The sequence below is a fragment of the Lepidothrix coronata genome, unplaced genomic scaffold (genome assembly GCF_001604755.1).
Source record: "Lepidothrix coronata isolate B3197 unplaced genomic scaffold, Lepidothrix_coronata-1.0 Scaffold2, whole genome shotgun sequence".
Classification (NCBI taxonomy): Eukaryota; Metazoa; Chordata; class Aves; order Passeriformes; family Pipridae; genus Lepidothrix; species Lepidothrix coronata.
The window spans coordinates 11,826,532-11,896,980 of record NW_016690182.1 but is presented as its reverse complement, the minus strand read 5'-3'; the positions used below and the strand labels follow the sequence as shown (position 1 = coordinate 11,896,980).

Genomic DNA, 70,449 nt, shown 5'->3' with positions numbered 1-70,449 from the left:
GATTCCTGCCCTGTGCCCTTCTAATTGCCAAATTAGAAATGCCTCTCTTACATATCTGGAGTTCAAACAATTTGTCCCGTCGTGCCCAGGGAATACTGGATTATAAAAACCAGCTTTTGGCATTTTGTTTCACTGGAAAATAATTTGATTGCCATAAAAATCAATTCTGCATAGCCCAAAAAATATGAAAACTGTGAATGCAACCCAGTCTGGGAAACAGCTCTGCAAATGGGTTTTAGTTTGATTTTGGTTTTTTTTCCTTTCTTTTTCCCTTTTTTTCCCTTGCCCTGGTGGCAGTGTCCATCTTTGAGGCCCTGACAGATCAGGTTTATTCCCTCTCTGTGTCCCTGCTGTGACCCCATACCATTCTCCAGTAGGCATTCCCAAACCACAACTCTGGAAGTCACTTGCCCATAAATACTTGTTGAATTTCTTAGCTTCTGGCTGGAACTGTTTTACTCACTATTTATTGAGGCAGATACAGAAACTGAAGAATTTATTGTTTTTTTTTAGACTGTGGTTCAATCCCTGCTGCTCTTTCTGGCAAAGAGGGTCAGTCTAAATAGGATAAATCAAAACAGACCAGTTTTGGAATATCTTTAAGTATTTGTACATTCTCTTAGGAGGTGAAAGATGTGAATTCAAACAACATTTAGTGAAAAAGGGATTTGAATCCTTGTCTCATGCTCAGGATCTCTTTCCACAGCAAGAGCCATCACAACTTTACAATTTTAAATGCAATAAAAATGTGGATGCCTTACAAAATAGCCATGGAAATCAGATCTTGGAAATTTAGAGCCATTTTGTTATTGCTGCTACAACGTTTAGAATGAAATATTTTAGTCCAGGTTAAAATATAATAAAATGGAGCTTCGATGCTTTGAGTGCTCAATTGTTTTGACCTTCTAGGATTGCTGATCTGAAAATGTATTGATTTGGAAAGCTGATGAATCAGACTAACCACATGTTCCCTGGAACTTGAAGAACCAATTATCCATGAAAAATTACGAGGCAATTGCAAGGTCAGAGTTTGGCAAAGTGAAAGAACCGAGACCAGTGCGTGGTGATGGGAAGGGTTGAGTGTTGTTACTTGTGGGTGTTGGTGTGTGCTCTGATCAAATGCAGAAGGTGATGAGTTTTTTGGCTGTTCAAAATCAGATTCAGGCAGTTTGGGCAACCTGTCTGAATTTTATTGTCCTGATGGTCCTCTTGATGTCCTTCATGTAGGAAGTGAGATGTCTGCAAACATGCAGGACTTGATGAAATGTATTTTTTATAAATGACAATGAGTCGATTTTCAGTGCTTGAGGAGAAAAAGTTATTGTTTGTTTTAACTTTCTCAGCATCATTGCCTGTGCCATGGGCATGAAGCGTTATGTGGAGGCCAACATCTCCCTGAAGTCCCACACCACAGTGAAATACTTCATGACACCCTCATCTTCATCTTCCTCGGAGTTTCCACCATTGGAGAAAACCATGAGTGGAACTGGCCCTACATCTGCTTCACTGTCATTTTCTGCCTCGTTTGGAGAGCTCTAGGTAGGGCTAATTACGCATTTTATTTTTTTAATGTGTATTATTGTTCATGGGAGTGAAAAATGTGGTTTCATTAGAGAATGCTCCTGCCCTTTCGTCATCCTTTCCTGTTTGCTGTGCCTGCATGACTATCCCAGATGGGAATGCAAGGCCTGAACTGGGACATCTCAGCCAATGCTTCCCTCATCCATCCTACTCGATTCCAGGTCTTTCATTGTACTGCAGTTTCCTGCTCTGGGCACTCAGTGGTGTTAAATAGAAGTGCTCGTGACATTTTATCAATATCTCTGTCTTTGATCCTTCTTCCATTGCTGTGATCTCCTCTTCCATTTCAGTGCCTCTTGGTCCCTTGTTATCCTCACAACAGGAGGGAAATTGCAGGTACTTTGGGATCAGAGATACGTGTCGTATTCTGCAAGGCAGAGGTTGAAGGGATTTAATTAATAACAAGCTCATGTACAGCAGCATCTTTCCATGAGAAACTGCAGGAACCTTCCAGCAGCTGTCCCTGGAGATGCTGATCTGCTTTACAGAACAGCATCTACCCAGGTCACTGCTGGAGAGATGAGATCTGGGACATAAAATGTGAGGATGCTTCTGCTCCTGCTCAAGAGCTTCAGGTCAGGGCTGAGAATGGCAGAACTGGGGAACTGCTGAGGTTGGCAGGGACCTCTGGGGATCATCTGGTCCAACAACCCCTGCCTGTGGCAGGGACTTTTGTCCAGATGGATTTTGAATATCTCCATGGATGGAGACTCCGGAGCCTCCCTTGGAAACCTGCTGGAGTGTTTGACCAACCTCAGAGCAATAAAGCCACCAAGACTTGGTGATAACAAGAAGAGAGAAAGGCATGAAAATAGTCTCCTGATGACTCTCTCGAGGGTTTCTTTAGCCCCAGTTATAATGAAAACACAAATCCTGGTCCCAGAATTCCCTGGGATCCCATTTTCATGCATTGTAAATCACCAGAAAAATGGATATTCTGTGTTTCTGTCATCCCCAGTTGTATTTTGAGCTGATTTGGTGTTTGGAGAGGCTGAACCTCCCTTCCTGTCACAGTGTGCTGTCACCTAATGAGTGCACAGTGCCTGTCTCCTCATTTATGGATATTTTTATATATTAACTGTATTTGTGAATATAACAGCACCCACTTTTGGCAGAGAATTTGAGAGCTAAAAGACATTCAACAGGATTTTGTTTACAAACCACTGAGTCAAACAGTGAACTCGAATTTGACAGACACTTCAGGAAATTGTATAAATAGGATGTGCCACGATTAGCAAGACAGGGCAGAATGGGGTTTATTAGCTGTTAATTCGTGCCAAGGTTTGTTTTAATAACTGCACCATCCTTGGAAATGTGCTCATTAGTTATTTGTACATTCAAGTGTTTTATTACAATTGAGTGGTTTTCTCCTGAATTATTTGCTCAGATAAAAGGAGTTCTGAACGAGTTTGACTTTTTTAGCTCAAAAATTCTTCATTGCAAGACATAAGGAACATAATAATGCTACAAAAACACCCCAAAATTTCTCTCTAAGCCCTTCTGAGTACAGCTTAAATTATGTGGAACATTATCAGGGAAGGTTCAGGCTGCAGCCAGGACAGAAAACCCTCCTGCTGGTCAAAATCTCACTGGGAATTAAATAAGAACACACAAACCATGGCTGGACATGGTCTGAATGGTCCCTGTCCTGCAGCACTTTCCTGGGGAGCTGTTGGGGAGCTGGGAGGGTGAGAACTGGGCAGGAGCTGCTCCAAGTTGGGCTGGGAAACTCCTGCCTTGGGGATGGTGGTGGAGATTGGACCTTGACCTTCTCAGAGCCATCCAGCAGCTCTGGATGAATTAATAATTAATTAATGTTTGGATATTTAGGAAAAATTTCTTCATTGAGAGCTGGTCAGGCATTGGAACAGGCTGCCCAGGGAAGTGTGGAATTATCATCCCTGGAAGTGCTCAAAATACGTGTGGATGTGGCACTTGGGGACATGGGTTAGTGGTGGCCTTGGCAGTGCTGGGGGAGTGGTTGGACCTGATGCTTTTTGAGGGCTTTTCCAGCCTTAATGATTCTAGAATTCTGTGATTCTGGAGGTGCTGGAGGCACTGATCCAAAAATGGGAGGCGCCACTGGAATTGTACTTGCAGGAACTGGGGGCTTTTGGGTGGGCAGGGCTGGGATTAGTGTGCAGATGGTACCTCAGTCCTTCACAGGACCCTCCCGGTGCTCCTAAATATTTGAGAAATGATTCTGCTGAAGTTTAGGGAGTTACTTTGATATGAGAAAGATCATCTAAAAAGGAAAATACAGCCATTGCAGGACAGCACCAGTATTACCCAAGCCCTGGGGAGATTTCCGCCTGCTCCTTCCCAAGGTGTACCTCCAGAAGAAAATCCACTCTGCTCAGAGTGATTAATTGTATGTCATCTCTTGCAGCAAACTGGCCTTGAATTAGTTTAGGGCATGCTAATAATAATTTATGAGGGAAGATTAAATTAAGACAAAGGCCAGGATATCAGCTCAAGTAAATTTTGTTCCTTTAAATCATCAGCACTGCCTGAGCTCTGCAGTAGGTGCAGATGTGATGCAAGGAATGCTTTATTTTATTTATTTGGTTGTTTTTAAGCTTCAAAGAACCTTGATACTGAAGAACTGGTCTGGACACCAGCTCTGTGGAGCTCTGGACACAGGGGAGGTGTTCCAAGGTTCAGTTAATTGAGTTATTCCTAAACATCCCCAGCTTTTGTTTTCTTCAAACTGGTCTGATGTGCACTCAAAGTTCAGATACTTTTAGCTGTAGGTGTGTGAGAAGATGTTTGATATGTACAAGTGCACTATTTTTATTTCTCTTACAAACCTCCTCTAGAAAAGCAACAGTGCTGTTGATACAGCTAATTCCTGACAAAATTCAGTGTCAGGCTGTGCCATCACTTCTCAAAATGGCCATTAATCTTTGGGAAATAAGATGTTTATCGCATCCATTGGTATGGAAATCACGGCTGCCTGATTTAGGGCCTGACTTTTTGTACCTTTCTGCATCTGTTTGTGTATTTGCAAATGGCTTTAAATCACAGCAATTGCTGTGTCACCTCACACAGCCTTAAATTCATCCTGTATAAATCTTTGAGGGGAAGAAATAACATTAACACAGGTAGAATGTAGCTACTTATCCAGGCTACTGCTTAGAAACTTTTGGAAGGAGGAGGGTAACTTGCAGCTAAATTGTTGCTGATGGTTTTCCTCGAGAGCATTTATAACCCAAGCAATTCAGTCACTTGCTGTCACTAATTAGAGTAAATCAATATTTCAGGACTGTGACCAGTCAATATTTGTAATCCCCTAAAACAGAAATATGTTGGGGATTAATTTTTATCTGGGCAAATCAAATTTCAACCTGTTGGACCAGGCTGGAATTAAAATTCTCCAGTGGCATGTTGGTAACACACCCCCCGGGGCCCTGGGCAGTTCCTCCTGGTTGGTGTTTACCCATCCCAGGATATTTTACTGTGAAATAGAAGATGATGGTGAGTTTTATCCAGTTGTTCTGTTTGTTTGCTGTGCCTCAGTCTTCTCTCCTGCCTTCCAGGGGTTCTGGTGCTGACTTTCTTTGTGAACAGATTCCACGTGAACACCATCACCAGTAAGGACCAGTTCATCATCGCCTACGGGGGGCTCCGGGGGGCCATTTGCTTCTCTTTGGTTTTCTTGCTCCCTGAATTTCACAGAAAGAAGCTCTTCATTGCAGCAACCACCGTTGTCATCCTCTTCACTGTGTTTGTGCAGGTAAAACTAATACTTTGAATGAATTCCGACTTGGGACCCCTCCAGGTGGACCATGGAGAAGGTTCCTCTCCCTCAGGTTGGGGTTGTAAGGAGTTTTGGGGCTCCAGGGCTGAGTCTGTAAGGAATTCTGGTGCTCCAGGGCTCGGGAGGAGCAGCAGCAGCCTCAGCATTGCTGTGACATCTAGTGGTAAAACCATTCCTGCAGCCTTTGTGGGATGAGGATCTTGGATGTCTCTTCTCTGCCCAGCAGAGTCTCCAAGACCTTCTCTGAAATACACCTGGCAAGGGGGGGGAAAACGGTTTCCCCCCACATTTAAAGGAGGATATGGTGGAAAAATTGGGATCCTCTCATCCTGAAGTGAACAAGGCTGACGTTTATCCCAAAAATTAAGTGTGGGTCTCCATAGGGCTGAAGCAAGTGAGATAATGGGGGTCTGGGAAAGTTGCTGTGCAGAAAAACTCCCTGGGGGCTCCTGGTCAAGGACATGAGGTCTATGTGGAGCTGCTGACCCGGGTCTGCCCTTCTCCTGCCCTGGGATGGAGGGAACAGAGGGGTTTCTGGGGCTTTGGGAGATGGTGGCTCGTGGTGACAACTAATGAGTGGTTCTGTGGCTCAGCATCACCCTGAGAGCAAATTCCTTCTGCTCACTGAAGCCCTCAGTGGATGTGCTGGGCCCTGGGGCAGTGTGGAGGGTTGGGATTGACTCTCTGCTTCCCCACATCCACCTGAGCTCATCCTGAGCTGAAAAAGTGGTCGAGGAGGGGGACGTGCTGTTGGGTTTGGAACTGGGACCCGCAGGGCAGTGGGACTGGGCACAGCCTCAGCCTGAGAGGAGAGAGCAGGGGCCAGGGCTGGGAGGAGCAGCCTTAGATAGAGGTTGACAAGTTTTAAGATGCAAATGTGGGTCAGGAATTGAAAAGCCCCGGTCACCAGGCACGTCCGCTCACGCAGAGACGCTCTTGAGCCTCACACAAAGGTTGTTCTAAGGCAGCAGCTCCTTTCTGCTGAGGCTTCAGGAAATCCTTCACAGGACTGGGAAAAGGGCTTTTGTGTAAGCTCAGAGCTCAACTGGTGATGTCACCTCCTTGCAAAAGGGTGAGAGTTAAACAGGGTCCCCCCTGGGTACGTGTGGATGGGGCGACCCCTTGACCTTCAGCCATTCAGAGGGGATGTGGTGTCTGTAAAGCCAGGCTTTGCCAGGCTCCAGGTACCTGCAGTGCCAAGGGGAGCTGAGGCCACCACCAGAAAAGGGGAGGAAAAAACCAGGAAAGTTGCTCAAAAGCTGAGGAGGAAAGATATTGCTGCAGCTCAGCACAGGAAAGGTGGGGAAATGTAATAGGGGCAGGAATTCAGATGAACCTTCAGAAGCCTGGGTTAAAGTCTATGGCACTGCTGCCAGACACATCGATGGATTGAGGAGTGAAAATCTTCAATATCCCAGTGTTTTTCAGGGTGCACATCACTGGGGGTGGAAAGGACAAGAGAAACACTGGGTATGAAGCAACTTCTGCGCATAGTGGATGTTCTTGTTGTTGTTTTGTGCAATGAGTTTTCTTTATATTCACAGTGATCTCAACACAGATTTGGTGGGCGGTGTCTGTGTTAAAATAGGACAGGAACTAAGGGAGAGATGATTTGGGCCCTTCTAGGCTGGTTTGGGCCAGCAAAGCATCTTGTCAGAGCACAAACCCACTTCCTTCTATGATTCCCTTGGCAATGCTGACCACGCTGCTACAGAGGAAGGACAATCCTGTAAAATAGCTGGGCTTGTCCATCCATGGGTCTATCACAGCACTGCACAACCCAGGAAACTCCTCTCTCTTGGCCTCTCTAACCCAGTTGCACAAGGCTCTTCCCACAAAAAGCCTGGTTAATAATTTTGAGAAGGTTGACTGAGCAATTGTCTAATCCTCAGCGCTTCCAAGCAGGCTGGAGATGAGCCACGTAGACCAGGAAGCCCTCCAAGGAGCTGTGGGCTTGGCTGGAATGTCACAAAAAGCCCTCATTGTTCTGCCTCTCGCTGTGGTTTGAAATGAAATGCTGTGCTCTCCGTTTGAGGTTCACTCTCCCAACTCAGTGACCTGTGACCTCTTCCATGGAATTCTTAGCAAATATAAGAGTTGTGAAGAGGTGGGTGGGTTTGTTTGCTGCCCACATTGCCCCTTTGGATTGCTGGAGGTGGAAAACGTTGTGTGGGCCATGACAGAGCCTCAGGTGATGCCCTTGTTTGAGCTGTCCCTGGTGAGCAGAGGAGCATCACCAGGGACCTCCAGGTGTGCTGGGAGATGACATGGGATTCCCACAACGGTCCCAAATGCTGCTTTATGAATGCAAACAACTGCAGATGATTATCCAAGAGGATAAGCAGCATAGTCTCCACCTAATTTTTGTAATATCTGTTATTTCTGAATTTGTGAGTTCTGTGTTGTTGACCCTGAATAGCAATGCATTTTTTATTGCTATTAGCTATTAAAATGACACATTAATTGTTTCTGCAATTAAAAATGTGTTCAACTCTCCTCTGTGCCAGCATTTGTGACATTCAGAAGTCATAAACATCAACTACTCCATCATTTTTGCTGTAAACATGTCCTAGAAAAGTCATTTAATACTGAAGCCAGACTAAGAAACACAGCACGGCAGTGTTTTAGAAGTTCTCTCACGAGGCTTAAAGGACATTAAAACTTTTCCCTTGACCCTTCCCACCAGGTGGATGCTTTGATTAGCAAACTTAGCCACTGGCTGGCCATCAGAGATCATTGGAGTAATGGGCTGTGACACATAAAGCTCCAGAAGTGAGCAGACAGTTGCTGGCAGAGGCTCCACGCTGAGAAATCTCACGGATTATCATCATTTCAGGCATTTGAACTTTGATCGTTCCAAGCCCCTCTCCATTTGGGAGGCCACCAGCAACGTCAAACCACAGGCTTGACCTTGGAATTATTGGTTGGCTTTCTGTGGGCCCCGAGCTGCCAGAGGAGGCGAGTAGAGCTTTCCCTCTGTGCCTCCCCCATCCCGAATTCTCCACGTGAGCTCCCGCTGACAGGCTGCTCCCACGAGCAAACCCTGGGTTTGGTTTGCAGTTGGGAGAGCAGGTTCTAGTCTTGTTGAAGCTTTGCAGGTCATATCTTGCCACTAAAGTAGGGCAGATGAGAGGTGCTGGCTCAGACAGCAGAACACGGCTCATCCCCGTGCTGGTGGTGGTTTTGTCCCACCAGGAACATTTGATGGGGAAAAAAGGCTGATTTCTGTGTTTGTTTTGCAGGGAATGACCATCCGTCCTCTCGTTGACCTGTTGGCTGTCAAGAGGAAAAGGGAGAGTGCTCCCACAGTGGGAGAGCAGATCCACATCCGGGTAAGGATCAACACCAGGCCAGAGCTTTCTGATATCTTTGCTGATAGGATGGGCCTTCTAAAATGGGGGTGTCTCCAGGGACCCTACAGATCTGCAGTTTGACCCAAATCCTCCTCAGGTCAGTCCCTTTGCAGGTTGGAAGTCTTGTGCAGCTTCCTAACCATGGGCTGTTGTTTGTTTTGGAAGAGCAGCCACCAATCAGGCTGATGTTCCATCAGGTAATGCACAAACGTGATAGAAAAAGATGATCCCTTACCCAAAACTTTAAACTTCGACTTAACTCCAATTTTTCTGCTTCTCTGGAAAGAGAGAGAGAAAGAAAATGAGACTTGGTAGCTTTCAGGTTGGGATCTTCCATGTGTTCTCCAGTCCCATCACCACCAATGGTTTGAATATTTTTGCAAAAAAATCAGAAAAGGGAGGATGAGGTTGGGGTGGAGGAAACCTCTGAAGTGGTTTGAAGCCAGGTTGGATGGGGTTTGGAGCAACCTGGTCTAGGGGAAGGTGTCCCTGCCCATGTCATGGGGTGGAATGAAGTGATCTTTAATGTCCCATTCAACCCAAACCATTCCATGATTCTAAATCCATAACCCAAAGGTGGGATTTCAGGATTTCAGTCACTTTGTTCTCACCATCCAAACATTGGTATTTCTAGTCATAGAGGACTTCAGAGGGAGGCTCAGCTCCAGGAGGTCAAGGGATTCCACCCATCCAGCTGATGCTTTGCGTTTGCATCTGCATCCCATGCACAGTTAGGATATTTCAGAATCCAATTGTTCAATCCCAGTCACATTTCTGTGGGTTTGGCTCCTTCAGGAATATTATTGTCATTGTCTTCTTTAGAAAATAAAGCCATTAGGGCTGAGGACATTTACAAAACCTGTTTGGCACCCTCACAATGAGGTTGTTCTGCAGGGCTTTGTCTGAGGTGAACAGAACAGCTCGAGGGGCTGAAGAGTCTTTTCCTACCGTGAACAGAGAAGAGTTTCTTCTTTTGTTGCTGTGTGAATAGTAAATCATCTCTGGGAATGTGTTTATTAGGAGATGGGAGCTGAAAATGACTGTGTACCAATTAAGTTGAGAAGGTAATAATGCAGATAGTTGGAAATCAGGGATGCAGAAGCCAGGATAGCTTTCCTTCTCAAATTTATTTCTCCATCTGGATGGTCGGGACACTGTTCCTCCCAGGAACGATGATCAGCGTGTGTGGGTTTAATTTCTTAGAACTGTAGAATGGGGCAGATGGGGAGGGACCTTAAAGCTCATCTCATCCCACCCCCTTCCATGGGCAGGGACACCTTCCACTAGCCCAGGTTGCTCCAAGCCCTGTCCAACCTGGCCTTGGACACTTCCAGGGATGGGGCACTCCAGTGGTTTTGGAGGTCCTCAGAACGTGCAGCTGCCAATGTGAGCACACTAAACCCCCACCAGGCTGCAGGGCTGAGGGAACCACTCTGAAATTTTCTGTCTCTGACCCAAGAAAAAATAATTAAAAAAAGCAATTAGAGCTGGAGGAAGCTCCGGGGTCATTGGTACCTGAGTGGGGAGGGGCAGCAGAGCAGAGCCCTCTCCCCATTTAGAGATGCCAGTAGGAGGGAAAACAATTTGGGAAACTACAAAGATTTAACTTCTAGGTGAAAAAAAATCAACCTGTCTGGGATTTTAAATATAATTTTAATATTTTAAACAATAATAAAAACCTCTGTATGAGGCACAATATGGCCAGTGACTAGTGGGAAATGTCTGGGGGAAGGCAGTATTAAGTATTCAAGACAAAACATCATTTATGAGTTATCTGCAGTGATATCCCAATTCCCTGAGTCAGATTGTCCTCAAAAACCCCAATAGGAGCATTTCCTGCTTCTCAAGGCCCAGTGGGCAGGACATGTGAGCCCTCAGCCATCCTGCACAATCAGGTGCAGGTTCATGTCCCCCAGCATTTATTCTCTGCTTGCCCAGATCTGAAAGCAAACCACTTATTGTACTCCAGAACCAACAAATCCATGTGGATGACTGGATGGGGAACTATCCCAAACCCCCTCTCCTTGTTTCCCAGCTCCATATTCCGAGCTGGAAGCATCCCCTGTGTTGTGTGTGGCTCTTGCTGTTTGCTGGCTGGGTTCATCCCCGGGGTACAGCCAAATCCTCTCTTCTCTTTAGTTCTTGGATCATCTCCTGGCTGGCATTGAAGATATATCTGGACACTGGGGACAGTATTACTGGAAAGACAAGTAAGGATGTGCCAAAAGACAACTGTGGACATGCATAGAAAAAAAAAAGGAGGCTGGTTTCTATTCCCAGAGTTTCTGCTGTGGGCAGCTGAGCCTTGTTCATCCTTGTGGCACAAGAGAGCTGACACAGGGGCAGCTTTTCCTTGTCCAAGGTGGCTCCAGGTTCTTGGAGCGCTTCCCTGCTTGCAGACACCTCTGGTACCTCACCCTAAAAAGATCCTTTCTCCTCTCCTGTGTTGTTTGTCCCTTCTCATCCACAGGAATCTGCTGGCAGTGGAATGGCCACGACACACAGCCCATCCCTGCCTGTGCCCTCCTGCCTGTCTGGCCAGGTGGGAGCTGAGCTCCCCAACCCGGGCTTGGCAATTAGCATTTAAACATTAAAAACTGACATTAAAACTATGAGTTTGCAGCACTGCTTGTTGTGGACTGAAATTACAGAGGATCTTTACAGATTTCTGTAGCCAAGTGCTCAGTTTTCATTAAATTCCCATAATTTGTACATTTTAAAATTTTAAAAAACCACAGTGAGGTTTAAAAAAACCCCAAACACAAATAACATAAAATATACTAATAGCAATCTACCAGATTTAATTCCTTAGCTGTGCAGACACAGATGCAGCTGGTAGATTTTATTTCTTTCTTTTTTTTTTTTTGGAATGCCCATGCTTGGAAGTGCCACTAGAGGGTATGGGAATCACTGCTACTGAGGAGCATCCTGGCTCCTTTAGAGATACTGATTTTAGAGGTCTTTTTCAACCTAAATGATTCTATGATTTGAGCTGAAAGCAAAAAGGGGAATCTGGAAGTGTTTAAATCTGGGGCTGCTGCATGTGTTTGTAGGACTTACAGTGGAGCTCATGCTAAGTTTGGCATTTTGGGGAGGTTTTTATTGTATTTGGGAAAGTTTAAATATTTTGGCTCATGTACTGGAGTGCAGAAATAATTAGGGATAGACCTCTTGGACCATCAATTTCTGGATAGAAAGTGATGGGATATAATGTAATATAATGGAATATGGGACAGCTGTGGGCTATGAACCTGCTGCCTTGCTCAGGTCTGGTTTGGTGCTGGGGAGTCCTGGAGCAGACTAAGCCCACCTTGCTTTGTCCTCAACCAGATTAGAATATTTCAACAGCAAATACCTGCAGAAGATCCTGCTCAGGGAGTATGACCAGCCCAAGTCCAGCATCGTGCTGCTCTACGAGAAGCTGGAGAGGAAACACGCCATCGAGCTGGCAGAGGCTGGGCAGCTGGGCCATGGGCCTGCCCACCCCTCCCTGCTGTGAGTAAACCCTCTTAGACCTCCTAAATCTCTTGAAGGTCAGCGGGTGGGTGTTACAAATGAAGGGCTGGATGGGCATCTGCTGACACCGATGACATGGAGCCTCACCTGAGTGACATGGAAACAATGCTCTGAGGAAAAGGCTCTTGCCCGGTTTTTGAGGGTTTTGCACCATGAAGTGTCCTGGAGGAACCACCAGTGAGACAGCAGGGATGAGTGTTTGAGTGCCAGAATGGGCACTTCGCCCCTCACAGATGGTTCTGCTCTGCCACAGCTCTTCAATCCACCCAGGAGCACAATGACAGCACAGCTCTGATGCAGATAGTAAATTCCCCCTCTGCAAGGATGAGCTGTTGGTCATGTTGGCTGTGGTGGGATCCTGAAGGGCTGCTGGGGGTGCTGGGATTTGGGGATGCACTGGTTGTGTCCCTTCTAAAAATGAGGGGTCCTGGTTTTCTTTGCAGCAGCAACGACAGGACTGTCAGAACAGACCAAAAACTGGAGGATACTCAGAATCCTGATGTCCTGGATAATATGCAGGAAATTTTGGCGAGGAACCTGTACCGGATCAGGAGAACGGTATAACTTTTCCCTCCATCTGTATTTTAACCATCCAACAGCACAAGTTACCTCAGTTATCTGAGCAGCCTGAGCAGATGTTATGAATGTTTCCATAATTACCCATGATGTCTCTTTGTGAGCAGAGAATAGTTGGCTGCGTGGAGCCAGATCCAGTTTCCAAGTCAGTGGCACATTTCTGTTTGCACATGACAGCTTTTGAAAGGTTCACCCAGTCAGCCTATAATTTCCCCGAGTATTTTCGGCATCAGTACCCGGCAGCAGAAAGGAGAAAGGAGGAGCACATGGAACTTCAGGCACATCCAGCAGCAGCTCCTGGTTACTGACAGGGCAGAGCAGGGGTGGGTTATCCTCACACTGCACTTTTTTTTCCCATGGAAGGGGACACGGTGGGTGAGCTGTGAGTGAGAATTGATGTGCAGAGCTTTCAAAGCCGCCCGGCAGGTTTGCCATGGAACTGGTACAGCTGGTGAAAGAGCACAAACCCTGCTCTCTGTTTACAGAGCCACTCGGGGATCATGGCTGGGGTTTTGCACGGCACCAGGGCTGTGCATGGTAATTGCTGTTCACATGGAGCCTTATCCCTAAAATCCACCTAAGCCTTTGTTTTACGGATTACACACGGAATGAGGAGTCCTTGGGGATGGGGCTGGTGCAGGCACTCAGCACAGGGGGATCAGCCACCCCCTCCTGTCCCTCTGCTGAGCCAAGGGAAGCAAGGAAATAAGGCTGGGAGGAAACCTATAGATGTGGTGAAGGGGATGAGGATAAAGGCACAGCTCCTGTTTGCACTTACTCCTGCCCAAATCCAGCCTCACCCCTTGTAGTAGTGACAGAGTTATCCCAACTCCCACGGATGTTAGTGGGAGATTTCACTTTGGGGTTTATGGTACCTGTTGTTTGCATGATCTATATAGGAAGGTGGGGCTGATATAAGATGTTGTAGGGCTGGACAGAGGGGCTGGGGCTGAAGGTGCCTCGAGCAGAGTCGTGGTACTCATTCCATGTGTTACCTGGACTATCTCAGTCTTGTCATTCAGTGATTTCTTGGGTGATCTCACCTAAAAAAAGCAGAGTTTGGAGCCCCTTCTCCCCTCTGTGGCTTTCCCTCCCTCCCCACCTCTCATGGATCAGTTTATCCCCATAAATAGCTGGGATGGTTACAGGGGTGAAGGCAGTGAAGTGAAGGCTGGGACGGTCCCACATCCAGCTCCTCTCTGGTGCCTCGTGCAGGGCCCGGCGTACAACAGGCACACCCTGCCCGGCGAGTCCGAGCCCTCGGAACATGCCAAGGAGATCCTGATCCTCCGGCACAAGAGCCTCCTCGTGGAAGTGAGCGGGAGCGACGCGGGCAGCTCCAGGAAGGAGGTAAGAGGGAGCAGGAACAAGCAGGGATCATGCACAGGCTGCTTTCCCCGGGCAGATGTAACTACAGCCTCCTTATTGCTGAGGGTATTTCCTTTAAAAGACAAATCCTGGTACCTTAAACTAAAAAATAAAGGGTATCTTAATCCCAAATCACATTCCAGTGAGTAGGAAACACTGAAGCAAAAGAACCCAACCCAACTCATGCCAAACCAAGGAGCCATCCTGAGCACAGCCCCATCCACTGCCTTATGGACACAGCCTTCCATGCTAGGAAGGTTATTTACTGAGCAAATGTTATTAATTGGGCTTCACTCTGTACATTCCAAGGTCTGTTTTTCCCATGTTTTCTGGGCGATTCGATCAAAGACAGGAATTTGGTTCCCCCATTGTCAGTGGTCCAGGTGGACTGTAAATATCTGAAACTGTTTGGTGGTTCCCCACCCCCCTAACTCTTTTGAAAGGACCGCAGCATTTTTGGGAGCTTTCTTATTTATTCTGGAGGTAGGGTTTTTGTTTTTAAAAGCAGCTACAGTTCTGGAGAGAAAATAGAGAGAAGTTTTGCTCCCTGGATTCCTGGGAGAACCAAAACTTTTTCCAGTTTACTGCTGGCACAGTTGGTTCATGTTCTGCATCAGAGGAGAAACAAGGTGAATACAATGTCTGTGCTGAAGACTTTTCCTGACTTCTTTGGAAGTCAGTGAGAGAATCTGGGCCAATTTCCTCACAGAAAGACAAAATAGTCCAGGGATGGTGCATGAGGAGCAGATTTGGTCTTTTCAGTTCCTCCCATCCTCTGTAACTCCTGTTCTAGAGGAAAAGCATTTAACCCCTGCCAGATTCTGTTCCCAAACCTCCAGGTCAGCAGCACAGTAGAATCATGGAATATTCTGAGTTAGAAGGGACCCACAGGGACCATCAAAGTCCAGCTCCTGGCCCTTCACAGGACAGCCCCAAGAATCCCACCACGTACCTGAGAGTGTTGTCCAAGGCAGTCCTTCAGCCCTGTCAGGCTTGGTGCTTGCAGTAATTGCTGAGCCATCCCTAAATTTCACCCACTTCTCCAGAATTTTAGGTTGTGATGGCTGGAGCACTGTCCAAGTGTGAACTGTGATCTCTAACCTGGGCAGCAAGGCTCCATCATTAAGGAGAACAAAATGACCTTTGAAAAAGAAATAGATAACCTTTCTTTAGGTAGTATTTTTTCACGACAGCACAAGAACTTGGGGCTGTCATGGGCTTTCTTCCTCTCCATTTTCCTTGTGGAAATGCCAATCATGGAGGAGCCCACCCAGGACAGCAGCAACGCCCCAAAAGCTGCTGCTTCTCAGCCCTTCATTCACAGAAAGGTGCTCTAGCCCTTGCAAACAACTTAAAAGCTTTAATTTGATCATTTACATGCTGATTGGTACTTACAATTCAAAATAGATAGGCAAGAACATGGCATGTTCCTGTAGAACATTTGGTATAATTAAACTTCAAAAGAGCAACATCAAACTCCGGCTGATTTTCAGCACGACGTTCCTGCTTTAAGGATATTTGATTGTTAACCCTTGTGCTCCTGCTTTCCCCTTTGCTGCTGCATGAGGCGGCAAATTTAGGAGCTTTGGGAGGGCTGTTACTCCTGTTCCTTTGTATTCTTACAGCTGGGCTCTTGGGGAGGAGAATATTTTTGGGGAATTGCAAAGGCAGTAGAACTCACTGTCTCTGACTCATGGATGGTGTCTGATGCCCTGTGAGGGTGGAAAATGCCCTGTGGGTCGTGGAAAATGCCAATTTGATTGAAAGGGACCTTAAGGACCATCCAGTTCCGATCCCTTGCCATGGATGGGGACACCTTCCACCAGACCAGGTTGCTCCAAGCCCTGTCCAACCTGGCCTTGAAGTGAGAGATACTAAACGTTGGGAGCTGATCCCAGTGACACCTGCAAGGGTGACTCTAAGCCAAGAACCATCCAGCTGTGCCCAAAATAAGCCAGGCCTATTTTGTGACATCAGCAGCTTATCTGGTAATTTTTAGGAATATCTGCCTTGCTTTGCTGTGAACAGAAATAAGGCAATGCCCCAATGTGATGAGAAAATGTTCTAACAGAGCCCTGGAATATTAACATGGTATTAATTATATATATATATATAATATTATATAATATTAAGGAGGGTGGGTGAACACTGCTACTTCCTGCTGTAGGAGGACAGATTGGAGAATTTATCAGCAGAAAGAAGGAACACTGTACTAAAAAGTAGATTTTAGCCCATTATAAGCAGCCCCGTACTTTAAATTTTTGGGCAAAAAAGCTGCTACTTATATTTAGTTTCATGCCAAGTTGACAAGAAAATGGCATTTTCCTGATTAAAAAAAAAGAGAGATGAATGAAAAATGAAGGTAGTTAATGTTTGAGATTTTTCCTATTGTCAGACATTCCCAAAGGGGAAGGCTTTGGCCTTCCAGGTTTTGAGTCAGCAAGAAAAAACTGGCTGCTGTCACTCCACACGTGCTTCTATTCTACATCTCACCACGAGATGGAAGCATTACAACTGTGTTTGCACATCCAACTGGAAATGCAGGGATGGGGAAGGAACTTCCAGCAAAGGGCCACTGAAACCCCGCTGGGGCTGGTGAAACTCCTGCAGTTCTGTTGCCAGCCTGTTGGAAAAAGCTTTGGTGATGCATCCAGTCGGTTAAGTGTTGGGAGCTGAGGGAATAATTAAAGAATCCCTTCGGTTCAGTAGAAACCCCGTTTTTTCTGCTTGCTGGGTGTTTACATATATATTTTTCTTTCTTAATGAAGCTGGTTAGTGCTTTGCTATTACAGATGAAGGTGGTGCAGCTTGGATTCATCTCATAATTTATCAGGTGCTGGTTGGTCTTTCCCTCCCCCCCCCCTTGTCAGTCACCACAAAATAAGGGATGGGTGGAACAGCTTCCTTCTGTGGGTCTGTGGCTTCACCAGGCTGGGGAGGAGCCAAATTCCTCTTGGCTCATGGACAATCCATCTCCTTCCACAGGAGAAACCAGTGCCCAGGCCAGGATGAACACCAGGCTTCAGCCAGGATGGACTGGGATTGGAACTGGATGATCTTAAGGGTCCCTTCCAACCCAAAGCATTCTGTGACTGTGAATCACCTCTCCTGGGTGCCTTTAGGGGTCTCCTGCACTTTAGGTGTCTACCTGGGCCTTGGTAGTAGCGAGAGGGGGTTCTTAGGCTGCCCTTGGAGCCCCTGCCAAGGAGAGGTTGGAGAGCAAACCGGGAAAAAGCAGAGAGAAGCAGCAAGAAAAGAACAGTCCTCATCCCCCCCCCCCGGAGCCAGCGGCGCAGGTTAAATGATTTACACCAGGCAGAAAAACCTTGGCAGGAGTTCGGGGTGACTTCAGAGCTGAACTGTAGCCCAGAGGATTAACTCCAAGACTATCTATTTCCAGCAGAAAGTTCGCCTTCCTCCGCCTCGGGACAAAATTCCTGCCGAAGGCTGCCGCTTCCTGGAGCCGCGCATCCCGCTGGCTCCCAGCGCCGCCCGCCTTTGGGGCTCCCCTTATTTTAGGCAGGGCTCCAGCACAGCCTAGGCTGGCAGGGCGGGGGCCGAGACCCGGGATAGCCTTTATTTCCCGCTGAGCACCAGCAAATCCCTGCACCTGTAGCCAGGCAACTTCGGCCTCTTTTCTTCTGCCAAACCACGGGTGCGCTCCCCCAGAAGGAGCCGATGTGGAGCTGCCCGTGAGCCCTGTGCGTAAATGACACACCGCCTTTGGTAATTATGCCCGAGCCCTTTCACGGAGCAGGCTCCGAGAATGTTAAATGCCCCTGGGAATGGCTTTCCAGGGAGCCGGGAAGGCATTGTTATTAAAATGGTCCATAAAAGGGAGAACAAGGGCTGGAGGGCAGCGGTCCTCGTTAGGGGAGGGAGGAGAACGAACCGAAACAAAACAGCAAACCAGGCTGGGAGGTGTCCAGAGTTATTTTGGCAGTCTGGGCTGCTGGACCGAGGTGCCAAATCACAGCTGCGTGAGAGGCTTATTCCCAGTTTACGGCGGCACCGAACAATCCAGGCAGCATTGTGCTACCTGATTTGGATTTTTTTTTTTTAGTTCTATTTGTTTTGTCCTGGAGGGTGGAGATTAGCACTGGAGTGAAAGGACAGGGAGCTCGTTAGTGCAGCTCGTTACCTGCCTCCTTGGCCTGCAGCCAAGGTGGGGAACAGCCAAGGTGTGAGAAACAGCCACATCCCGGGGACAGCTTTGCTTTCTCTGCTCCATCCTCCCAGCTCCAGGGCTGCTCCTTCCCATCCTCCCAACCACTCCTGGAGAGCCCAGACCTCTTCCACCAACTCAAATCAGTGTCTGTAAATGTTTCCTGCCATCCATCCAGTCTATTTTTAGCAATACTTCTTTTTGTTTGTTTGGTTGGTTGGTTTGCTTTGGTTTGGTTTGTTTTTTTTTTCATGGCAGAAGTTAAACAAATGGGAGTGGAATCCTTGGAGGTTGCAAATCCTTGTTTATGAGGCAGGAGTGTGGCTCCCAGACTTGCATCTGTCTCCATAAATGCACTAAAGTCCTTCTCTCCCTCAGTCCCAGAAGGATGATTCCTACTCGGCACAAGGTGATCCCACCCCCCAGCTCAAGCTCTGCCGCTCCTTCACTGGTAAGTTGGGGGGGCCTGGGGGTGATTCCCTGCCCTCCCTGCCCCCTCCTCCGTGTGGGATGACCCAACAGGTTCAGGGAGGATGTGTGGACAAAGTGGGGCTCTGTAGATGAGCATCAGGAATGAGCAAGAAGAGCCTTCCCAGCCCTGGGGCCCCTTCTCAGCCCAACCCGAGATCAGTGGGAATAGTTTGGGTGGGAAGGGATCTTTCAAGGCTGTCTAGTCCAACCCCTCTGCCATGAACAGGGACATCTCCCACTAGATCAGGTTGCCTCATCCAGCTGTTTTAATCCACAGCTTACTATGAATATTCAAATGATGTTCTTTCTGAAGAGCAAAGTGATCAAAAATAATGTTTCTGGGTAGGCTTTTTGTCACCCCAGGGAAAACGTGAGCACCTTGGCCCTTGAGACAGCCTGGTGACAGGACTGAAGGAGACTGTAACCCTTCCAGGGTGGTTGCATGTACATCCCTCCCCCCCAAATCACTTAATGTGGGAAGGTGACGTTCCAGGTGCTCCTTCACCTTCCAAAACTCTTCTAAGGTGGTCGCTGATGGGAATTTTTGTTTTGTAAAGTTGCAGGTGGGGACTGACAGAGAATGATGATATTGATCCAGATATGTAATGTATTTCAAAGTATAAACCAGGGGTTAAATTGTCTTTTTTTGGGTTTTTCTTCCATTGAAACACTGATCTTTGGTTTTATAACTGAGAAGCGATCCTTGGGGTGGAACAGCTCATCCCCAGTGAGCACATGGCCACCTTAGTAGCTCCCGGGATTTCCTCATTCCTGTTGACCCACAAAGATGAATGTTTCTCATCCCAGCTGGTGGTTTTTCTCTTCCCACAGTGGGGAACACGGAAAAGGTCCGGGAAGTGAAGGAGAACCGGTCGAAATCCGTGTGCGTCATCCCCCCAGCGCAGCCCGGCGGGACCTGGGGAGAGGGGAGAGACCTGAGGAAGGGGCTGAGTGTGGAGATATACAGGCACCAGTGATGCTCTGCCTTCCCACGAGGGTCTGGCTCCTCCTTGGGCAGCTGCTCTACATGTAGATAATGTAAATAAGGTGCATATTGGAAGGGGCAGCATGGACAGGGCGGAATATCCGGAGTGGCTTGCACGGAAACTTGGTCTTGTTGCCCAACACTGGATTTTTCCCAGGGAAAAGATGCCAAGCTGAGCATTAGCAATGCAAGGGAGTGGCTGAGAGACAATTTCTAAGGAATTTCTAGGAAAAACAAGCCTGTTCAGACTGGGAAAACTGCTGAAACTGCCTAAAACTGCAAGGAAGGTGGGATATCAGATCTTCTCATTGGGTGGCAGGGATAGACTAAACAGCAGGGAGAATTTAGGTCATAGGTTGGGAAAAACTTGATAATCTCAAAGGAGGTTTTATTAGGGGGCGAAGGAGAGAGAGCAGAAACAGCAAAAGACCTCTTCTGCTCCTCGGGAACTGATGGATCCTGGCTATGAACATTCATCATGTGAAGCCCAAAGGTAAATGACAATTAAATAAGGTGTTGTGTCTTATCAGAGGGGCTATCCCACACCTAGACACAGTTCTTCTGATGAAAACTTACCACAGCTGCATTAAAGGGGAGAAATGTATTCTTGCTGATTTTCAAAAATTTATGTAAGAGGGGTTCACCTCAAAAAGTAAAATGAGGAAGCTCCAAATCCAGTGGTGATACCAGGAGATGAGTGTGCCAGCCCTTAAACAGATGGGAGAGTCTTCTGACAAGGTTGGTTGGTGGCAGCAAGGCTGTAAAGGTGCTCTAAGATGATCTTTGCTGCCCCAGCCGGGAGCTGGGGGGGTCAGAGGGGGTTTGAAAGTATCTTCCTAAAAGGTGCAGCAGAGAGGGACCCAAAACCTCCCTACTCTGGAGGCACTTCTGCCAGGAGAGGTGTGACCTCTCTGCACGGCACACACAGGGAGCTCCCCAGGAAGACAGAAATCCCCACGTTTGGGTAATTTTCTTTGAAATTCCAGGTAAGTTCAAGCCTTTGAATTCTTGTCCTCAGCTGAACCAGGCAGGGCAGATTTGAATCAACATTTTTCTTTCTCTTCTCCTTCCTCTGCACTGAAGGATCCAAGAGTATTTAATATGAAACAAATTTTAATTTCAGACGAAATTAAAAGGAACTGTAGGAGTTCACATACTTCCCTCCATGATATTTTTGGGCTTCCAGAGCAACCTCCTGAAGGTGTGCAGAAATGCTCCGTGAGGAGACCACTGCCTGGTACAACCTGGGCTTTCATTTTAAATTAGAGACACAAAATTGTGTGTATTTGCTTTGCAATGAGCAGAGGTCTCATTGTCACCTGAACAAGCTCCTTTACAGTGTCCTGCCATAAACTGAGGGAGTTCCTGGTGACTTGAAGGCCACTCCTCACTGCCCCATCCCTGGAAATTCACCTCATTGCAAAGGAAAATTGGCCCTTTTAGGCTTGTATTGCATTTCATGTGTGTATATACATAGATGCACATATTTATTGATTTTAGTATAACTTCATTGTCATCTTCAGTTACTTTGTTAAAATTTGGGTTTGTTTCCCAGTTTAATCCATCTTGAATGGGAACCATGTGCTTTGTCTAGAAAACTGCCCATCTTTAATAAGTTGTAATATATGTATGACATAATATATAGCATGTATGAAAATGTTGAGGTGTACTGTGGTTTTATTTCAATTAAATGTGTTGTGTTATGAGCTCATCTCAGAGTTATTACCTCCTTTGTACCCCCAACATGCTCATGAGGATGTCACTGGGGCTCATTCAGCTCTGCCTCGTTCAACCCTTGGCCAGTGATCACAAGGGGATGAGGGAGGAGAGGGATTGGGATGAGGGAGAAAAATTCATTGGCAAAGGAAAAAAATACTGAGTCTGAAGGTCCTCAGCTCTCTGGGGTTGAAATGTCCCTGTTCACCTGCAGTTCCATGTCCTCGGTGTTTAAAGTTTCTCCTTAAATTCTGCACAATAAATACCTAGAGAAGGATTCACTCAGGTGGGTCGTTTTTATTCTGTAGATTGAGAGCTAAAAGGAAAATAAATCAAGTTGCTTGTCTGGGAATCTTCAATCAGGGACAGAAAGTGTGAATCCTATAGCTAATTCTTGCTTGGGTTTTGTTTGGTGGTTTTTTTGGTTGTTTCATTTTGGTTTTGTGGTTTTGCGTCTCAGCTGTGTTGTTTTTGTCCAGAATACCTGGATGTCTGAACCATCTTTGTCTTGTAAAAGCATCTGTCATAATCCTGGGCAGCAGGTACTTAAATAATGAGCTTTTCCCAACTGAGTTTCCCATCATGTAAAATCAGCTTTCTGCAACATCATTATGGGCTAGTGAGGACCTTATCAAACAGTGGCTGTTTTGGAATTTTGTAATACTGTTGTAGGCAACAGTTGGGAAAAATGAGGATGCAGCCAGAAAATGGAACTGAAATGTTATCTGATGTGGAAAAAAGGAAAAAAAATTCCTTGCATTTTGTCAGGATTATACATTTTCAAGTCACTTCAGCACAACAGGAGATATATTGATGGCAGGATCTCCCAGGTTCTGGCAATTCCAGGTGTTGTGGCTCGTGGCTGTGGAAGTTGCTCCATCCAGCCCCACATTCCCATGCACTGGCTGGATCCTGCACACATCCCAGCCCATCATTCCCTTCCAGCCCCACTTTGCAGTCCACAAATACCCCTCTGCTGCATTAACCATTTGCTTGATCTGCAGAGAAGACAATATTCCCTGCAGCACATACTTTTCCAATGAGTCACTCTGCCCCAAATTTAACCTTCTGGATACTTTGGAGTTTTTCTTAAAATTTCTTTACAAAATATAAAAGCCCAGCTAAAGCTTTCATGAAGCATTTTCCAGCTGCTCAGTGGCCAAGCCCTCTGACTAGTTTGTATTTCAGCCCAGAGTACCTTTGATAATCTTTGCCAGTATCCAGTGTTGGTGGTCTTAAAATTCTACAACTGAGTGGAAAACTGTTAAATGCTCAGGCTTCAGAGCGTGCCTAATTAATTCTTTCCAGGGTTTTAGTCCTTTAAAAAGTGTTGAAAACACAGATTCAGTGTATCATTGAATATTGCATGGTTCTGTGGAAATAAATTGCATCAGTTTGATTCCTTCAGGAGTTCAGAGAGTTATTGCTCTGTGTTTACTCTGGAAGTTTACAGGAGTCTTTGGAAAGTTCAGGTTAAAATGGGCAGAAGTTGTTCCTGATGGCAAAGTGAGAGCCCAAAAGCCACCTCAGAAAACTCAGAAAGCACACAGATCAAGCAGCCCCTTCAAAAATCGGGCAAAATCTCCTTAGCACTCACAATTCCAAAAGGCATTTCAGCACGTGGACTTGTTTTAATATTTGTATTTTGAGGAGAAAATCACTCTTGTGTTTATTTAATTTCACAACTGCTTAAGGAGATTATAATGGCTTAATCCTGGAAAGGCCCAGCAGTGCTTAAGAAGCAGGTGAGGCAAATTTGAGCTTTTTTCTCTTTTGACATCAAGTCCTGCAGGGGATTCAACCTCCTAGGAAACATTAAGGATCTTTCAACATCCAGGCTTATGTGCTTCTTCCCAGAGACGTGGAGACGGGAGACATGAAAGAGGAGCATGTGATGGAGATGAACTGGAGATTATAATTGTAATGCAGAATTAAAGGGGCAAATGTCAACGTGGGTATCTGTTCCTCTCCCTTCCAGCACAGGTCAGACTGGGAGATTGCTCTTTGTGACCATCTGGGGATTTTGGTGGCTTTTCCAAGGCAAAGTTGGAAGTGCTTGGGTAGCACTTGTCATGGTCTGGTTGGCTTTGCTGTCTTTGGTTTCTCCTTGTTCTGAGGTTTGTGGAGACAACAGTAGAGGAAGAGACTCATGAGAGACGTTCACCTCACCTACCTGTGGAAACACTGCGTGGAACATCCTTCAGAGTGTGATAGATCATGGAATGACGGAATAATTGAGGTTGGAAAAGACCTCTAAGATTGAGTCCAACTGTTCCCCCAGCACTGCCAAGTCTACCACTAACCCACGTCCCCAAGTGCCACATCCACATGGCTGTTAAATCCCTCCAGGGATGGTGATTCCACCAGTGCCCTGAACAGCCTATTCCAGGGCTTGACCACACATGATCATCAGGCCAAGCTCCGGTGCAGAAAGGTCTGAACATCTCCAAAGGGACTTGGGGGAGTCTCTACAAGCAGCCCTGAAATCTCATCTGTTCATCAAATTCCAAGAAATTTCTGCTTTCAGCAAGAAAAAGTGAAAATATGTTGCTCTAACTACATAAAATGTAAATTTTCCGGTGAGCATGGACCAAACCAAGAGAAATAACGACAACACAGACTGTGCAGATGGAGCCTTTGATCAGTCAAAAGGTAAAACACTGATTCTGGGAAAAATCTGAGCTGACTTGCCCCAGCTTCTTGCTGGAACGTGTTTGTTTTGGAGATTCACAATTTCAGTTGAAATAAGTGGGAAAAAATCATCAGGATCAAATAGGAAGTAATAAAATGCTCAGGGTTATAACTCTGTCTTCCTTCCACCTAAGTCCTAGGGCTGTCCTTGGTGGCACCAGAGTTTGACCTCTGTGGATAACAGGATGCTGAAGGCAGGTCCCTGCTGGCACCACAGGAGGTAAGGGAGGAAAGGGTGGGTTGTTTTCTTTGGGAATTAAAGGGTATTTGTGTCTGAGTTTGCACGGATCATGGTGGTGGTCAGTTAATACACCTCCCTAGCTTTGGTGTAGCTTTCCAGAGATCCCAAGACAGGCTGCAAAGGACAACCAACATCATTACCAGTTTCCCCAGGCTGTGGGAGAGACCACACGGTCTCATTGTCCATCGTGTCCAGGAATTTTTCAGATCCTGAAGGTGATGAGCACGTGCTTGAGGCTGTGCCAATGAATCATGGAATCATCACAGAGCGATCTGGGTTGGAAGGGACCTTAAAGATCATCCAGTTCCAACCCCCTGCCATGGGCAGGGACACCTTCCACTGTCCCAGGTTGCTTAGAGCTCCATCCAGCCTGTCCTTGAAAAGGAACACCCATCAGGAGTGGGACAGTCATTGCATGGAGAGATGTTTTGACCTTGTGAACTCAATTCCTCTTCCACAGCCCAGGAATCTGGAAGATGTTTGACTGGGCACGAGGCAGCCCGTGAGGAGCCAAGGCTGGGCACCAGCAATGCTCTGCCTCAGCCATGCAGGGGTTTCTGTGCCAATGGGACCCAGAATTGCTGAGGACACCTTCCAAATGGCAAACAGCACTAACTGGGAACGTGCATTAGCATAAATAGAGCAATGCCAAACACAGCTGACTCAAAACACACCCAGAAATGTGGAAGTGTGCATTAATCCCTTTTTTTTTTTAAAAAATTTTAAATGCACAAGTGCCCACTTTGCATTTTAATTTCGTGCAATTGCAGGGTGATCTACAAAAATGCAAAGCCTTGTCTTTGCTGAGCTCCTTCAAGAGTTGCCAAAGCTCCTCTGTCAGTCCTGTCCAGCTTTGAGGTGGAGATCAAGAGGATTCTCCTCGTCACTTCAGACAGGTTGAACCAGAACTCCATGTTACTTAAATGGTGACTGAAATTACACTAATTGATGATTTAGGTGATAGATATGTTGTGATTTGTATTTCATTAACCCTTTTATGCTCAATACAAGGAGCTCATCTCGCTGCAGCTGTGAAGTACTGGATAACTGAGATGGGTATGTTATGGAAAAAGAGTGGATGTGCTGGGATGGGTTGGGCTGGGAGAGGGTTAATATGTGTAGGAATGGGATGAGTGGAGGTGTAGGGAGAGTTGACCACAAGCACCTGCATGGGAACCCATCGCAGGATCTGGGAGTGCTTCCAGTGGAGGTGGCAGCACACCATGGAAGGGTGAGTTCAGTGCCCACGGAGGGGCAGTGTGTGTTTATTCCTGCAGAATCACAGGGCTGTGGCTGAGTTGTGACCTGTCCCACCTTTCCTTTCTCCCTGTGTCAGTTTGGGGACTTCTCTGGGCAGGGATCTCCCTCCTGGATCCTATGGGATGCCTTGTGCTCATGTTCAGGTCGAACAAACAGCAGCTCTGCCCCTGTGACACTGAGGAAGAGAGAGGTATGACGTGCTGTTTAACAGCTACCTCTGCAATATTTAAGTAAAAACAATGCAGAGGATAGAAGAAATTATTATAATTTGTCTGTTGTGCCTCTAGAAGAAGACTGAGTATATCCATCAGTCCATAGGCCTCAACAGTTGGCTACAAGTGTAGTCAAAATTATACCCAATCCTCTCCAGGTTCCATAACCAGTGTGCAGTTGCTCTAAGATACCGATATGATCATAGGTAACTTTAAATATTAAATTGATTTGGAAGTTAATTTGGCAATACAAATTTCCATAGGATAGGGAAGTCAACATTTCATCCCTCCCCCTGTTCAGAACAGGTCGTGACTGAGGTTGAGGTTAGAAAATCAGAACTTGATTTTCACTGTCATTTGAATTTCCTCCCCCAGCCTCCTGGCATGTCACAGGAATATAGTTATTGCCCTACAGAAATTATAATTTTCCTAGTCTGGCATCCCATTCCTGGCAGTGATCTACAGCAGATGCTCCAACAGGAGCCAAAAACATTAGGAACCAAATGGCAATGAAATTCCATTCAGGAATGTCCTCGTCCCCAGGAGACACTTCTCCCACAGCAGGCTGGGGTGGTGGCAGTGGAATGGGTCCTGTATAGGTCACTCTTCCATGGGAGGAGAGGGAACATCATCCTACAGCTGCACAGCAAGACACCCCAGGTGTGTTGGTGTGTCCATCTGCTTGGTGTGGCTTGATGTGGACCTGCCTGGTGTAGAGGTGTTTGCATTGGTTGAGTGCATCTCTTCCAAGAGGGCCGGGATATTTAGGATATCACCAGTATTTCAGGGTTATTCTTGGATCTCTGGGGTTACTCTGTGTGAAAGGTGTGTTTTGTTCTGAGGAAGAAGGAGAAGCACGTTCCAGAAGTGCCACTTCTACTGCACTTGTGAGGACACAGCTGGAGGTGTCTCACAGCAAAGGCTGAGGACACTGAGGGCTCCAGGGTGTGGTGTAGATATTTTAGTTCATCTCTGCTCACACCAGGCTCTTCTTCTGTTAATCTGTGCAGAAAGGCTGTTAAAAACTCCCTGGTGTCCGGGGAGTTGTGCACCGTGACTGAGGGCTCCCTACTCCTCTCCTCTGACACGAGCAGCCATGTGTTCACTTGGAACCCTTCCTGCTCTGCCTCCAGAGCGATTTGTCATGATCCTTAATGCCACAGCTGTTTGGTTCCACCAGGTCATCTGCTTTTCTTAGTCCCGTTCCACCACCCACTGAAACTCATACCAGCCAGGAGATCATCCCCCATGGCCAAAAATAGCACTCCTCTCGCCCCTCTCTTCCAGCCACCCAGGAAAAATTAGGGGTTTTCTTCTTTTCTGATCCCCCATTCCCTCGTGGTGCCCCATGAAGGCTGGCATAGCTGCCCTGGCAGCCGGGATCCTCGGCGGCACCGGCGTCTTGCTCTTCCTCGTCGCCTTTGGGACGGATTATTGGCTCCTGGCTACGGAGACCTGCGGCGTCTTCGAGCATGAGAACAGCACTCTGAGCACCGGGGAGGTGAGCTCTGGGATCTTGTCTTGCTCTGGAATCTTGTCTTGCTCAATTAACTTCTGTAAATAATTTAAAATTTTTAAGTCCGTGACAATATTTTTGCTCAAAGTGACCTGTTAATGTAAAACGTCAGCCCGAGCTAGAACTTTCAATTTTTTAAAATGCAAACAGGCTTTTCCATGGCATTGAGCATTTTGACTGAAGTCAAGTGTGTCTAGGAAACATTAAGACAGCACCTCTGTAATCTGGCAGATATGAACATTAGGGAATGAAAGGCAAAAATGTAAGAGCTTTAGTTGTTGACAGCATTTCCCTCTAAAGACAAAAGATATCTGCTGATATTTGCCATTAAAAGATTTCTCCCTCTGTAGTTTCTTCATTTAAAACTAGTTCATATTTAAAAGTGTGGGGCTTGGCAATCACTTACATCTGAAGTGATACAACTGCAGCAGAGACAGAAAACAAAAGTGAACATCAAATGCACAGCAGTGTTGACAAGTTCCTGCCCATCTAACAAGAGGAGACCTGTATATTTTCAAATTAAGGTTTATTGAGGATTTTAGTTAGTGAAAAACATAATTTCTGAAGGACAGTTTGGTGTTTTAGTGCCAAGGACTGGTGTCACTCGTTCACAGATCCTTTCTAAAGGTGGATTTTCCCTACACTTGCTGTTGTCTGACTCCTCAATGAAATAACAACCAGCTCAGTTCCTCGAGCCACCCACTCCTCCAAAATGTTTTTGTGCTGATCAATGTGTGGCTTCAATTACAAAATGACAGGAAGATCCTTGTTGTGTGCAGACTTTTTGTTACTTCAAAGTTCAATCCAATTAGGTTTGATTTTTTTCCCTCGTGTGGTGACTCACCCTGGGTGAGCATCATGATGCCAGCAAGAAATATTTTCCTTTCATTTCAGAATCCCACAATCAAACGTGGGGCACTGTTTGCTTGAGTCATGGTTCCAAATGACTTTCTCTGTTGAGAAAAAAACCATTATGATGGAAAAACTGCCTGAAGAGGTGAAACAGGGAGGGGATCTTTACCATTTCAGGCAGCACAGTAAAGCCCTGGCGATGGCAGAGTTGTGAACAGAGAAGTGCTGCTGGTTTTGAGCACTTGGGAAGTGACAATGTTAATTGTTTCCCATTTTTGTTGTCCTTTAAAGTGGAGAGAGCAGAGATGGTTCACTGCACGCCGTGAATAAGCATCTCAAACATTTCAGATACGCTCTTGGCCGAGTGTTGCCGTGCCTGTCACCGAGGCAGAGCCACTTCAAAGGCACCAGGCAGAAATAAGAGCTGCTCTTACTCTTCCCTCTGAGCTATTTTATTTCTATTTCAGACACTGTTTCTATTATTTCTATTTTTGTTGCTGTGTTTTTACCTTCTCTGTCCTTTCTTAAACCGTCGAATGCTGTTCCTCACAGATAAGGATGGGCTGAGTGGCTGGCAAACAGTGGAATTGCTGTGGATGCACCAAGTCAGCAGCCACCCAGCTGAGGGGGTTTCAGGGCTGAACGTTACCCTTGTCACAGTCAGTGTTTTATCCTGAAAGGAAAAGGGGAATCAGGTCAGAGCTCTGGAATCTGTCATAATGCATGAAAACATTGAGGTGAGGGGAGTATAAAGTCTCCAGGGAGACCTTAGAGCCCCTTCTGGTGCCTAAAGGGGCTCCAGGCGAGCTGGAGAGGGATCTTGGACAAGGGTCTGGAGGGACAGGACAAAGGGGAATGGCTTCCCACTGCCAGAGGGCAGGGTTAGATGGGATATTGGGAAGGAATCGTTCCCCGTGAGGGTGGTGAGGCCATGGCACAGGTTGCCCAGAGAAGCTGTGGCTGCCCCTGGATCCCTGGAAGTGTCCAAGGCCAGGTTGGACAGGGCTTGGAGCAACCTGGGCTAGTGGAAGGTGTCCCTGCCCATGAAAGGGATTGGTCTTTAAGGTCCTTTCCAAGCCAAACCATTCTATGTTATGATAAGTTCCTTCCAGCACCTCCCTGTTGAGTCCCATCTCCTTTCTGTAGTTCACAGGGTCCATTCCCACGTGGACATTCCCCACCCTGCACAAAACATAGTTCTGTTGCAGTCATGTTTCCTTTACCACGCTGTGTATGATAAAGATAAAATTGATTTTGGCTGTAGTTTTAGCAATTTTTTTGATAAATAATCCTTGGCTAAACTTTACAGTATCTTCCCTTCTGGAAAGACCGAAACCTTGTGCTCACAGGTCTGGTCTGGGGGTTGAAGGAAGGGGTTTAAGAAGTAGAACACACCCAGATGCTCAGCTCCCTGCCATACCCATCCACCTCTGGCCATCAGTGGTTTAAGGATATTAAAGAAGAAGCTGGTTTGTGCAGGTCTGGATTTTGGATAATTTGTTATCAGAACCTTTTGGAGCTGTGATACAGAAAGCCAAGAACAGCAGCTGCCTCCTTGTTCCCCCAAACCAACTCAAGCGACAAATGAAAACTCTGTCAGAAAATGAAAGCAACACCTGTCCAAGCAAGAAAATACACACTTTGTACCCTGATCTTCCCTGTGTCAGCTGGACTTTTGTTCCTCCACAGGCTGAAATGCCGACGGAGTCCAGGAAGGAGATCCTCACTTTCCACCACGAGGGCTTCTTCTGGAGGTGCTGGTTCTTTGGTGAGGGCCACCCAGAGACCATCTGGACCTTCTGGTACAGTGAGTATGATGCCACCACCCCGTACCCACAGCATTTGCTCATGGTTTGAGTGGGAAACGATCACAAAGAGGGCTCCCAGGGATGCTGAGATGGTTTTATTTCATGGTTTTCATTCTCATTGTCTCCCTCCCAAAAGCAAACCTGGCTCACCCTTTCTGTGTCCTTTCTGTGCTCTTTTTTAAACTTGGATTTTGCTCTCAGAGGGCTGTTCACAGAAATGTAGAAACATTTTTGTGCCATTTAATAAATCATTTTCAAAATCTTATGAATTGGTGGCCTCGTAACCCACCTCACATACCTCCACAACCCTTCCTCACATACCTCTTGATGTTTGTGTTCAGCTAAATTTGCTAAACTTGAGCCCATGCCCTTCCTGGTCTTCTGTTTTCCACCCTATTTTCCACCATCAGGGTGCTGAGCATTCCCATCTCCCACTGATTTCAGCACAGGGGAGGCTGGACATACACATGTGTGGTGTCTGTCTGCATGCTCAGGACCAGTGGTGGACCATGGAGGGCCATAAACACGTGTGTTTATGCTCTTTATTTTAAGATCTTGCCTGCTTTGCTTTTTTAAGGTCATTCAAATTACACGTGAGAATAAACAGAGAGGGATATCAAATAATTATTGGTTTTTTTTTCTGAAAGCACATTTACTCTTAAAAAAAAAAAAACAAACTGAAGGAGAAGGTGAAACCTGCTCTGAGACCCCAGCTGCTGCTGACTGGTGGCCCTTGTGCAGTGAAGGGTGTTGGATTTAAACACCACTAAAACCTTGACCCTGTGCCCGCTGGGGCTTCGATCCTCTCGGAGGTGCTCACGTGGTTGTGGAGCAGCACAGTGGCCTCGTAGGGCTGCAAATAATGCAGGTTCCCACAATAAATCTACTCTGCATTGATTAAAATTTCAAATGACTTTGCTGTCTCCCCCAGCCCCTGACCTGTTCCCTGTAAAATCTTGCAGGAATAGTCACTGCCACCATTCAACTGAACCGCGTGAGGTTTTTCACACAAAGTTTTTGATAAGGAAAGGACAGGCTGGAGAGAGGGAGTTTGCTATCAAATTACATTGTATAAAAATACGTAATGTAATGTCACCTGAAGTGAAATGACTCACTCTGATAACTGGCAAATTTGTGCTGCTTCTTTATGTATTTATTATAATAGGATTGATCATGGCAAATTAATTTGCTGCTCTCGTGGATGTAATAATTAATTCAATAGGTATTCCATAGTCAATTTAGCATGAACTAATGTCCACCTATTATAAAGTGTTCCTTTGAGCTGGGGAACATATTTAAATAAGTGGCCAGCCATTAATTAATTCATTTAACATTCATTCTATTACTGTTAATCATGATAAGCCTCAGTGGTATTAATATTGATGGGGCACTTCTGTTCTAATTGTGCTTTTCCTTCTCACCAACTGGAGATCTTGTAAGGAGCCCTGTTCAGGTACCCAAACACCTTTGCCACTTCCAGGTGTTCTGGCACATTCCCTGGAGGAAAACAATAATGGGAATATTTACACTGATTTCAGTTGTTCCATCTTTCGTGATTTACATCCACCTAAGACTCAGATTATGAAAATGAGAAGATGTACCAGTAGCAGACCCAGATCCTCTGATATCCCTCCTCTCTCACAGTTTTTATTTATTTTATCTAACCAAGATTTACCCTCCTTCTTTCCTCCTCAGCCTTCTGATTGTAGTGAGGGTTTTGCAGGTTTTACACGACAGCACGTCCCCATGTGAGTGCTGTAATGGTGATTCTGCAGAAAACAAAAGCAAACAGGGATTTAATGAATTTTTTTTACTCTTTTTCAGCCAGCCAAGCACACCCCAAGTTCTGCATGCATGGATACCTGTTCCCCATGCCCATTGCTCTTGGACCTTTTCCCCACCCCTCCTATGACACAACTGCAGGTGGGTTTCTGTCCTCCTCCCCCAGCAGCTCCTTTCCCAAGGGATTGGATAGAGGTTTGGGATGTGTGTCAGTCCCTTGTAACTGTGGCCAAGCATGGGTTTTTGGAAGACTCCTTTATACACTGGCCTTGCTTAGTTAACTGCCACAAACCGTGGGCACATCAAGATGTTCTCCCACATCTTCTCTGCTCCAGACCTGCCGTTCCTGGCCATGAGCTGTGCACCCTCCCACTGTGTGCTCAGCACCTACTCCCATGAGCCAGGCAGGAGATTAAAACCACTCTGTCCCACCTCCTCGCTCACTGAGAGGAGCTGGAGACAAAGGGCTTCATCCAGAAAACCCAAACCCATCCCAGTGCTGACTCATTCCTAGAGTGAGGCTTCCTGGGAGAGCTCTGGTGTTGATTTATTGCAAGACAAAATAAACAAACACTGGAAAATCAGTTAAAGACCAAATTGTCAGAAGATCCCCATAAGTGACTGGCTTATGTTTAATACCCTGAACACGGCGTGGTTGGAGAGCTGCCTTTCAACCAGCTCCCTTTTTATTTATGTTTCTCTATATTTTCCGAGTTCTTTAATGAATCAGCTGCCGTTAGGAATTTTAATTTGCTAAATTGGTGGCAGCAGCTAGAATTAATTCAATGATCTTTTTTGAAATGAATTGATTTCTTTAAATAGTGTGCATCAGTCTGCGCTGCCTCCGGGGATGCAGGGCAGACGTTCTGCACAAACAAACATCTTCACCTTTTCCTTAGCCTTTAGCAGTACCTTTTTTTATTTTTAGGTTTTATTTATTTTTTTTTTTGTTGTTGTTATGAGAAATTAATTAAAAAAGCCCCCACATTGTCAGTAGGAGAATGTGAGGGAGAGCAGCCAGTTTCTCTTGCTGCACTGTGCAGAATTCCTGCCCCGGGGAACACGCCGTGGTGTCAAATGGATACGAGGGACCTGTGGATGGGAGGAGGTGGAGGAGCTGGGTGCAGGATGTGCAGCGAACACATGGATTAAGCAGTGAGATTTTTCCTGCTTAGGAGAGGCAGGAATGATGTCCAGTTTCTGAATGGTCTTGCTGATAAACACACTTTTTTTTCCTGTCCTAAATAAAGGGCTGGAGGCATCTGCCCTTGTCTGTCAGCCCCTGCTATGAAACCCTGCCCAGCTGCCTCTCTTGGGACAGGTCCCAGGAAGATCCCGATGTTCATAGAGATCTTTTCCAACCTTAATGATTCTATGGAGGTGCTGGGGAGGGAACTCTGCCTGCCACCCACCCCTGTGATCCCTGGGGAGATGAGGGGGGTGCCTCAGCCCCCACATTTAGGACAGTGGGAGCACCGGGATCCTCCACTGCCCCAACTCCCTGCAAAGCGCCCACGGGGGCTGCAGAGAGCAGTTAACACTCCTTTCATTTTTAACCAGTCCATCCTCATTTGCAAGTGCTGACAGACCAGGAGGCTGTCCAAGAAGAAGGGTCCTCCAGCTATTACCTGCTCCAGAGATAATTCTGCCTTATCTGCATCCTCTGAGGCTCCCTGAGAGAAACGGGTGACGGGAGGTTAAACATGAAAATGAATTCAGTGGTTTTGGAGAGTTCAAGATACTTATCTCTGCCTAAGTGGCTCTCCTGACAAAATGGTTTCAAATGAGGAAAACGCATCTCCTCGGTATCATTTTTCTTTCAAGTGTGAATCATTTCAGCATTACCCACTTGCTCGTGCTCGGCTTAAATCTCTCAGACTAGAGCTTCTGAAAAACAACAGGCAGAGTGAGATGTGCTGGTCTGAGGGGATCAGATAAATCAGGGGAGCAGCAAGTGGGGCATGGGGGGGGGGTCTCTGCTAGAAGACACCACCTTTGGCTAAGGTTTATAGCAGTGACTGGAAGAGACTTGGCTGCAGGGAGGCTGAAATAAGTGGACTGAATCCCACCCTGTCCCCTCTTGTGGGGTGTGATGGACACAAGCTTGCTCAGCCCCGGGTGGGGTGGTTGCCCGAAGTCACAGCAAAAGCCCCAAGCTCAGTGGATGAAGAGGCAGCTGTTCCCCTCTCCTGTTCTGCTCAGTCACAAAGGCCGTTAATGGGGGAAATCAGGAGTTCCCACTTTCCCTGCAGTCCTGCCAACAAACACTGCCCTTATTTTAAACCAGGAACCTGGCACCTTCCCTAAGCGTTAATTAAAACAGAACAAAGCTCTGGGCTGATTCCACCTCTCCAAATTTTGCTGTTTTCTTTCCTTTCTTACCAAGCTTTTCCATCCTCCTCCAGGCCCAGCTAAGCACAGTGGCCTTTCCCCCCTTTTGTGGCCTGCTTCCCTGGCAAACCCTCCCAACCCCTTGTACTCATTCCAATCCCGTTATGTAGGGCATGACATTCACCCTGAACTTGCACCAGCTCCAGGCCAAGCAGGAGCCTCAGCTCTGCCTGACACGACACCATTGCAGGTGGTTGTTTTTGCTGTTGGTTAAACACAGAGTCATTAAGGTTGGAAAAGAAGTCCAAGATCTTCAAGGATGGACTGAAGAAAGCCTCTTTTGCTGTCCTTTGCCTGACTCCCCTCCTGTTGTGCAGTGTACAGAGGGTTCTGGACGGCGTTCATCCTGCTGGCCGTGGCTGCTGCGCTGGTGGGGGGGCTCCTGCTGGTCTGTGGAATTCCCTTCGTCAGCCCCCGCTCCTACAAAGTGGGAGGTGGATTCCTCCTGCTCTCAGGTAAGGGCATGGAATGCAGGGGAGGCAGAGGGGGATGAGGTGCTGCCGGGAGCTCTGGTGGGAGCTGCACTGCTTGGAGTAAACGATTTCCCTCTTCCCTCTCCCTGGAATTAAACCCCTGTGAGCTCTGAGCCATATGAGTGGAAGGTGTCCCTGGAAAGAGATGGCCTTTAAGATCCCTTTCAACCCAAACCATTTTGGAATTCCATTATTCTCTGCCCAGTCAGGCTTTAGCAAGATAGTCCTTCACGGAACCCCAGAATATGCCAAGCTGGAATGGACCCACAAGGATCATCAAGTCCAACTCCTGGCCCTGCACAGGCCCATCCCCAAGAGTCACACCCTGTGCCTGAGGGATCATCCAAACCCTCCTGGAGCTCTGGCAGCCTTGGTGCTGTGCCCACTGCCCTGGGGAGCCTGGGCAGTGCCCAACCAGCCTCTGGGGGAAGAACCTTTTCCTGAGATCCAACCTGACCCTGCCCTGACACAACTCCAGCCATTCCCTGGGGTCCTGTCCCTGGTCCCCCAGAGCAGAGCTCAGTCCTGCCCCTCCTCTGCCCCTCTCGAGGAAGTTGTAACTGCAATGGGGTCTCCCCTCTGTCTTCTCTTCTCCAGGCTGAACTTAATCCTATCAAAGCTGAGATTTTTGAAAACTGCTTTTTTTTTTTTTTCTCTACTCTTCTATGCAACCCAGACAGGCAGAGCCTTTTATTTGAGTAAAGCTGTGTTAAGCCTGTGCAGCATCAGCCCCACTCTGTTCCCTGAAGTCAGGCTTTGCATTTAGGCTGCTCCTGCCTCTGTTGTTAACATCTGGAAACCCACAGAGGGATGAAAGGCAAACCCTGCCATCCAAAATGGGAGGGCTGGCTTAAGGAGACCTGAAAAGATGAAGCGGTGGCACAGCAGGAAAATGAATTAAAAATAGGCATTTATTCATTACTCCCACTGCAGTTACAAATGATTCCATTGAATTATCACTTGGGCTTTTTCCTTTTCTGTATTTGAGAGGAATAACTGGCTTCACTACCGGGAACTCAAACTCAGAAAAAAGCTCTTTTGCCACTCAAGCAGCTCCAGGCTGGATCTCAGCTGAGCTGTGCCAAGTGAAGAACTTGGTAATGAAATCAGGCCTTTCTCTGAAAAACCACAGCTTAATTACAGATCCTCCACCCGGTCCTGCTTCCTCATATCTGGCATAAATCAACCATGAGGCAGTGTCTTTGCTCTCAGTTTGGGCTCTAAGTGTGCCCAAATTCGGGGAGAGCTGAAAACATTAATGAAAATATTTAATAAGAAAGGTCCCAACACTGATCTGTGTCCCCAGATGCCACATCTACCTGTCTTCTAAAGCCCTCCAGGGATGGGGACTCCACCACTGCCCTGGGCAGCTGTGCTAGGGCTGGACAGCCCTTTCCAGGAAGAAATTCCTCCTGATGTCCAACCTGACCCTCTCCTGGCACAGCTGGAGGCCGTTCCCTCTCCTCCTGTCCCTTGTTCCCTGGGAGCAGAGCCCGACCCCCCCCGGCTCCCCCCTCCTGTCGGGGGTTGCAGAGCCAGAAGGTCCCCCCTGAGCCTCCTTTTCTCCAGGCTGAGCCCCCCCCAGCTCCCTCAGCTGCTCCTGCTGCTCCAGCCCCTTCCCCAGCTCTGTTCCCTTCCCTGGACACGCTCCAGCCCCTCAATGTCTCTCTTGCTCTGAGGGTCCCAGAAGTGCCCCCAGCACTGGAGGTGCCCCAGCAGTGCCAGCACAGGGATGGGCACAGGGGCTGTGACACTATTCCTGATCCAAGCCAGGTGCCCTTGGCCTCTCACCCACCCGGGCTTGTGTTCAGCCACTGTCAAGCAGCCCCAGGTGCTTTTCCCCCGAGCAGATTTCCAGCCAGTCTGCCCCAGACCTGTAGCTTTCCATGGGGCTGTTGTGACCCCATAATGGATAAAAATCCAAGGGTTGTACCAAGGCAGGAAACTTTCTCTTCCCATCCGTAACCCAGGCCCCAGGGAGGGAACAGATGTCCCCAGGGAATGTGTCCACTCTGCACGCTGGGCAGAGATATCATAGAAAAGGGTGTTGAGTGAGACTGAAAATCTTCTTTCTTTTTCTTTTTTTTTCATTGTTTTTGCACTTTATTTGACTATTTCTTGATTAAAGGGCTGGGGCGTAGAATGTGACACTTTTTAAGAGAGCTGATTATGCATCACATAAACCTCTTGGCATTAGACAAAGATGCTGCTGTTAAAACTGAAGTTTGTATTAATGCAGCTTCAATGTGAACAGCAATCATTGTTATTAACAGTCGTTAGGGGAACGAGTTCAGCTGGAAGACACTTCCTGCTGTATTTTCAATCCAAATGAGAGCAGGAGGATGCAAGATGTTTTTCAGCAAAGTTTCCTTAGTGTTCCAGCTGTTCCTTTTATTTTGGGGGGGGCTTATCCTGAACTCAGGTCTCTGGATCCTGCTTGGCCTTGGCTTCCTGATGGATTCAGCTTCCATCCCTCCGTGGCTATTTTCTCGTTATCCTTTCCAAAAATCTTTTGCATTATTCTGCTAAGCAGCAGGAACAATAGATTCACCACAGCTTCAGCTCCCCAGCCACCCCTTTCCCTGGGACAGCAGGATGTGGAGGGAGGGATGATGCAGGAGAAAGCGCTTCTTGTCTTCTAATCATGGCCTGGGGGTCAGTGTTAATTAACCTCCCTTGCAGAAATGATCTCTCCTCGAGGAAGTGTGAAAATGCTGGCAATCTGTAGAGTGGGAAGGTGGGCTGGCAGTCGGGTGGTGAGATGGGGCACCACGTTGACCTCTCAGGGAATCCTTCGTAGGCAACTCCATTCTGCCCATGAACCCCCTCCTTTTGGTGGAGGTTGTGATGGCACAGCCATGGTTAATCACTGCAGAATGATGTAACTTTTGCCACCAAAAGGCTCTAAAAGTATTGAAAACTCACTCCCAAGCATTCATGGGTAACCAGCCTCACATGGTCTTGAGGAGTCACACGTGTCCCTCTGTGCCAGGGGAATTCAGTGCTAAAGGGTGAGGGTTGTTACTGTTCAATAAACCCTTTGGGTTTCCTCTCTGAGAAGCCTTTTTTTTTTGTCCTTTCAAGGGGACAAATGTGACTGTGTGCCAGCACTGTAACCAATGGACTGCTCCATGGGAGGTGTTTCTGGGAGCCCTTTCAAAGGGCCAGAGCCACGTCCCTTGATTTCCTCTGCTGGGTGACTTGGGAAAGGCAGCCAGAGCCCACCTGGCATTTGCTGCTGCTGCATTTGTGCATCCACTGCCCCAGCTGGGCAGCTTTCCCTGCCAGCCTGCTCCCAGAACCTGGAATACACAACAAGTAAATAGCCAGTGTGCTGCTTCCCTTCCAGTATTTGCCATCCCGGCCTGAGCTTCGGCGCTTCCGAGGGGGTGGCAGATCCTGCCTGGTGACTAATTGTCCCCTTGTTTCAAAAGTCAGATGACAACATGATTAATTATCACTACGGTGTCAGTGAGAGGGGTGGGTGAACTCTGTGCTGCAGCTTTTGGAAACTCTTTGAAATGCTGAGACAACTTTGCTTGTACTTCTTCCTTTTCTCTACCTTGTGCTCCTCAGTTTTGATTCCTTTTGGACTAACCTGTTCTTCAATGTGACCCAACAGCATGAAAAAAAGAGGCAGATTTCCCAGTCCTGTGAGTTAAAGTGCTGAATTTTTTGCTCAGATTATCCCAAATCCAGCAGCACTTTGGCAGTCTGAGGCTCCCCATGTGCAGTAAAGGCTGACATTTCTGGAAGGGCAGCTGAAGGTCACCCCTCCATTTCCTCATTATTAACATCCTTAAGAGGCAACTGGTGAAAGAGGAGAAGGAGTCAAAGTTCATTATTGTCATAATTAGCAGATTGCACAAAAGTTCAGTAGCTTCCACAGAATAAGAGTTAAAGATTGAGTTCACTCACCTGTCCCTACAATTAGCAGCTATAAAGGTGTCACAAGGAAATCAAGAGAGAGAAAGGAAAACCTCGACTCCAATTTACCCACAGGGAAGATGCAGCTCTGGGAGGGGGGGATGGACCACCGGGGTCCCTTGTTCTGCAGCGTTCAAAGGAGACAGATTTAACACCCCACTTCAATTTGCTTGCAATTAGCCCCTCCCCAGAAGATGCCATTGACCTCATCAGCACCGAGATGGAGTTTCACAGTTAATTTTTTCCTGTACCATCCTGATGAACAGAGGCAGAGAAGGAGAGAGATCACCTGGGTAATTTTCCAGCGGCAGAAACCACAGGGATGCTGAGAGCATTGTAAGGATGGTTTGGTTTGATGAGGTCTCCACTTCCCCTTCCCCAAACCCAACATGCATCCTGTCTCACAGGTGTGGGTGCTGATGCCAGTCTCATTTTTAGGGCAGAAAAACTGCGTTTTCTTCAGTTTTTCTTTTTGCTGCTCAAGGCAGGGGGGAATCTGTCTCTGCACACCAAAAGCTGGCAGGAAACGAGGATGAATTTCCAGAGCATCCAAGAAAGGAGGTGGTAAAGTGAGACCTGTTCAAAAGATGAAAAATCCAAAATAAAACAGCATTTTGAAACAAAAATGCCAAACACTTTGGTAACATGGAGGTGAAAGCTCCTGGTTTTGTCGTTATGAAGAGTCTGCTGATGGCTGTGAGGGTGACAAATTTTAGGCACTTTCATGAATACTTGTGAGTGCTCCAAACCGGCATTTTTAGCTGAGCAATTTTTGTTGAGCTGCCCTTTCTCTGCGCTCCCACCGTCCTTTGGCTGCACCTGCCCTTCTGATTTTCTCTTCTCGCTGAGGACATGGTGCAAATCCCAGGGACTCTTTGTCACTCAGCTGTAATTATTCCAGGGAAGAAGGCTGCTTACTTTACAGTTTCTTGTCATTTTCCCAGAGTGTGAAAACATTCTTAATTTAGATGCCACGGCCGTGCCATCACCTCCAGTACCTGTTTAATAATAAATCCTTCCCTACCAAGGCCTGGCACTTCTCCTGGGGCAAGGGGAGGGATCAATCCCAGTCCTTAGCTCCTGGCAAGGTTGGGGATGGGGCCACCACTCGTGGGACTTTTCACACCCTCCTCAGTAAGAACTGGAAGGTTTTGATCTGATTACTTCAAAAAAAGGAGACTTGCACCATCTAAATTGTCCTGGGACAAGTCAGCACAGAATTCCTGGTTATTTAAAGAAAAACAGGAGAATTCCAGAGCACTTTCCCAGGCCACGTTCTCTCTCCCACTGGGGCTACGGTTTCATTTGTGTCTCTTACCATAGGTATTATAAGTTAATGAAATAGAAATTGATCTTTAAAAGAGCACTTTTCAAGGTTCAGTTGCTATCTAATTAATTTAATTTTAAATTACATCGGTAATAAAGACTTAATTGCCTTCTTATCAATACATTGTATTTTGTAAAGGACATGCGACTATTTAAACACACGACGGTTTTCTTACAGTAGAATAATTGGTATTTTAAGCATAGAACTATCATGGTAAGTGTAAAATATTTATTTGTGCACTTAATTTCAAGTGGTATCAAAACCTCAATGAACATGCAAATGTTCCAGCAGCTGCTGTTTAACTCCTCGCCTGCCTCTCCAGCGAACACAAGGACTTCTCCACATCAGGGAAAACCACTTGAAATGACAGTGCAGGGTGAGGTAAAGGGTATTCATATGGTTGCGCTGATTTTTTGTTGGTAAGATGCCATTTTTTAGGGTGTGGGAGGCAGTGTAATGGATGTGACAGTTTAGGATGGGTAGCTTCAACTTCTGTGTAACTCGTAATGAGCACTTTGAACCCTCTTACCTTCCTGTAAGTCTGATTTTTGGGTGTTTATATCCATTATAAACAGAATCACAGTAAAACACTGGCATGTTTTCTCTGACTTAGGATTCAGTAATCACTAAGCAGATAAATCAACATCAGGCTTTACCCCCTTCCTTTCCTTAGCAAAAGAGTTGGATTTTGGAGTGTATAAGCTGCCAGGGAGAATAATGAAATACACTACAACTACCTTTGATTTAAAAATGGCAAGGGGAGAAATTAAATCCTGCAGAAGCCACAACACATCCACGGAGCTGTGTGGTAACTTGTCAACTGAATTAATTTTGAGCTGTTCACTTCTACCATAAAAATATTATAAGCTGTGATGTATTTCTTTCATATGTGCGTGTGTGTATCTATATGTTATACAGCACCTTTTAAAAATAGTAGCTTCTGGCTGTGAAGTACCAAGATCAGATATTACTGAAGTGCTTTCAGACCTGTCATCACACCATCACTGCTGAGTGCAGTTTAAATTAAACATATATTACGACTAATATATATTTTTAATTATATGCAGTAAATAGTATTTGGGCCACTCTAGTTTTTGTCATCTGCTTCATACGGGGGAAACTAAACCTCCAGCACTTGGATTATGGGAAAAGGAGGTTCCTATTAAGGCACTGAAGGCCCCAGGTCCAGGAGGTGCATGTTCACCACGTGCTTTTCAGATGTGACCAAGCTCTTCCCGCTGACCTTTGACGGGAATGCAGCTGGAAATACGAGATGGGGAGGTCTCCTGGGAGACCTGTTTGGGTCATGGGCATCCTGCGAGGCCAGGGAGGCTCCAAGGAGAGCAGACCCCTCCAGGAGAGATGCTGACCTTGCACTCGCTGCTCAGGCTTTGTGTGGCCTCAGCTCTCCTCTGTCTGGTTCTGGGAGGGCCAGGAGGTCTCACTCGCCCATGTGAAGTCTTTGTAGCCTCCTGGTAAAAGCTGCTTATTATTTTTTTTTTAATTACTCTGTTATTTTGTAGCCCATCTAAGATTGGTATCTTGGGGCTACATGCCTTTCCCACCCTATTATGTGTTATTTCCTTGCAAAATAGGATCATACGTACCTGCTGGGGGTGGCAGGTTCAGTTGCCATCAGCAGGACTGATTCCCATATCCTTGCATTTCTAAATTGGAAGTTGGATCTAACACTGCTTGGAAGGGTAGATATAAAAAAGGAAAAAGTGAGTCTTGGCGTCTCCTCATTCATCTCAGAGAAATTCAAAAGGCAAAAAGGCACCGTTGGGAGAGGAATTCAGGTCCCTGCTGAGAACATGAGTGGTGTTCACGATGGCTCCTCGTGCCCATGTCCGGGTGTAGCAGAGCCTGATTGTTAAAGCACGAGGTGTCAGTGGGCAGGAACTTGTCACAGTGTGGTCTCCTCCAGGACAAGAGGGCTTGGCTTCCACAGGAACCTGCAGAGAAACATCATGGGTAACAATGCTGCAACAGCAAGCTTTGGCTGAAGGACCTGCAGGGAGAACTGGAGATCCGTTGAGATCTCTTCTTACTTTTACTCCCGTATTCCATGTGCAGACAATAACTCATCTCTGTCTCCCTTTCCAGGAGGTTTATTTCTCCTGCTGGTGTTTCTCTTCGTGATGTGGAAGGAGTTTGCTGCTGACTTCCAGAAGTACATCCTGCTGGAGAGGAGCGAGAGGTGCCTGGACGACGTCCCCGTGCACGTCTACTACGGGTGGTCGTTCATGTTCGCCGCAGCCGGGGTGCCCCTGGTCCTGCTGGCTGGACTCCTCTTCTTCCTGGTGGGCAGAGACATTATGGAGTCCCTGGAGTAAGACAAGTTTGGAGAAGGCTTTGGTGATGTAAAGAAACAGGCACAAGTTTTTGAGGACTAGATTGTTTTTGTAGCTATAATCGTCAGGGTAAATTACACTCGCTCTTACGTGGAGGCAGGGCTGGAGCACTGAGCATCCATAGAATGGTTTGGGTGGGGAGGGACCTTAAATCCGTCTCATTCCACCCCCTTCCATGGGCAGGGACACCTTCCACTAGCCCAGGTTGCTCCAAGCCCCGTCTAACCTGGCCTTGGACACTTCCAGGGGTCCAGGGGCAGCCACAGCTTCTCTGGGCAACCTGTGCCAGGGCCTCACCACCCTCACAGCCAGGAATTCCTTCCCAATATCCCATCTAACCCTGCCCTCTGGCAGTGGGAAGCCAGTCCCCTTTGTCCTGTTCCTCCACACCCTTGTCCAAGGTCCCTTTCCAGCTCTCCTGGAGCCCCTTCAGGCCCTGGAAGGAGCTCTCAGGTCTCTGTGGATCCTTCTCTCCAGGTGAACACCCCCAGCTCTCCCAGCCTCTCTCCGTTGCAGAGCTGTCCCAAAACCAGCACCAGCTGCAAACCCAGCTTCAGCATTTTTACGTTTTGGAGAAGTTTAGGGGTGCCTGTGGGCTTTGCGTGAGCTTTCTCTGCAGCCCAAGGAAAAACAGCTCCATGGATTGTCAGCAGAGCCCCACATCCATATTCAGCAGAGCCGGAGTTTTATGGCATTCCCAGCATCCTTGTTTCTTGTAAAAGGTAATCAAATCTGGCTGCAAGGGGGACATTCTAATGTCTGTTTCTGAAAAGCAATTAAGGATGATTTTTTTCCTTAGCTGGCTCTAATTGACGTCAAAGGACAACCTTTTTAATGGGATGTCGGGAAACACGAGAAACTTTTTTTTTTCCTTAAAAGCCCTGATTCTGAAGATACAAATTTACCTGGACCTAACCTAACTTTCAATAAGGGAATAAACCAATTTCTGTGGCATGAAACTTAACCTGAATTAATTAGTATTTCTTTACAGCAATGTGTTACTCCACATTTAATATTTTCCCTGGACACAGTGTTGTGGGGATCCACATCCTAAAAACTGAAAGATGGTCAGGGTCGAGGGAAAAGGAGGGGGGACAATGAAACCATGGGTTATGCCTGTGCCCCATCAGTTCTTATAATTTCTCACTATAAAATCCTTTGGAATAATTTTTGTTGTTACTCTGAATTGAATGTTTTCCCTGCAGACAGTTTTGTGAGGTTTCTTGACCCAAAACCAGAAAGATGGCCAGAATTGAGGGAAAAGGAGGTGGAAACAATAGCATGATATCATGGTATCTCCTTGGATTATCTGTGCCCCATCACTTCTTCAAGTGATAATTTGTCACTATAAATTCCCTTGGAATAATTTTTGTCGTTACTCTGAATTTAATATTTTCCCTGGACACAGGTTTGTGAGGTTTCTCAACCCTAAGCCAGAAGGATGGTCAGAGTTGGGGGGAAAGGGGAAGGGGACAATAGCCCTGGTATTTTTTCTTTGCTTGGTTGTGGTCGACCCTGTGAGCCAGCTCAGCGTGGCACCTCGTATTCTACGGACTCTGCACAGGAGTCAGCTCCACAAGGACAATTTCCATACCATTTAGATAGATTTAAATTCTTCCAATCACTCAGGTGCCCCTTGTCTGACGTGGCAGTGTCAGAAGAACAAAGCATCCCTAATTCTACACCAAACCATCCAGGTGCTGGGGGGGGGGGATATAATTTACACTGAATACGCGGAGCTTTGGAAAGACACTTGAGAGATGACAAAGATTTGATCTTGTCATGTTTTTCGGGCTGGATGGGGATGCTTTGAAGTAGTTTGTGGGGTCTTTGCTTGCTGAGCTCGTTTGCATAAATTTTAAATCAAACTTCCTCCAAATGTGTGCAGTTCTCCTGAATGTCAGAGTTTGTGCTAAACATACATCTCCCGAGCTTTATGTCATGCTATTGACTCAGTACAGTTAATTAATAATGGAATGTAAATCTCTTCTAGAAGATTGTTGGCAGTATAAAACTGTTTGTTAATGCTCTTCCTAAAATATTATTCAAGTCTGGCATTTCTTTCCTTTTGGAGCAAGTTCTAATTATTCTTTTACAAGATTCATGGCATACATAGAGTGAGAAATTGTAATTCCCACATGGAAAGATTAGTTCTTTCATATGAATAACTGGCTTGGTCTCCAGTTCTTAAGCACTATTCACACTGTTTTCCCTTCATAGAAATTTTATTTGAACAGAATTGGGATATGCAGGTAAAGATCGTGTTTTTTCCCAGGAAATGGATGTTTTCATGACGTTTATAAATACACAGATATTCCAGTGTTTTATTTGGCCATTCTAAACTGGATTTTTTCCTGGTATCTCCTTGGGTTATGCCTGTGCCCTATCAGTTCTTCAAGGGATAATTTCTCACTATAAATTCCCTTTGAATAATTTTTGTCATTTAATTATCTATTCAGTGTGGAGACGAACACTTATGGTCACAAAGAATAAAAGTATATAATCCAGGAGCAGAGGAGGTCAAGATTTACAGTCACTTGCCTTTCCTTGATCCCATAAAACAAACCAAGCATGCAGAAATGATGATCCCATAAGAGACACCAGGGCAGAAGAATGAGAATGCAGCAAGAAATCCATCAGACTTATTGGTATCTGTGAAGCTGAGCATCCCTGAAGTTGTGAATATAGAAGTGAGTTTTATATTATAGAATGAAATATTTATTAACTTTCTCCATCTGTTCTTTAAAAAATTTAGTTTAATGTCATCAAGGCATTTATGGAATACATTGAGCTGAATCATGCAGTCATGCCTTAGGGAGTAAACCATCCCTGGAGACCTGCTCTTTCTGGATCAGCTCTAGAACAAGCAGCAGTTTAAAACTCCATCATTCTTTGGAAACACAGGTGGCTTTGAATCAGTCTGGAATAGAGAGTGTTTTGTTTTAAATATCTTTGGTATTGAGCACAGTCTCTCCAATAGTCATCTGGTACTGAGCTTTTGGGTAACCCCATCAAATCCCCCTATTTCCCATAGGTTTGACAAATCTCCCAGTATTAGATATAGATATACATCTAAGAGTCACAACAATAGGAGAGAATGATATTATGGAGCTGCATAACTGAAGAATTGACTCCTCTATTAAAACTCCACATTTATAGCCAGCACAAGGTTAACCAAACACACCTTTCTGGTGGAATAAAGAGTCCCCTTTGCTCTCAAGTTTCCTGTGACGAGCAGAGCTCAGGCAGACAACATTTTGTGCGAGAATCATCATTTCTGGAGGAGAAATTTCAAACCCCAACCTAACGAGCTCAGTGGTGAGGTCTGAAATTGCAGAAACCACGTTTTTGCTTTCATCTGTTGCATGTGAGGAAGTTTGATGAAAGGATATTATAGAGTAGTGACAAGGACCTAATTCTGATCCAAGTTTTGTCATTATAAATCACGAGTAATTCCGAAGATGCAGCAGACCCTTATCACTGTTAAACATCTGTAAGTCAGATCAGAACCGGGACTAATAAATACATTCAAAGATGCATAATTAAAACAGTGATTTCACATCACTCTGATGAATTTTAGTCAAGGATTTCTTCAAGGATGCTTTTCTCAGATTAGCATTTGATGTTAGTAAGCAATGAATAATTCCATTTTTTCTTTCCAACATCTGGGACACTTCCTGCTTTATTTGCTACTTACTGAACACTCTGCAGGAAATATTAATGAATCTTGGGTGTTGAAATGCAGGCCCTGTGATCGTGCTCAGGAGGCAGAGTTACGTAGGAGAGATGATGTGTCTTGAGATTAAGAGGCTGGATTTTGGTGAAATTGGAAATTGGGAGATTTGCCAAACCTGAGGGAGAGATACAGGGATTTGAGGAGGTTACCCAAAAGTCAAGTCCCTGTAGCTCCTTCTTTCATAGCAGGGAGATTTTCCCTCATACCTGGTAGAAAACAATCGATAATAAAAGTTTTTCCTGTTGGTCAGATCAGCTCTTTTACCAGAAAACTGACACCCAAGGACTCCCTGAGGCTGGGAAAGTGCTGATACCTGGGACCACCTGACTCAAGGAGACCTGGACCAGGAGACCAGCACTCCATGAGAGCGTCACTGCCATGCCCAGCTGCTTTCTCACACTCCCAGAGGCCTGGAGGGTTTTCCCTTTCTTGGTAAATTATAAAATTCTGTGTTTGGAGAGCTCTGCTGGCTCTTCAGAGAAACCTGCACAGACCTGAGCTAAGAACCAGAGGCAGGAGAGCTTCCAAAGGAGGAAAGAAATGTCCTTCTGTATTAGTGTGGAGTGAATTTGGCAGTTCAGTCTGACCAGGAGGGTGAAAACCCCCTCTGCCATGGAAAACAGGTTGACAGGAATTTACCAACCTTCGTTCCAGCCATGTGTATAATCCCCTCTGGGATTGCTTTGACCCAGCAGCACTTAAACCTTTCCATTTTTTCTTTTTGTCCGGAAAAATCCGTCTTCTCTGGACAGGAACAGTGTTTTCACCTTGGTCACACACACTCCTGCTGCCTTGGTGGGCTCATGGAACAAAAGGTGGGTCTGCAGAACAAGAATCTCCCCCCAAAAGGTCCCTCCATCCCCTGAGCTCGGGGTTGCAGCCCCCCTATGCAACACGAGAGGTGCCGAGGCTTCACATCCCTATGGAAGACAACCCAGGCAGATTCCCAGGAGCATTCCTGCCCCAGCCCTCATCCTGCTAAGTCAGCACCTTCTGCAGTGCCTCCTGTCCCTCAGGCACTGCCCAGGGAGAGGCACAGGTGGGGTGCAGCAAACCAAGCCCCAAACCAAATTAAACTAAATGAGGAAATCCGGGCTGGCCCCACGCTCTGAGCACCGGGCTCTGCATTAGGGCAGGATTAAGCCCTATCAGCCCCAGCCCCTTTTACAAGAGTGCACAGCACCTCAATCCTACAATCAATAAGCTGTACATGCTGCAGCACAAAGAGCTCTTATCTGCAATACCACTTTGAATTTAGTGAATTTATTTAATCCCTGATGCCTGCAGAGCATCAGTCCTGTCGGCTGGGTTAATTTATTTATTCCGGTGATGTATTTTTAGTCTTTCAAGTCCTTGACATTTGAGAAGCAGATTTTCTTTTTTTCCCCTCCCGTTTCCTAAAAAAAAACCCCGTCTGAATTGGAAAAAAATTATTCACAGAAATGTATTCTTTTTTTCCCTAATTCATTCCCCAATTTTTCTCTTGGGAGCCAAGGGAAATACTATATCAATACTAATAACCATACACTAAATGGGCTGGGGAGGGCTCCTTTTTCCCCTGCTTGGCAGAGCCTGTTCCTAAATCAATGCTGGACATTCACTGATCTTCTCTCTTTCTTCTCATATTTTTTTTTTCCTACTAAGATTTTCTCCCGCTCTTAAAATAAATTAAAAATCACCTATTCTTTAGTTATATCCAAAATTCTCTGCTGCATTTAGTTTGGGAATTGTCATGAGTGCATGTGATGCTCTCATCTCTTGGAGCTTGATATTTCCAGGTAGGATCAGAACCTTTGGCTTGACCCGAAAGAACCAGTGGGTTAAACAGTGTGACCACTGTTAAAAAGAAATATCAAATGAAAAAACAGTCTACAGCCACTGCTGTGGTGCTGTAGTAGTGATTATTATCAGAGCTGTAAAAAATACACTTTAATTAACCCACCTGGTAGGTACTAAACATTTGGTTATGGAAGAGTAAATTGAAGCTTTATAAGGTTCAGGATCAGCAGAGAAGGAAAAAGTCTCACCTGGCCTTGGCTGACTCAAGGATGGCTTCAGAAAAGCCAGAAAAATTAAAAATAAAGTGGCATGAAGGGCAAGCATGTGAAAAACACAGGGTTAATTCTATATTCCCTGTCTATTTATTTTCCCTATCCATTATCCAGTGTTTCCCTGTGTTTACATTAAAAGAAGCAACAAATGCTGAGCAGAAAGAGCCACCCCTAGAACAGGGACAGGGACATTTCCCTGGCAAAACATATCACATGTCCTCAGAAACAGTTTTGTAGAGTCACAGAACATGATTGTTTTTCCATTTGAGATGTTGTAAGAAACTTTTGGGGTTTTCTTGTATTTAAAAACCAGTCAGGGGGAGAAGATGTTCACCAAAGCATTCAGGGCTCAAAGAACATTGGCTGAACTGGCTGATTTAAGATTTTATTACTGAATAAACTTCACTGGTTACAGGCTGGAACAATTGCAGGGCACTGTGAATAAATACGTTCTGAAATAGGGGCATCGATTCTAAATATTTCCCTGCCAAAAAAAGAAGGGAAATGTAACAATTCAGACAGATCACCCTCAAAATTGGTCCTGCTGGGTGTTGAGGTGGAGACTTTGCATCAGCTCACCCCAGGTGCTGCCTCCCACATCACACCTCGTTTCCACAAGCGAGGTCCTTACGTTGTGAGTCAAATAATTAACCCCCAAATCCAACCATTAATCAAATTTATTGCATTTCTCTTGCATCACATGCCCAAAATAAGCTCAGGGGGGTTATTCCAGCTGCCCTGCAGCTCCCAGCCAGAACAGGCACCCTCAGCTACTTTGCTCCTGGTGTTTCCATGGTGGCATTTCCATGGTGTTCTTTGATGGCATTTTTCTACGGAAATTCCTTTAAAAGGGAATCCTGATGCTGGGAGAGGTGAGAGCAGGTCCTACAGGCACTAAAAAACTGTTTTGGTCCCTCTGAAGGCCAGCAGATCATTTCAACTGCTTCCTCAGGAGGATGCTGAAATAACCTCATGGATGAAGGCTGGAAGATCTCAAAGATCTCTCAACAAGACAGTGATTTTTACTTGAATTTTGTTCTGCAAGTCAAGATTTCTTCTCCATTTTCCCATCTGCCCGGTGAAAATCCACGTTGTAGGAACACAAACACACTCACACACACTTTGCACATTAAATATATATAAAATGAGGGGTGTTCTCTGAGGAGAGACTCTTCCTGTGCCACAAACACTTCAAAGGCTTCAAAGCAGAGGTGCCTGCAGGGAGGGCTGGAGCTGAGAGCAGAAGTGCCAGTTTCAGCTGACACCAGAGGTTTCAGGCTCTTAGGGCATAAAGCATTTTCCACTCATTTTAAATTAATTTAATTGGGGGAAAAAAATGAAGGAGAAATAACTGGAGATGGGTTTTTTTGAAGGTTTTTGTGCGTGTGTGTATGTGATTTTTTTTTTTTTAAAGTGGAAAATGCCATTTGGAGATTAAACCTGCCTTTAAGTGGATATTTTTAAATGAGAATATCTTCAGTGTTTGAGAAGTGACTGCAGAGACCTTCTCTTTGCAGCCATCTGAGAGAGGTGTTTTTTCTTTCTCTTGCATCTCTGCTGCTCAAACCCTGTTCCAGTTGCAGGGTGGGCAGTGGCTCCAGGCTTTCCTTCTGCTGCCCCTTCTCTGAGTTAATGCATTGGTTCTGCAGGCAAAAAAAAAAAAAAATCGACATTTTTAGTATTCCAGGAGCCAAAGGCTGGCTGCTGGATGGAGGGATTTGCTGTACATCACAGGCAGATGCAAATGCAGTTTTATGCCCTGTGCCCAGAGAAACAACTCCCTGCTGCCCAGGGAAGGGTGAGATACAGGGAGGACATTCTGCTTTTATTTTTTTGCTATTTGTTTTTCAAATCAATGTGCTGAAAGAGTAGAAATACCTTGTGTTTACTGGTCATGGCATGAGAATCTGCTTAAATTTTTAAATGTACTTATTTAGCTGCTTGCTCAGAGGTAGTCCCTTGACTATCAACAGCAAAGAACACACAAGGTTTGGGAGCATTTTTCTGGTGCTTTCTTGTGTTTTCAGGTTGTTGGATGCCCAGGGGAAGGAAGTGAGAGGGGTTTGGATGCTTTGTAGTGGGACAGGTAAAGATCTCTGCTCAAGGAGCTCAGGTAGGGCAGCAGGGGAGAACACAGTGGTTTCCCTGGAATAGCCAAAAGCAGCTCTTAAAAGAAGATGAGCTATGCAATCTTGAACCCATCATTTCCATAAAAATACAACCTTTAATATAATTATAAGAATAATTAAAAGTGTGTGAGCATCACAGGGTGCAGTGCTTCCCTGACCCCCTCCAGGGCCGCACCCCACGGTGCCCATCGCAGGGAAATGTGGATCCTCTCAGCACAGCTTCCCTGTTTTCCTCAGCCTGCCCAGCAGCCACGTTATCTGTGATTCCATGTGCCCTCCCAATGCTGTGTGTGCTGCCTTTTAGGCCAAACCCTTGGTTAGGGAGAATCTGCAGAGCGTCACGGCCTCATTGATTTAATTGATTGGGATCGTCGGGCTCTGCCCAGCACCTCATCCCCTCTCCCAGGCAATGGTAATCAGAGCAAAAGATAACACAGCCTGCTCCAGTTGCAGCAGGGATGAAAAGATTTCTTCCCTAGGACTCCAAAGTGCCTTTGGAAAAGAAGAAATTCTGCCTGTGCTTTCTGTCTCTAGCCCAGGGTTTGCCAGCGGGTGCCCAGCGCAGCCTCTGAAGGTCCCTCTGGACCAGCTCATCTGCAGTGCTGCAAGGAGGCTGCTGGAGTTCCAGGAGGTACAGCCAGGCTGCCACAGGCTTGGAATTTCATCCCCCAGACTTTATTATTTTTATCCAGACACACTGTGGAAAATCACAGCTGGGTCTCAGCGACCGAAATTAGCAGCAAAGACATAAAACCTCGTGGTGAGGGGATTTCGTTCCTTACTTGAACAAAACTTGAGCGTCTCCCAGTGTGCAATGATGACATTATCCATTACAAATGGATATCCATGATAAATGGACCCATAAAATTAGGGGAAAGCAGGGCTGCTGCAGCAAACCTTACTAATTTCACATATTCAATATATAGTCATCCTAAATAATCCCCCCTCCTGAAGCAGCTCTCCAGCCCAGAGCCACCAACCTCTCGGAGCTGTTTGACCAAAGGGTCGGTGTTTCCACCCCAATAATGAACAATATACAGGCAGGTTTGGTCTTCTAAAATCAATTCAGAATAAAGAATCTTCTCCTGATCCCTCCTTGCTGAGGTGTCCTAGTTTGTGCCGGAAATAAAGCCTTATCTTGGAGCTGCCTAATGGTGCTTTGTCTGCTTGGCTTGGGCACAGCCAGGAGGGCACAGATAGACTCACCTCAAGCTTTTGTGAGTAAATACGCAAGGAATTTTCCATGGGATCATCCGGTCATGGAATCATAAAGGTTGGAAAAACCTTCTGAGATCGAGGACAACGATCCCCCAGCACTGCAAGGCCACCACTAACCCATGTCCCCACCTGCCACGTCCACACAGCTGTTAAATCCCTCCAGGGATGGGGACTCCACCACTTCCCCAGGCACAGTCTGTTCCTCTACACATCCTTTAAACCCCTCCAGGAATGCTGACTCCACAACTTCCCCAGGCAGTTTGTTCCAGTGCTTCTTCCTTTGTCTTTTAGACACAACCAAAGCAGGGCTGGGGATGGTTGAGGGCAATTTGGCCACTGCCTTCCCGTGGGTGTATAAAGGATGGGGAGCCCTCAGGATGGAGAGTTTGGGAACAGCCTCAGCAGGAACAGATCTTGTGCCTTTCTTTGCCTGAATGCGCTTCTGCCCTAAATTAAATGCAAAAGTAAAACTCAGGGCAAAAGCTGAATCACTGGCTTAATTTAGCAGTGAAATCATGAGTGAGGCACTACAGTACCTGCTGAAGGGTGCAGTGATTTCTAATTATGGATTACACAGCTAATCAGTACCAATCAACATTTTATGATCTTGACTTAATATTTAATATAATGTTAATTATAATTGCTTTTGCCACAAACTGTGTCAAATACGAGGCGTGATTTCCCCTCCCGGTGTCCCTGGAGGCGCCGGGTGGGCTCTGGGATGGGGCAGCTGGAGGAGGGACCTTCCCTGCCCAAAATCCCACCCAGCAGCACAGACCCACCTCCCTGCTCATCCTCCTGCCTTGAGTTGTGATGCTAATTAAGTGGTGGTGAGTCTCAGTGTTATTAGAATGGAGTTTTTTATCTCACACAAGTACCTTCCAGCTACAAACAGGGGAAGTTCATTTAATTAAAAATAATTTTAGTGTAAGTTCATGTGAACACAGTTCAATTACTCTGAAATACGTTTAATATTTTTTTTTCCCTTTTCTTCTTTCAAAGTCTAACAAGAGGCTACAGAAAAACAAAACCCAAAACAACAATAACAGATAATCAAGATGATTCTTTCTGGTAATTTCTGTGGTTTTAGATTCTCACATTTCCCTGCTCTGATTTCCACCCCTTTGCCCCCAAAACACTGGGTGTGACACTGGGAAGCTCTGGCATCACAGAAGCTGGAAGGTTTTGGACAATCAAAACATCACATTTTAAAGCATCATCACTATTTTCTCTTTCCTTCTCTCCTTCCATTGTTTCAGCTCTTTGCTCACAGGGCTGAGTGAATCAGTTGAAGTGAATAATTCCTCTAGTGCATTTCACCTCTTTTTTTCACTGCACAATTTCCTTTGATGGATTCATTATTCCCAATTATTTGCTGAATAGCTTTAGTAAATAATTCTCTGGCTGGAGACGGGTGGTGAGTGTCTTGCTGGAATGATTTAATGGCCAAAATTTAAGCTCTGCTGGGGAAGTACAACTGCTCACAGGAGTTGTGATGGTGTTTTTCCCTGTTCATGGGAGGCTCATGGAGGGGGGACCAGGCTCTGGACTGGCAGCAAACTCAGGCAGATGCTCCTCTATGGTTTATTTTCAGGCTTTTTCTGGTAGTTTGAGGCTTAGAAACTTCTTTCAGGACTCGTTTTCAGGGCAGGATGCAGGGCTGGGTGCTGGCAGCACCTTCTCTGCTCAGGAGTGTCCCTGGTAGTGCCACAGTGGCCAAAATGTCACTACAAGGAGGAGCAGAAATGTGTAACAAGGGCAAAGTCACATTTACAGCATCATTCCTGGGATTATTTATTGAGCATCCTCAGGGTTTCTGTCCTTAAGTGCCTTTCCAAAGTCTTTTTGCCAGCTCCAACAGTGTCTATGCATGACAGTTCCAAAGTCCTCAGCTCTGCTGTGCACACACCACTTAGGACCATCCTCACAGGCCTGGTAAGCTTTGATTTGATTTTAACTTTATTTAGGAAAAAAAAAAAACAAACTAAAAAAGTAAACCCAAAGCAAATCCAGAAAGTTTAAGGACATAAATAACACTCGTGCAATTTTTTAATGTTCTGAATACTCTGTATAAGTACCAGCATGACTTTGGTGGCCCAGGCACCTAATTTAACCTGCACATTCCCAAAATGCATTTCCAGCTGGGCTTGGGCTCTGGTCCCCCTTCTCAGCTTGTCCTGGAGTCTCCCCCGGGGCTTAGTTGGGATCTCCTCTTGCAATTAATAATTTATCAACTTCTGTTTAAAAAAAACAAACGTATTCCATTCATGTTTTGGCTTTTCCAGTGCCAGTGGAGCTACAGTCCAGTGTCGGCAGCTGGAGCTGCTGGTTTTGTCCCTCCAGCACTTACCAGGGGCTGCTCAGAGAAAGGAAGGAGTCCTGGGAGTTAACAGGAATGGGGGCAAAAGGGACACAAAGCACAGGAGCCATTTTTGGGCTGAAGATTCCATAAATCAGCTGTTGGGATGTTCCATCCAAAGCCCCTGAGCTTCACCTCCTGATGAGGTTAAACTCTGACCAAGTAAAGCAGTTCTTGAAAGTCTTCGTGGATTCTTTATGGTGTAAAAGCACACAAAAGAAAATCTATCTTAAAAAAATGAAATAAAATAAAATCAAGAAAACAAGTGACCCCCACCCCGGGCTGGTTCCTGCAGGGACAGACCCTCCTCAGGCAGCAGCTGCAGCCTCAATGGATCTGGTGGGGCAAATCCTTCCCCTCCATCCACCCCAAAGCCTTTCACAGGGGTCTGACCTCCCTGATTTGGGAAGACAAAGCTCCAGATAGAAGACAAGGTCCTTACAGAAAACAGCAAAGCCCATTGACTTTCAAATGCAATCTTGGGGTTTTTTCCTCTATAACTCTGCTGTGTTGCATCTTGTTTACTTTCTCTCAGCACCCATTAAGTTAATATTACCATAAAGGAAATTAATTCCACCCCCCCCCACACACATGGAAACACCTCCCATCAGGGCAACTTAACATCACTCACGTGGGGATGGAAAGTAATTATCCCACCATAATACCTCTGGTGCCACTCCATCAGGGACTGATAGGTAAAGTCCTTCCATCCATTAAAGATCTTGTAACCTCTCATTACATATGTAGTTACATATGAAGTCCTATTCTCAGAAAAGGTTAATTAAAACCTGTGATTCCTGTATGAGCTGAACTGGGGGGGGGGGAGGTCAGGTAGGAATTTCTCCCTTGCACAGCCCCTCTCTCTTTACTTAAACATGAATTAACTTCCCAGAAGGACTCAGAAGGCCAACCCGACCTCTCCTATGGAAAGGAGGCATTTATCAACCTCAATCTGTCTGCCTGTACAGCAGAGACTGAAAATACCTGTGGAAAACCCTGTTCAAGACCTGGAGCCCACCCTGGTGACCTGCAGGGACATGTCATGCACTCCTATGGGTAATAATTCCTAAAATTGCCTGGGCAATTTAGGGGGAGAGGATCTTCTCTCCCTCAAGGAATGTAAAGTAAGAATACCCCAATTTGGCCATCGCTGCTCACTGCAGGGGAGTTGGACGAGATGACCTTTAAGAAGTCCCTTCCAACTCAAACTATTCCATGGCTCTGTGTTCCCAGACCGAGTTTTTAAAAGCAGATGGAGTGGTTGTCCCAGCACCCACCATTCCCACCCCCAGGAAGAGACACACTGGGCAGTGAGAGCTGGGGGAAGGGAATTTGTCTGAGCACCTTCAAGGGGTTCACCTCTTTGCTGAAATTAGGCAATTAGCAGAGAGGGCTAATGAACCTCAGAGTGTTTTAACACCTCCTCCCTCAAATAGCACTGCTGTGGGGAAGGTGGACTCCTAAACCACCCAGAACTAATACATGGAAGCTGTTCCAGTGGGAAGTTCCCTATTTCCCACCTATTTACTTAAGCAGGGGGAGGTTATAACAAACACGAGGCTCCTCAGAAATGTCTCCACAGGCCCCCGTGTGTGCATTTAATGGAAAATAGAGGCGTTGGAGGAGACCACCAAGCTCCAAGCCCGGATTTTGCCACTTCCCTGCGTGCTGGTGGTGAGGAATGTGCAGGGCCCGTGATAAAGGCGGCGGTACCGGAGAACCATCAGCGCTACCTAAAAGCAAATGGAACTGGCATAAATAATTGTGCTGTAGAAAGGCTTTCTGTTGCACCTTGCCTATCACTGACAATTTACATATCTTAGGAAAACCTTTGTCAGCTTCTGTCATTTCTGCACTATTATGTGCCTTTCTGGATAATTACCAGTTAATGTGAAAAAGCAGATGGAAAAAACCTTGAAATTTCTGATAGAGAATCCTCAAACCTCTCCCCTTATCTGTGCACAGCAGCTTCCTGATTTCAAAAGAAGTTTGAAAACCTTTGTTAAAAATGTCCCTGATTCCCAGTTTGAATGAACCAAATGACATTCAGCTAAAATTATTCAGCTTTTTCCACAATTAAATTCCATTATCGTGAACTGCCAAAGTAAAATGGAAGGTCTCTTAACTAATGTGTCGGTTGTTTGCTTGTATTTTCGTGGTGTGTATTGTATAAAGCTGTGTGAAGTAGAAGGAGGATAAACAATAACTGTAATTTTGCATCAATGAGTGGGGCATTTTTAGACCCTTCATTATGGGAACACACTGGGGTTGGTGGGTTTTCTCTCTTCTTTTTTTCCCCCTCTTTTTTTTTTGTGTGTGTGTGTGTGTTATTTTATTTATTCCTTTTCCCTCAAAAGCTCACTGAGACTGATTGGATATTTCACCAAACTTGAGGGGCAGTGTCAATTCGGTTTTTAGCACCAGGAGTGATTTCTTTACACATACCATGAGAGCTCAGGACTGAGCACACCCACTTCTCCTCTCCCTCTAATGAGGAGGCAGCACAGCAGCACATAGGGGGAATAATTCCATTTAAAAATACCATTCCCACAAGCAGGGGAATTGTCCTCATGTTGTCTCAGTTGGTTTTTCCCTTGTTCTTCTGGAAGACTTAAAATTAAGCTGCCCATGAGAAAGGCAGCAGTTAATCACAGAATCCTGAAGTGGTTTGGGTTGGAAGGGACCTTAAATATCATCTCATTCCACCTCCTGCCATGAGCAGGGACACCTTCCACTAGACCAGGTTGCTCCCAGCCTGGTTTGCTTGTGTGCAGGATGGAATAAAGCAAAAATAACCTCTAAAGCGGCTGAACCTGCCATGCTGCCCATCTTTGAAGCCCATAGGGAAGTTATTTCTGTGAGCTTCCAGTCAAAAAAAAAGGAGGGAACTTTCTGACCACTGATGACAGGGATTTATGCTGGAATTTTCTGTGCAAAATGCTTTTAACATGTTGGTGGGCTCAGGTTGAATTTTACCCTGCGAAGCCAAGCCTCACCCAAGGTCTGTAGGTAACATCCCCCTGCAGGTGCACTTTGCAGTCAGAGAATTATCCTTTCATTTGGCCAAGACCCTTTAAATCATCAGTTCTACTCAACAGGATTTTTCTGAGCACTGAAGGCTTCTGGCATTCACAACCCCTGTGGGCAAATGCTGAGCCATCCCTGCCCTGGAGCTCAAAACCAGCTGGAGGACGAGGACAAGGCTTGGGAATGGACAGAGGAGAGCCAGGAGAAAACCTGGCACTGCAATGGCACTGGGCAGGGGGACAGAAGTGGGACAGTGAAGAGCCATAGGGACACTCGTGTTTCTGCTGGGACACCTGGCCTCCCACACACCAGGAACACCCTGGAGCACAGGCAGGTCTGCAGTCACACCAATCCCACTGCAGAGGAGTCACTCCTTTGACATCAGGTAAAAAAACCTCACCTAAGTAATCCAATGCCAAGCCCATTTCTCTTCAGTTGCTTAAACACGCCCTGAAGTCCATTTAAAAAAATGAAACGAAACAAAAAGCTGGCTCCATGTTGGGTGATCTAGACAAAAACTGTCCTCAGAACAACGTGATACCAGTGGATACCTCGTGGCTACTCCCTGGAGTCAGAGACTGGCTCAGTGGGAGCTGTGAGTGTGCCACAGCAGAGAAAAAGAGAACTCCTTTATACAGAGAATGAAAGCAAAGATGTGTTGCTGAGGATCAGTATAAAGGGAGCTAAAGCACCTCAGTATCATGGTGTTGTATCAGAAAGCTCCACAGACAAAGGCCACACAGCTCTGTGGTTGCCCTGCTGGTCTGTGTTGATGGTGCCTCTCCTCCTGCCTGGCATTTACCATCTCCAGCCCATGGAATGACATTTCAGATCCCGATTAAAATCATTGTCTTTCATGGCAGAGAAAGTTTGTTCTTCAAAGTAAAGAAGATAAAAAAAAAAATGCTGTTGCAAACAGTGCTGAAAACCAGATGAATAAAAACAACCAAAAAAGGTTTTAATTCCATTATTTTCAATTAGCTCTTTAATTTGATTTAAGTCACTTGCACTTGTTGCTTGTTTTACATCTCTTATTGTCCAGCATTTTATTTCACACATCTAACAGTATTAAATCAAACTGTTTTCTAGTCTTTGCCTTCTTTTGAAGCCTCTTGAAAGTCTAAAGCAGACTTAAAAAAACAGATATTAAAAACGAACTTTCATCTCTCTGCAGGTTATTTGTAATCAGACCTTTCTCATCAAGGGCTCTTTTCATATGTGTTTGGGATCTGGGAATTATTAAAACTGCCAATCCATCTTGTTAAAAACACTGCCCAGGCTTCAGTGTTTTTAAAACTTCAGTTCATGTTTGAATTCATCAGCTGGCATTGGAGAGTTGGTGCTCCTGCTTGTAGATACTTACATGTAGTAACGATTCAGTAAATCATCACAGGGTCATACTGGAGACTCCTGTTTATTCACACTTGGTTCTGAGTGGTTGGTGGCTCACACTGAGGACTGGGATATAAAATAATTTATTATGACAGGGACATTATTCCTTCCCCATTGCCTTCAATATCATCAGATTTTACCAAAACGATCCCAGAAGTATTGAAATACTCCAAGCTTTCCCCACGTTGACACATCAGTACTGGAAGGCAGAGTGAGGAAAAACTGGTGACGAGCTGTCCCTGGGCAAGTGCAGTGGGTGGAAAATGTTAATTCGCCTTCCTTAGAAAATCACCATTGGGACTCACATCTTGCAAATAAGAAGGTTTTCAGTGGGGTCTTAAAATTGAAAAGATGCAGCTTTGAGTGTGATTATCTGCCAAGAGGTGGGAGCACATCGTGGACCCCGCTGTGCTGCCCTGCTGGGATCTGGCCGGGAAGCCGGGAAGGTCTGGAGAAGGTCGGGCACGAAGTCTCACTTTGATGGAAACATCCAAAATTTCCACTTTGCCCCCGAGGTTCAGCTCACCTGGAGCAGGCAGAGGAGGTGCTTTTTTCCCCCTGTGTGTCCCTCAGGAGGAGGTTCCCACTCAGGGTGGGTGGACATCCCGTGGCAGCTCCTGAACAAAGGAGAAGCCTTTCAAAGCAGAGCCATCTTTATCTCAAAGGCAGCATTCCCTCTTTGATCTCCCGATGAATCAGGCTGGCTTTGTGCTCCTCAATGCCTCCTTAAATAGCACCTCTCTCCAAATAGGAAGAGCCTGAATAGATGCAAGACTTGGGTGTTTAAAGAAACCCTTTTTTCTTCCTAAAGCAAAACTGGGTGGTGGGGAAGAAACCCTCACGTGCCACCTCCAAACCAACCCCTGTAATTCTCCCAGACCACGCAATTAAAATTTTCCAGGTGTTTTTTCCGTGATGGGAGGAACTGTTTACATCCATCAGAGGACTGGGAGACTCCAGTGATCTCTCAGTGGGTTCACCAAAGCGAATTCCACCACAAGCAACATGCCAACATTACCTTCTTCCAAGACATCAGGGTCCTGATTAAAACTGTGGCCTGTTGTTTGATGAACCAGGAATCCACACAGCCTGTGGTTTTCCTTCCTTCCTTCCTTCTCTTTCCCTGTGTTTATATGTCATATTCAGTAAAGTCTCTTTTATTGAACATCTGTTTGGTACAGAGAAAGCTTATCCAAACTCGGCAGGAAAGCACCTTTCCTCCAAAATAAATTAAAACAATGTATGTGCCTCCGGCCAATAGATCATTGGATGGGAGTCATGAATGTACATTTGTGGATATTTGATGGGAAGTTCATCATTTAAATGATGAAAATACAGTACTTCAACATATGGATCATTCCGAGCTCCTCTCTTTCCTTTCCAGTTGAAGAATCATTGTGCATTTAGAGGAATTAGACAAAATTAAGAATTTAAACTGGGCTGGTAGCAAAAGCTATTATCAAAGAGTGGAAATGCAAAAGCAAGATGCAGGGATGGAATCTGACTTTGAGGTATAGGTGGATTAAACTGGTTTAGTTTTAGGTGGTGGAAACAATGAGCAAAACATGTGATAAATGAGCAAAGAGGGAATTAAAAAGTGAATTGAAAAACTGAAATAGAAATTAAAGCACACAGAACCCCTCTGCAACGATGCTAGTGACCAAATAAAGTTTGGAACTTAACATTTTGTGTATTTCCTTCTGTTTTATTCTGATTATCAAGGTGGGTTCAAGTGGCCTCCCTGGTGCTCTGCAGTGGACTTTTGCCATGGCTCTAGAATGATTTTTTTCCCCCTTTTCATACAATATCTATGATAATTTCCATAATGAGAGATGTTTTCTGCTCTGCAGAGTTGTGCTGGCAGGGGAGTCCTCCCCCTGCTCTCAAAGCATATCCTAATTCCTGAGGCAATCGAGCAGCAGCAAACTCTGAGCACAATTATCAGGAAAGAAAGACAAGTATGTTGAACTCCAAAAAGTGCCTTGAAGTAGCAAGGGTTTCAAGATCATGCTGCTGTTTGATTGCCAGTTATTAAGACACCTTTTGGTGCCTGACAGTGTGAGAAAGATCTGCCACTCCACATCTGACCAGTTCATACCCCTGTCATCATCGTGGTGTTGACACACCAAACATACACTGCAATATGAGTTTTAAAGCAGACTAAACTAAAATTGCCCCAAAACTAAAACTTACTTTCTGGCCTGAATTTTCTTCTGCCCAGACATCAAATCCAGACTGACTGAAACTATTCAATAAAACACGTTTTCTTCTCAGAATCGGTTCCCCAAAATTTCTCACAACTCCCCCCTCCCCCCGTAACCTAAGAGATTCCTGAACTACATTTTGCAGCTGTTTTTAAAATAGAAATTATTGTCTTGTGTTTCTTTAGTGAACTTTGGCCGTTAAAGAAGCAAGATCATGTCTAGTAAGGATAAATATATGCTTGTATATGTAAGTATAAGTTCAAATGCTGCCATGAAAAGAGAGGTAAGGTTTCAATGGGTTGATAAACCCACAGGAATGGAGCTGCTAATGACAAAAACTAGTATCAGAAATAGAAGTGGAAAGGAGATGCTGTATTGCATTTCTCTCCTTCATGTGCTCTAATTTCTAAAGGACAATATGCCAAGTAAGATTTTTGCTCTTTTTACACGAGTACTTCAGCCCAGTTCCCCTCTCCATGGGTTTCCCTCCCAGCCCACCCAAGGGTGCCCATAGGTGTGGGAAGATGAACTGGGGGTGCCCAGCACCTCCATCCTGCTCCCAGCTGGAGGTCTGAATGATTCCTATTCTGTTTTTGCAGTAAAACAAGAGCTTCTACTGCCAAAGTAGTGCAATCTCAGGCCATGTTTCATTTGTGTTTGTCCCTGGGACTGTGGAAAGCTGCCTCTGGGGTGGTTTTTCCATAGGATTTGTTGTCAGAGGCTTACAGAGATACTACCAGTCTTTGAAAGAAGACCTTGCCTGATAGTCCTCTGGGCTGTGATCACCTGCCAGAGAGCAATCTCACCTCTGAGGGGCAGACACTTACCAACCTATTATGTCCTAATTAAGTTTGGCCATGTTTACGCTGCTTGATGATGATGCATAAAGATTAATTTACCTTTCCAGCCTGTTGCCAGAATGTACTGCCATAGTACCCTGTTCAAAACAGAAACAGCAATAAAGTCTCCAATTAATTTATATCCTCTTAATTCTATCAGAATCCATCATTTTATGTGCCTTTAATTTATTGGTGTATCATCTATCGAGGTGGCAGCAGTTCTTACAAGTCATTCTATAAATGGTTTTAAACACTGTGATAGAATCTTCTGTGGAGAAACAAGCCACGAGAACACCTTATTTAGTTTGCCAAATTAAGGAGGCCAAAGGAAGCCTTTTAATTGCTTCTGACTAAAAAAAAAAATCCTGCAGAGCCACAGCTAAAAACGTTCCTCTGACTGTCATTGGAGTTTAGAATTAAACAAGGCTGAGCTCTTCAGTGTGACCCTGATGAAATTAAGTGCAATCAGGATGAAGACAGAAACACCATTATACAGGTTGAGCTTTACACTTTGATTTTCTCGAAATATTGATTAGAGATCTGAATATGAATTAATGATCTTGGCTCTGTTTCAGCAGAAGATTGAAACTCACAACAAGCTTTTGAGCACGTTCGTTTTCTCCTCGGTTTTAGAGGGTTTGGAGTTTGCAGGTTGTGCTCAGGTCGTGGCCAAAAAGGCAATGGAAGAAGCACCATTCCAGCTGATTCCTTCAAAAAGTTCACCTTGATGCAAAGACACTGCTGGGAACATGTTATTTGTGGGGGAGTTCTGTGAATAATTACAGAAACTGCTCCTGACAGAGGCTGTCCCTTCCTCCCATGGGGTCTTGAGCTCTTCTTGGTTTGGTCTGGGACATCTCATCAAGGTCTAGCAGGGCTTAGTTTGGGAGCTCTGGGAGCCAGGGAAGGATGAAGGCTGAGGACCTTTTTTACCACCCCAGGAGCAGGATTTGTCTAAAATTGTCTGAGGCACCTCCAAAATTCCTTGGGATAAAGGGGCACTGCCAATTCCACTACCCCATCCCATGTACCTAAGTGACAGTGATGGACATACCCAGGAGCCATGGTCACCACAGCTTCAGAGGGTTTAAAACAAAAAAAATCCTTAGAAAAAGGAGCATCATTAGCTCATAAATTTTGTTTCTCAGTGCTCATTCCCTTCCCCCGTGACAGCACCTGTGCTTCCTCCTCCTGTGACTTCCTACACGTCACTCAAGGCTGGCTTTACTTATTTTTAGTGAGTTGCTCCCTACAACTGCCCCCTTTCTTGCCCAGTGATGCCAGCAGGACATTTCAGAGCAGCTCAGGTCACTTAACAGGAAAACACCCAAACAAGCAGCCCGTGTTTCCACACACATTATCCCTGGTGCTTTATGGGGTTGCAGCAGCAGCACATGGACAATAAACCTTCTGACCAGATGGCACAGGTTTTATGAGCTGGTGCCACTGAGCTCCTGGTGGGCTCAGGTGCACCTTCCCAGGACCAGTGGCTCTGGAGAGCCTCAGGCATTATTTATCCCACCCAGTCCATCATCATCCCATCATTTATCCAACACTGCAAGCTGGAAACCATAAAAGACTCGTCCTTTTACCCAATCCTTGCTCTTTTTTTCCCCAATAAGGCAAAGTCTCGGCTGGCCACGGAGTGTGAGAAGCCATCCAGAGCTTTGGGGCCAGAGGATGGAAACCTGCCTGAATCCACAGCTCCCAGAGCATCGCTGGATAAATATTGGTGGGATCCTCCCAGAGCTTCTCTGCTCCTACGAGGGGGTGGGCATGTGATGGCCCCTCCCTGCACAGGGATTATAACTGGGACCTGTCATTAAATAATGAACAGGCCAATGGAGGGAATGTAAGATACCATCCATGGTATGCACAGTGGGTAATAAATCCAAGGGGAAACAGTAAATCTCCAAGGAGTTACAGAAATCCAGATAGATACCCTGGTGGAGGTGCATTTATTGTGGAGCACTACAAGGTTTTCCTCTTATCTCTAATTTTATAGATCTGTGCAGCTGCAGCAGTCCTTGGATAGGGCACATATTTGAAAATACTATAAATTTCACCTCCTGTTTATTTCAGATTCATTGGCACTCTCTGTCTTTACTATCTCCTGGTATTTTATGCGTCAGTAGTTGGAGAAAAAATGCTTTGTTTGCACTAGATGTAATATGAAAACTCTCTCTGACATTTAAACTTTAGTATCAGTTTGCCTACAGTGTTAATATCACTGAAACTGCTTATATGGATTAAATTGCCTCCAGTATATAATGCCAAAATATGAACACAGCACATTTACTGATTCAAGCCCTTGAAAGAATTATTACCATTAAAATATTTAAGGTCACCTTTACAAATGCAATAAATCAGGAGGATGTCAAACAGAGAGAGTTTAAAGCTCTCAGTCTGGAGTAGCCCACTGGGAAAATGATGGTTGATTTATTGTGATGGGGGGGAAAGGGGTTTGGGGACAACCTTGGGGCTCACAGCCTTTTTGGGGACAACCTTGGGACTCACACCCCTCTGGGTGTGGAGGACCAGGGGGACACCACTGCCCTACAGGGTGGTTCTCACCCAGACTCTCACGTTGTTGCACAAATTCTCAGCCCAGTCCCAGCAGCTCTGAAGGTCTCACAGGAGGAAAGAGCAGCAAAAGCTCATTTTTGTCATTAAAGGCAGAGGCAGCAGCTCGTGTGCCCTCGGGAGGCAGAACTGATGAGTAAGAAGATGCCATTTCCATGCAGTCACTTTTTTTTGCACAGAACAGCCTATTCATGCTACGGGTCCAGTTCTGCAAAAACCCTTATTGAGGTCAACATAATTTACTGATAATTGAAGTCAGAGGGAAGTTTTGCTTCAGTGAGAACCAGCAAATCAAGCCTATCAGACAATTCTTAAAAAAAAAAAAAAGTCATCCTTCATTATGCTTTCATCTTAAATATTAGGATTCAGCGAATTTCCCCAGAACAACCACTGTGTAAAACTTTAATCTTTGGAGAATGGATTGGGACTGTAATTGCAAAGCCCAACATCCTCCTCCTGCACCACATTCCCTCTCTGAAAGTCAGCATTTACTAGCACGTTTGAAATGGGGGATAAATTTGCATGTGCTTATTGCTCACCCTTTTATTTGTTTCCAGGTGACTGTTTCTAATATTTAGCACAACACCCTTATCTGCAGTAGCCCATCCTAATTTACAGCATGAGGAGATGGACTAATGCTCATCATCATTGCCTGAGGCAAAGTAGTGAGCTTAAAAATACACCTTTCTTTTTAAATTCCACACAAACAATTAAATGTAATAATTGATCAATGCCTCCTCTATAAAAAACTTGCCAACATGAGTGAATGGGAGGTGTGTCAGAGCTTTCTAAACCAGTGGTCAGTGCTTATTTAACCAGAGATGTTATTACAGGAGGACTTATTATAGCCACAGGAATTCAGAGGAATTTTTGAGAGGCCTTGTAACTTAAATTAAATGGGTTCCCTCCATTATTGCCAGTAAAATGATCTTAAAATTCATATTTTTGGGGTGAGGTGGGAGAATGAGCAACCCACCTTTACTGCATTGGGAATTTCTCTCCAACTTTAGAGACTGTTCCCTGTCTGATGGAGGCAACAGGTCCAAATCCCAGCACCAGGTCACAGATCTGAGGGGAAAAAGCACAGGAAGACAGAGAAAATCAAGCTCAAATGGGATGGTTTTTCCAAAGGGTCTTTCAGAGGAAGATGAGTTTTTGGGCTGTCTATTAGGAGACACCTGAGTTACTAGCTATTAAAATGCTCTTCAGTGAAGGTGATCTGGCTTTTCCTCCCAGACTTGGGGGCTTTGTTAAAGTACAGGATTTGTTTTCTGCCTGCTCAAAGAGACTGATTTGGGGAGCACTGGGCACAGCCCATTCCCACGACCAGACATTCAGGCTGCACCCAGGGGAATCCAGCAACAACACTTGTGTCCTGCCTTCCATTTTTCTCATAGAAGGAGATGGAATTTCCCAAAAAATACTGTTAACCCTGAAGAAACTCTTACCACAGGCAGAGAAGGAGCAGCTCCTGAGCCTTAGCAGAGGCTTTGCAGCAGGAAGGGAAGATGGGCCTGCCCATCCCTGGCCTTTGGACTGCTCAATCCTCAGATTTAACAGTTGACTAACACCTCTGATAATTGAGCATGTTAATATTTTGCAAGAGAGACTGACAAGCAGATTGTTGTCAAACCCAGGAGCCGTCAGGCTGCGGATATTGGAGTTGGCAGAGCCCAGTAATTTACGGCTTTCTCCTTCAGCTTCTCATCATTTACTTCCCAGCCACCGAAGGGAAACCTGCAGCCAAAGGAAAATTGATGGACTCATCATGCAGACATGACACTCCTGAAGCCTCCAATTGCTATTTTATACACATGGTGTGAAGAGGAATGATCAATGGGGACCTGGAAACTCCTCGGTTACAGGAGCCCTGGAGAAGCTGCACCAAACCTGTCTGTTCCCCTGCTTTCCTGGGACTTCCTGGTGTACTCCAAACAGTTTCCATTTAACATCTTCTCTCATTTTTACTAATGCAGCTACCGAATATAAGCTATTAGTTAATACTGCCACAGGGTCTTAGTCCCAAGTGGGTGATATTTTGGTAAAAACACGCACAAAGTCACTGTGGTTCAGCCCAACTTTTGTTGACTGTATGGTCTCACCAAAAGTAAAAAACCAGATGATTATTTTCAGGCTCAGGCTTAAGTTTCTGACTAAAGTCGTGCCTTGACAAACTGTTTGGGAGTTTCTCATTGTACATCATGACCCCCGAAGGGTCTCCATCAACCATATATATATATGTGGAAATTGTTTCCTTTCAAGTACCATAATACACACCTGCAAACATGGGAATACAATGTTTAAAAGTTCCTCTTTTCCTTCTTTAGAAAATATAAAAACAAGAGTTGTTTGTATAAATAATAAAAAAACCCCAAACAAAACAAATCAACACTGGCCTCCAGATATAAAATGTGAATCCTGGGACATAACAACAGTTACTAAAGGCAGGACAGGGCAGGGGGTGATATTTCCCAACTGAATAAAGTCAATTTTTAAAGGCATTATGTGCACAGTGTTTTTAGAGTCTGTGTGCCCAAATTCAACATTATTGGCTGCAGATTTATCTGTGTTCTGGGTAGAAACCCAAGTAAAACTTGGTGCTGTCACTGGGAAGGAACTGAAGGTGGTGAATTGCAGGCAAGCTCTCTCCAAATCCTCCATCAGCTGCTTGGAGAGAGGCTCAGGCAGCACTGCCACAGGGGAGGGTGGGGAACTTGCTGCCATTCCAGAAACACATCCAGAACCTAAAGAAAAATACAACTGAACAAATTTTCCTAAGAAAGGAAGTCCAGAGAGAGGTGAGAAAATCACTCATTTGCTTCAGCAGTGAAATAAAGAGAAGGGAATAAAGGCTTTGCTCACCAGCCCTCAGCTTGGCAAGGGGTTTGTACACACAAAACTGGGGGTGCATGTAAATAAACCTGTGGATTTAACAGGGCTACGTGCACATTCAATAACCTCAGGCTCAGGTAGCTTGCTGAACCGAGCTTTAATGTGTATTTAGGCTTTTTCCTGTGTATTCAGGTTTTTTGTGCTGCTTGGGGCTTGTGTCGAGGTATTTGTATTTGTGCTCATCACACACAACTAAATAAACTTGTGCTCAAACTTGTTGAAATGGGATGTTTTACAAGTTTGGATATTTTAACTCTGCTGTTCACTGGTTGGCTCTGTGGTAAAATTATCATTCATTTCTTTTGGCTTGTCAGCATTAGTGAAGATGACGTGGGATAGAAAGCACAGCTCAGCACGCAGAGGAGGAGGATTCTTACTGTCCAAACGTGTAAGTCAGCAGAAAAAATACAGCAAAAAAGCATTTATCTGAAAAGGCAGAATCACTCCCAGTCTGACCTGACAACCTTGTACCCCACTGATATTATAAAAACAGAAGGAGGAGTTTGGAAAAACATAAATAAACTTGGAAATAACAGATCCTCAACCCCTATTTCACCGAGTGATTTTCATTTTACTGTGTTGGTCCACCCCAACAACCAAATTGAATCTGGCTGACTCAAACTGCACATTTAAAACATATTTTTAACAATCATAGTATCAAAGACAATGCTGAGTTGAAAAGGACACACAAGTCCATCTGCTGTCTCTGCACAGGACAAACCCCAAAAATCACGCCACGTTAATAAACACTACCCCCTATTTTTGCACTATTTCAAACAGAATAAAAGACACTTTTTTTCTTTTTTCAAATTTCCAGAGAGCAACTGAGGTGAACCTGCTTCAAACCCATGGTAAGCTCAAATCAAATACCACAGTTCTAAGAAATCCATTAACTGTTCACATCATCCTTCCTCGCTTCACCCTATAATGCACATTGTTGTCAATTTTTGTCTTATTTACCCCCTGCTAATAGCTGGGCTCAGTGCCAAGAAACTTAAGACAATTGTGGAGAGATGCAGATCTAACATTTTTCAAGTTGACAGCCAATGGTTCTGAGCATTTAATTCCCGAGACGGAAGAATCTCCAAATCCTGCTTTTGTAATTCACCCAGGAAAACACATCAGAGCCAAGCCCTGTCTGTGCAGCCTGAGCAAAAATGTTATTGTTTGATCCAAGTTGTATCTTTCTTGGCAGATTTGTAGGGATTGATCCTGGCTGAGAGTGGGATTTTAATAGGAAGCTTAGCACTCAACAGCTCTTGATAAATTAAACATCCCCGTTGTAACCATCGTTCTGTCCCCGGCAGTGCAGCTCAGGTAAAGGTTCATTTAATTCAGCCTTGTTAAAGTTTAAGCAGCTCTGCCAAATTCCACCAGCCTTGGCATGTGTGACGTGACTAATGACTCCACTCAACCTGGAGTCAAAAGCTTCCGTTGGAAAATGCCCCATCTTTATGGATTTGCCCCCGAGCAGAGGGGGAAACAAATAAATACCATTGTTCCAAATGCTCAGGTGGGAAATTTAAGCAGCTGAACACAACTCTGGAAGTTGTTTAGGCGTGGATTTGATAAGGGGTTTATGCTTAAAGCAGAAAACAGGAAGGGTCAAGGATCTTCCTCCTCCCCTTGAGGAGAAAACACCAATGAAGAGTCCCAAAATATTTGCTGGGACACTCTGTGCCCTGGAGCAAAGCAGGTCCCTCAGGGCTGACCTTCAGCCACCGGGGATCAGGTGGGTTTGCCCAAACCTCACACCATCCTTCTGCCCATCTTGCTTCTCTCCTGGTCTTTCCAGTCCTAGTGTAGCTCTTGAGCCACCTATGCTGGCTCAATATGATTTAAACAGAATTATTCATCTTTCTTCCCAAGCCTGATTATGAGAGTACTTAAATATTGTGGGAAACACCACCACATTATCTGCCTTTTCAGCCTTTAGCTTGTATTTATGTAATACTGACTTTATATTCACTGGTAAATCTCCTTGTGTTTGTGCCTCCAGGCTCTGCTGAAGTCTCAGATTTTTTTTTTTCCCCCTCTATGATACGACTAAAACATGGCTTTTTCTGTTCATCCATCAGCAAACCAGTAGCATTTTGTGTCTTCACAGGACCTCCAGAAGCCCCCCAGGCCAGTCTGCTGCTGCAGCAGGTCCAGCCAGAGCAGGTTCCTGAGTAACTGCTCAAACTCTGAATTTCTCTCCCTCACCCAATTCAATGTTGGGAAGCCAATATTTCGAAAAAACCCTGTTTTTTACGTTCATCCAAACAACTCCACATGGGTGGGAAGAACAACTGGATTATTCTTCAAATCCATGTGCAAAATTGTCCTTCCTTGGCTCAGCTAAAGAATGAACGTCACAGGCCAGATTTATGACATGCAGGCAATTAATATTTTCCTCACTATTACCAATTACATCCCTGTTTTTTACCCCAGACTGAAGTTTGCTTTCCTACAGCACTAACACAGATCCACCCCAGGCCACTGCTAAAGCACCCAGGGGTGGCCCTGCTGAAAAATAATGATTCACCCCATTTTGCAAGCGAGGCATTAACTGCTGACACAGGTTTTCATCCAAATCCTGAGCTTCTGGGACACTTCACATCAGCAGTTGGAGACTCTGCTTGGCATTTTCCTTATTTCAGTATCATGAGCTGGATTAACTTTGTGTGCTTTCCTCCTTGTACAATTCAGTATCTAGAGAGATTGTCAGGGTTTTTTTCTGTGTTTATGCAGGTCCATGTTTGTCTGGAACATCTGTGCAGGGTTGTTATCGTGTTGGCAAACACAGAGGTTTAGTGTCTCCTGGAGGAGCCTCAAACTCAAGCTTCAATTCCTATCCTACGGTAAAAAAGAAAATAGTTTGAAAAATTTACCTAAATTGGGGAAAGGTTTTCTAATGAAATATTCAGAAGCCTACAGAATGCTTTGTTTACTGGAAACAAATGTTTTGCTTTGCTTTATAATGAAATCAAAGCTTTGGTTTGGGGGAAAAAAAAGCAGGATAAATCCTTTCTAGAGCAGAATATGCCTGATGGTGTTTATCTGTGAGGAACTTGCCCTTTGCAGGAGACCCTGTCTTCGCCAGCTCCTGACTCCTGCTGACTGCACAGCTTGGAAAAGAGTGTAAAAAAATTAATATATCACTGAAAAGCTGCCAGCTGGATGCTCAGCCCACCTCTGGGAATCCCTTCCTTTGATGAAAAATAAATATTTACAGTTAAATAAAACCTTAAATGATTTCTGAATGATTCTTTTGAACAACAGTGCTACTGTACAGTGTGAAAGGACTCAAGAAACCCTCTCTGGTTCATTTTTTAACTTCAAAGTTTGATGGATGTGTTCTAAGTCCAAGATAAAGTACATTTAGGCCAAAAGGTTTGAAAGGTGATGTCTGATCTTAGCACAGTTGTCCATCATCAGTTCATTAAAATACTTGGCAAGGTGTTCAGTGTCTGTTGGTTCAGTATCTATTGGTCTGTTCCTTTCCAGAGAACTTTTATGGGGCTGATCCAGTTCCTACTAAAATCATAAGGGAATTTGGTGCTGCTTTACTGCAAATTTTGAGAGAGAAAGGGCTGAAAGTTCCACTCGGTGCAAATCATTCTGTTAAATCAGCATTTGGAGTCTGTTCCTGGGTATTTGGGGTTTATCAAATAAACCCTTAATCTCCTTGAGAAATGCCAGGACTTCAGAA

General features: G+C 45.5%; 2 protein-coding genes and 1 long non-coding RNA gene across 6 annotated transcripts in view; 2 read left to right on the top strand and 1 right to left on the bottom strand.

The window, feature by feature from the left end:
• Positions 1 to 21,204, top strand: part of LOC108496973 (sodium/hydrogen exchanger 2-like) — a 25,315-nt gene extending 4,111 nt beyond the window's left edge. Inside the window, 10 exon segments of the mRNA XM_017814207.1 lie at positions 1,344 to 1,423; positions 1,426 to 1,539; positions 5,121 to 5,317; positions 8,584 to 8,673; positions 10,834 to 10,904; positions 12,025 to 12,189; positions 12,654 to 12,768; positions 14,002 to 14,136; positions 18,704 to 18,770; positions 19,622 to 21,204. Coding sequence (XP_017669696.1) covers positions 1,344 to 1,423; positions 1,426 to 1,539; positions 5,121 to 5,317; positions 8,584 to 8,673; positions 10,834 to 10,904; positions 12,025 to 12,189; positions 12,654 to 12,768; positions 14,002 to 14,136; positions 18,704 to 18,770; positions 19,622 to 19,767 — 1,180 coding nt within the window. The 3' untranslated portion in view covers positions 19,768 to 21,204.
• Positions 21,205 to 27,132: 5,928 nt separating this feature from the next.
• LOC108498690 (transmembrane protein 182-like) lies at positions 27,133 to 42,491 on the top strand. Of its 2 annotated transcripts, none has more exons than XM_017817713.1 (5): positions 27,133 to 27,396; positions 29,953 to 30,070; positions 31,896 to 31,994; positions 34,562 to 34,699; positions 40,645 to 40,952. In XM_017817713.1, the coding sequence occupies exons 1-5, from the start codon at positions 27,244 to 27,246 to the stop codon at positions 40,824 to 40,826; spliced, it is 690 nt and encodes a 229-aa protein (XP_017673202.1). In that variant the 5' UTR covers positions 27,133 to 27,243; the 3' UTR covers positions 40,827 to 40,952. The 2 variants fall into 2 exon arrangements, with proteins under 2 accessions (XP_017673202.1, XP_017673193.1); XM_017817704.1 differs by lacking the exon at positions 40,645 to 40,952 and adding an exon at positions 42,078 to 42,491 and having other exon boundaries at positions 27,138 to 27,396.
• A 7,018-nt stretch (positions 42,492 to 49,509) lies between these two features.
• LOC108498699 lies at positions 49,510 to 65,428 on the bottom strand. Of its 3 annotated transcripts, XR_001875273.1 has the most exons (5): positions 65,312 to 65,428; positions 64,840 to 64,931; positions 61,341 to 61,378; positions 58,764 to 58,854; positions 49,510 to 49,755 (listed from the first exon to the last, which is right to left on the bottom strand). It is a non-coding gene; the product is annotated as an uncharacterized LOC108498699 (long non-coding RNA). The 3 variants fall into 3 exon arrangements; XR_001875274.1 differs by lacking the exon at positions 58,764 to 58,854; XR_001875270.1 differs by lacking the exon at positions 49,510 to 49,755 and having other exon boundaries at positions 57,816 to 58,854.
• Between the last annotated feature and the right edge of the window lie 5,021 nt (positions 65,429 to 70,449).

Bases quoted from the DNA above. Each gene is read 5' to 3' on its own strand.
- LOC108498690 (XM_017817704.1), top strand. From the start codon at position 27,244: ATGAAGGCTGGCATAGCTGCCCTGGCAGCCGGGATCCTCGGCGGCACC. The intron at 27,397-29,952 runs GTGAGCTCTGGG...GTTCCTCCACAG, and splicing joins GCACTCTGAGCACCGGGGAG to GCTGAAATGCCGACGGAGTC. The intron at 31,995-34,561 runs GTGGGTTTCTGT...CCTGTTGTGCAG, and splicing joins CTCCTATGACACAACTGCAG to TGTACAGAGGGTTCTGGACG.